The sequence below is a fragment of the Cottoperca gobio genome, chromosome 15, assembly GCF_900634415.1.
Source record: "Cottoperca gobio chromosome 15, fCotGob3.1, whole genome shotgun sequence".
Classification (NCBI taxonomy): domain Eukaryota; kingdom Metazoa; phylum Chordata; class Actinopteri; order Perciformes; family Bovichtidae; genus Cottoperca; species Cottoperca gobio.
Genome location: NC_041369.1, coordinates 7137760 through 7209848, shown reverse-complemented (window position 1 = coordinate 7209848; position 72089 = coordinate 7137760). Strand labels below are relative to the sequence as shown.

The following is a 72089-nucleotide window of genomic DNA, read 5'->3' as shown; positions in this document are numbered from 1 at the left end:
TTTGAGTTTGTCCCGTTTAAAGTGATGAACTGGCGCCTGATAACACATGAAGGTATTTTATGGTCTGATGCAGTTTTTCTCACAGAGCACAGAGCAGACTATTCTGACACATGTGAAGCACTTGGTCTATAAATAAAGTAGTTGTTCATGTTCACAGATAGAAGTGTTTCTAGGCTTCAATGCAGAAGTGTACAGCACCCTGAACATTAAGTATCTGCAGAGTATATATGGACACTTTATACTGACAACATGATTCAATTGACTTAATTATCTTGCAGTCATTTAAAATAGATGCATAACTTCTGCATGAGCCTATATTCAGACGTAAATGACAGTAATTTGACCTGACCTGTAGGAGCATTTAGTATCAGCTTCATGGTGCACTGCTGTTGCATGCATAGCAAGTCCTGCACTCCATCAGATTTAGGTGTAAGTGAAGTGTGTTTCTCGAGAGGCACCAACCTGTGTAAATGCTGTTCTGCAGCCCCATGCACTGGAGGTAGTTGTGACACCTCTCCTTGTGCTCCTCGAGAGAGCTGCGCTGCTTGTAACTCCGCCCACAGTAAGCACACTTGTGAGGTTTTCCAACTGCAAAAGAAAATAACATTAGATCAGTGATTAGTTTGGTTACACAGTAATGATTCAACCTATAGTTAAGTTAATCTGCTCTTCTAAATGCCCTTTTTGGTATCTGGAAAAATACAGTGAGTGATGGATTTTACATTTCCAGTTTGATTGGAATAAATAGAGGAAGACAAACTGGTATTTCGTGTGAAAGTCAGACAAAATAAAGGGCACTACAAAGATTTAAAACCCGACAGAAAACCCAAGGAGAAGACCTGGCAGTACTGCCCACACAGTTGATTGACATGTGATCTTTGGGAATTCCAGAGAACAATCCTCCCAAGTAGATAATTACATTTCTTGGTAAAGCATGAGCACAACTGTTCCTAATGCTGATGTCACTGACCTCATGTCCATTTACATTTCCAAATAAAAACGTACTCATAGTGGGTATTTTATAAGCTGATTCCTGTGTAGACTTGATTTCATTTTTTACATCAACAAATTAAACAAAAAATGGATTATTTCCCCATTCTAAGTGTATTCCTGGTCTTGTAGAGAAGGCTTTTAAACAAACAAATAATAGACCTACAGTTGATAATGTTAATAAATTAAGTATTGAAAATACATATAGTAAAATAAATCAAATTTTTATTGTGGTCTGAATTTTTGGGAGGGAGTAATGTGGGAACCGTGCTGGGTGACATATTCATTATTACCATGAACTTTGGCAGTGTAGTTTATTTTGTTGTTAAGTCAATCTCAAAGTCCTGCTGCCGTAAAAACTTGCTAGTGGACCAAATGTGTATTAATCCATTACTGAAAGTAGTCCCAAACAAATGCACTATTTACTCTAGTTTGAGTAAAAAGTACCCTGATGTTTTATGAAATAACTTTTTCAAATTTAATAATTCTTTATTTGTGACCTTTTTATAATTAAGTTTAGATGTCCTTCCGTAGGAATGAATCAGCTTGTCACAAAAGTAGGGAAGTGGGATTTGGTGAGAGTAACTCAATGAATTCAGTTCAGGCCTATGCATACCAACTTGTGGAGACTTACAAAGTGCTTCAGATGGAAAACCCATCACAATTCTAGCTTTAGGTTTGGTCACTTATTGTTGTCAGTTGAAGGTGTAATTTGATTTAAGGTAAAACTGGTATGCAAAAATCATTTTGCAGGTTATCCCTTCACTGCAGGCTTTGTAAGGCTACTGTTTACACCCAAAAATGTCATTAACACATACTTCTGCAAAGCATTTGCAAAGAAAAGTGACACCATATCTACACCCTGTCAACTTCCCCTTATAGGAGCTCTCACTGTATGCACTGCAGAACATGTCATGTCTTTTGTAAAGGCACCCGGCGGTCCCAGAATTAACACGACTGCAGAAGTTTTCAGTGTGTGTGAAGTTTGCACACTCACCCGAGTGGGTGCGTAGATGTCCGCTGAGGGCGTCCCTCCTGCGACAGGCGTAGCTGCACAAGTGACACTTGAAGGGTTTCTCCCCTGAATGGAGCTTGATGTGACGCAGCAGGTTGCCCTTCTGGGTGAAAGAGGCACCGCACTGGCTGCACTGGAACGGACGTTCTCCTGAGGACAAGAACACAACAGACGCACATCACTGTAAAGAGGCAGATAAAACACACAGAAAAAGATCAGAAAAAAAGAATAACTTGTATGTTTTACTGGCACCCAATTGTTTTTTTTGATGTACCCTACCAGGCAGTTCATGGTTTGTAATGTTTTTCCTGATTGCACCACTCTCCCTAACATCCCTATGATTGATCCCTCCACTGACAAGAATAAAAGCACAAAGTCTTTGTCTTTTCTATCTGGATGAAAACGTGTGCTGCTGCTGTAGTAATGCGGGGTCACTGCACTACAAGCATCCCGGGCGCCAGAACAAGCCAGATGATGGAGCGTCTCCGCGGCAGAGAGCGATCCAGCAGCCTGTGGGAGGGTTTCACAGCAGAGTGACACTCTATCTCTCCGTGCTCCCCCTGCCCCACCGACTTCTGGCGCTCTGATCGAACAAGAGCCTTTCAGACTCAGCCTGCCAGTTCCGTAATGCACCATTGCCTAGGTCAATTTGATCTGAAAATCTCATTTTTTCCTCTTCTTCGTCTCTAAAATAAGAGCGGCACATCACAATGCAAATTCAGCCTCATTTGAATAAAGCGAAGGAAACACTTTGTGTTGAGAGCCAGTCTTCCTGATCAGCGCTTCTGGAATAAACCAATATCCAGCCTCTCAGAGTGTTGTGGCATTCTGTGAGAACGTTTTAATATGCCTTTTTTTTTTCAAAGGCCCCCCATAAAATAAGAGTCACCAGTGAAGCAGCAAAAATATATAAAAAAGGAAATTCATTAAAAATGCATTTCAGGAGCAAAGACTCACCACAGAATATTTTCTATTTAAATAGGAGGCACTTCATTATATCTTTTATTGTACTTTCTTTTGCATTTACATTAGTCTAGTGTTCCTTTCTTCCATTTTGAGTTTCATTAGTTTCTAAAGCTTGACAGTTAAGTGCCTTTTTCAAAAATGTTCCCCACCACTGGTTTGCCTTCATTACAATAGAATATCAATTTGGAAATTTGAGAAACTTTTAATAGCCAGATAATTGTCACTTCATAGAGATTCCATTTAATTGCTGCAGATATCCTGAGGGCAAGTTTTTTTTCGGACCAAGTTCATCTCTGCTACTTTTATCGCACAATAATTTGATCAGTTGCTGTTGCTTGTTATGTGGTCATTTAGATGAACAATAACGAGCGCTAATGGTGTGCTCAAAGTCTATCTCACGCACGATAGGAAGGTTTACATGCATACAGCCAAACGCAAGGACCACTACTACCACTGAGTATAAGGGGGACTGCAAACATCAGAACAGGCACTAAAGTTTATTTGTCTATCTGGAGTGTTTGTGTGGAGGCAAAGAAGACACAAAGCTGCACAGTGACACTGTTTGCGTTAGTGGGAGATAACTACTCTAAGCTTCATTTTCGCCATTTAAAGTCTAAATATGGGCGGGAGCCACAGCAGACACCTTTCTACCCCTCATCCATCCTCTCTAACAGTGAACATGGGTGCAAAGGAAGGGCAAGAAGGATTGCAGGTGGCTTACCGGTGTGGCTCCGCTTGTGCACCATCAACACATTGGGGCCAATGCAAACTATCCCACAGATATCACACTTGAGCTTTCCGTTGGGCAGCCGGATACCGCCGGCCGAGGAGAAGGCCTTTGCTTCGGGGCTCGGCTGTGAGCCGTTCACCTTGACCCCAGAGGCATCGATCACGCGCAAGTCTTCCGCGCACTCCTCCTCCTCCACGCCATTCATGTCACAGGCCAGCCCATTCTCCTCATCACTGCGAGCCTCAACTTTAATGTTACAGGCTGGAAAAGAGGGCAAGGGGGGGGGGGGGGGTGCCACGGTTTAGAATACGAGCATGGTTCTTTCATGATGTTAAATACTAAAGATGGGCAATTATCAGTGTGATATTGATACTGTGACATGAGAATAGATAGAGCTGCTGATTGTAACATTGTGATGTAGCCTGGAAGTTGCCTTTGCTTACTCTGAAAGGCTTCATAATAGGAAAGTGAAACGATTTTGTGAACCTATTTGACTGTCCCAGCTGAATGAATACATGTTTGGTTATTATATTATTATATCCACTTTACCTCACTGAAGGGTTTTTAAATGCAAGATCATTTATCTTTTTGAATTTGGACTTGGTGTATTGTGTCATTAATATTGTTGTTCTTGATCTCACTATTTAAAATGTTTATAGTTTATACATTTTTCAAAGTTTTGGGCATTGTTATTCTTAAATTATTCCTTTTTATGCTTTTTATTTTGGTGATATGTTTCCATAAAGTTACATTCACTCTGAATGAGACACATCATATTATGTATTAGCGCCTTTGAGTTACTAGAAAAGCGCTATACAAGTCTAATGTTATTATTATTATGTGTTTTAGTGACTTGTTCAGATAAATTACATATGTTGATGAACTCAAACTGTGTTTCTTGTAGCCATGAATCTGAACTTCAACATGGCCGGGCGTTATTGTCGTCAATATGGTTCTGTTCATTCCCTCCGTGCTCTGTCGGGATAGACGCTGTATATCATAGCACTGCAACTGCATTTTAATAGAACTAGGGCAACAGCGGTTTTGCAATGGCAAACCTACATTAGTGCACAATGCAACATTTTCATGTTTATGGATGTTGCAACGAAACTCCCCCTCTTACTTCAAGCCTTTTTGTGAAAGGCCTGAGAAAGAATCAACAAACATCAGATAAGATCAACCTGCAGCCTACTCGTCTAAACTGTAGACTATACTGCTTATTTATTTTAAAATAGCTTTCTTAGTTTCATTCAAGCGTATGCAGGTAAAAACCATGCTGACTGTTTGAGGATGTCAGTGATGAAGAAACACAAAGATCATCTCACACCATCACACTTTGGTGAAACAAATGACAGCAAGATAAACAGGAAACAGAGACACAGGAAGCAGTGTGAAACTAGGGACAACAGCGGTGTCTATTAGAGCAACCGAGTGCGATGAGCACACACAGGCGCACGTAAGACAAACACGTATTTGGCCTTTTCATTATTCAGAGGGGTCTTAATGTTTGTAATGCAAGGTACAGAGACTATTATTTATGTTATACTATAATATTTACTGTAGTTCCCAAAGTGATCAAAATAGAGAACTGAACTACCAGCTCCTTCTTTTCCCACCAGAGCACTTTAGAAACATATAAGAGAACTGACAGATCTTGCAAGTCCCACAGCTAACAGCCTGTGGTTTGCATGTCACGGTGGCAGCCTGATTTCCCCATGCCTCTACCTCTGTTTAAACAACTGAAGAGGAAGAAGTGGAAATCATGAAATATAGGAATCTATGGAAAAGGGGAAGCTTCAGAAAGCCCTGTCTAACTGTAATACCAAGAATTATGGAGAAGTGACAGAAAGGGAAGCACGGGAAGGAATTGTTAAACAGCCTGTAACTGAAACATGGTTGGTTGTTGTTCTTCTGTAGCAGGAGTCTCATTTTCACTCAGAGCCACCAAGGGAACATAAATCCCCTAAAGTACAGTCTCCCATCGAGAGCAGGAGGTGGAGCGAAATTTGAGAACTAACAGCGTTGGATCATGAGATGTTTATGATCGCTTTTCCGATCAAAGTCACATAATCCGATCGGCCATCTCCACTAATTCTTTTTTCAATTTGCTGTTGCATGACAAACAATCTGCTCATCTGTTCAAAGTTTTTGGACAAACTCTCTTGTCTTTTGCTGAGCAGATGAGATAAGCAAGGCACCAGGCGTGCACGCATAGGGAAGGAAAGGCTTCACAGTTAATACAAATACAAACGGTGCTCAAGTTCTACTAAAGTGCAAAAGCTGATGGTGGGTTAAGGTACAGAACTGTGTAGTTACCAGACACAGGCTACTACATGTGCATCCAAAACGTAATTGCTATGCAAAGAGGATAACGACTCTCGTAAGTGCTGCTATGTGTGAACAGTCCGTTGTACTCCTCCAATGCAGTCAGATAAACTCAAAAACCTCTTCTTCTACACTATCCATTATTATTATTATTATGTATTGCTATTTATTCATTACTTTTCAACTATGTATTTCAACTGTGTATCCATTACTTTAAGCTCCCATGTGTACACCTTCTGTGACATGTGTCCCACTGACTTGAGTGTTTGAGTAGGTGAAATAATTACAACCCACTAAGCAGTCGGAGTCATCGTTTTTGGAGACTTTACGTTGCACATGTTGCAAACCATGAATTTCTCACTTGAACCACCAATGTGTTTCAGTCAGGCAGAAACACTTTAATGGTGATTAAAGGAGGTTTTGTTTTATTATAGGGCAAGTGATCGGGTTCGCTTCATTTGCATATCAAAGTGCTTGAAAGCAAAACTTGATAAGAGGCTACACCACTACAGCCTTTGTCATTTAAAATATGGTTTTAGCCACATATCCTCTGCTTTTCTGGGTAACTGAAGTACTTTACTAATGTCAACAGAGTTGTAAAATGATGTACCAATAACAAGGCTTAATCCGACAATTACATGGCTCAGTATTGGCAAGATGTTATTCTGCACATGGAAATGTAGCTACTGGTCCAGGAATAACTCTTTAACATAAGAAATATGTTCATTGTATATTGGCATTTGTTTATTCTCACTGATTTCAGAATTGTTGGAACAATGCTCTAAAAACCCTTTAATGTTTCTCTGTGGCCGTCAGTTCCTGAGACATTTAATCCGCCAGCGAGGCTCTCAGCTAAAGCAGACAGAAGGGAACCATGACCGCTCGGCTCATGGATATGGGGAAGTTGTGACTGAATTGGGAATAGGAAGAAGACTTTTTACTTTTTATCTTGTTTGTCACAGTCACACATCCTGATTTGCTCGTTTTGGGACGAGGCGAGGGTCAGACAAACAAAACAGGTCGCTATAAAATAGTTAGAACCTGGTGTGGGTCCAACCCTCAGATTACAGATACAGGGGTCAACACACACTGCGGTAGAGAATAAGACAATGATTAATACTGAGAGGAGTGACTAACATATATAAAACAAAGCTATAGTACGAGTGTAAAAGAAGAAATAATCAAACTATATTGACAGAGTGGATAGCAGAAGCAACTTAGCAAGTGTGTTAGTTCTGCAGCTTGGAAAGAGCCTGCTGGAGGTTCCTGTTACGGGCGTGTGCTGCTCTCACTGCCTGAAAAAATAACCCCGTGAGCAAAGTAGTAGAACCACATATGTTAAACCACGCCAGCCACCCTCTCAACAAACTGCCTGCTTTTCCCCCTCACTACTTTCTTTTTTCAAAAACTCGCCTCCATGTTTTCGGGAACTAGACCGCTCAGTCCTCCTCTTAGTCTCATGTCTCTGAAATAGCAAACGCTCCGTCTGAATCACCGAAAGTGAAAGATAAATCATTTCAATGGGGTGTCGAGAGGGTGATCTTACCGCCTTGTAACTTTAACCAAATGTGTCTCCAAGCAAAAACTACTGTTCAGGCCACACAAGACAATTCAAATCATTTGCATTATTGTGACAACTTTACTCACCACACTGATATGGACACCAAAAAATGTACAATTCATTTTGACCTACAAATCTCCCTTACGGTTATAGGTGCGTAACTTGCAGCCTTGTGAATGCGCAGCAACACTGACGATCCCAGGCTGTGAAGACTTATTTGCAACAGGAAACAACCTGGCTTTTGAGGTTTTGAGCTTTTGATACTTTGAGGTCCCATGTCCCACATATAGTCACCTTGCTTTTTGCCTTTTTTTCACTACAGAGAACTGAGCAGCACATGATCCTGAGTGATAATTATAACTCATTTGGGCTTTATCACAGAGGCAGTCATGCGAAGATGTAGCAGATACTTGCACTTCCCTTGTTTCTCTCTGTCCCTATATAGACACATGTACACACACACTCATGCGAAGTGATCCAACTGTTATAGGGAATGAACAGAAACCCATAGAACATATAGTCAGACATACGACGGCAGCTGTGCCCTTTACTCTCTTTACCTACAAATCATCGGCTTTCTGACTATTTCCCTTTTTTTCAGTTGACGGAGATGAGACGTACACAGTCGTATAAAACATAAGCTTTACAAACGCTCTCTAACTCAACCTAACACGTCAGGCGATTTCTGCTTTTGCTGAGCTCGGCGCCTCACAGCTCAACAGTTGAGAAGAAAACAGAGAGAGAGCCTTTGTGAGTAAGCGTGTGTGTGTGTGTGTGTGTGTGTGTGTGTGTGTGTGTGTGCATGTGTGTGTGTGTGTGTGTATGTGTGTGTGTGTGTGTGTGTGTGTGTGTGTGTGTGCAGGTGTGTGACCCATGTGGTGTAGTGATGCGCTGATCTCGGCCCTGTTCCTGAACTCTTTATCTCCAGGAGTGTTGAAACTGTCTGATGGCAAGCTCTTCTTAGGAAACTCTTACACATCCTATTTCAGTTGAGCCGAGTTGCACCTCTTTTTTTTTTACACATTTCACTTCTCGAACTCGTCTGACTCTCTCTGTCTCTATCGTCCATATCTCCTATCTTTGTGATTGGTTAATATTTAATAAATTCAATAAATGACTCGTGTGAATTCACCTCATCTGATTGCATCTTGAAGGCTGTGACGGTCGCTACCCTTTTGGACACGTGGATGTATTAATGAGCTTGAAAGCTATGAATTTCATAAACAAACAATAATAAGATGCAAAAATAGAACCTGTTTTATTAATGCTATTTAAACTTTATCTTATGTCTGATTCATTCTGCTCTGATCTAAAAGCGATTAGCTTTTAATGTCCAATAATGATTCCACCTTGAACATTTCCTCTTTTTTTTCTTAAACCACCCATGTTAGGAGACTTGAGATAAATATACGCCGCCGATGTGAATCCCCCTAGCATTCTTCATCCTTATTTCCACCATGATATTCCCTGGCTTGATGTTCGCAAACTCAAATCAAGGCCACATTAGCTATTCCTTAAGATTCGGCTTATTAATGACATGCCATGGATCAAAGGGATTTTTTTTCTTTACCTTTTTCTGCCAATGACCTAAATGTGTCTCTTTGCAGCTTTAAATTAATTTTTCCAAGGGATTTGAAACGGCAAATATCTCCCTCTGGATTTGTACGGGATTAAGTTATAACAACATTTTTATGTTTATATATATATATATATATATATATATATATATATATATATATATATATGATACTGGCATTACTTTCATTTAACTGTTGGGTGCTTTGGAATTGAATCCATTAGTGTCGGGAAAGGCACTGCAGTGTGTTTGACTCCTTGTGATTGCTGCTTCATGGATACACTCAACTTAACGTAGAAATCACACACTTAGATGTATCCTTCATTTACACAAGCATCAGTGATGTTCTGAGTGGCCTTGGGTGCCTTTGGTGAGATGTTGTCTCGTACCTTTGTCCCCTCTGTTGTTCTGCTGGTGGGTGGAGCTGGCTGACAGGTCCTCAGGGACGGCCATGGGCTCCTCTGCCTCCTCGGACGCTTCGTTGGCAGGGGGGCTGTCCCTGCCTGGGGAGACACACAGTAGCAAACACCCATCACTCACCACGCAGCCCCTCGACGTGTCTCATTCAGGAGATGCAAAATTACCTCCAGTTGGTGTAAGAGCCTGTTTGTTGGGCCTATTGTATCTATTTTCTGCACTCTACGGCCTTAATCATGCAGTAGGTAGTCTTTTACCTGGCAGCTGGGCCATTTCCTGGGCCTCCTCCGTCTCCATGCGGTGCAAGTACTCTAATGGGAGAGAGATGGAGATGTAGATGTGTGTTAGTTTAATCAAGTGCAAGCTGAGGAAACAACATTATAAAAAGCTAGAGTGGAGTAAAGGGTGTTCTTCTCGGCGTGACTTCTTCACCTCAGTGAGATCACTTTTGTCACCGCCGCAGACACAGCACTGTCCCCCACATTACATTACAAAGAATTACAGACATTTTCATTACAAGTCTGACAGAGAGACTGAGCTTGGAGAGTGGCTTTGCTCTGGCTGATGGGGTCCGCTGGTAGCGCGGAGTTGCTGGGAATGGGCTTTCAGACCACATTTGTTATTTATTGTTAATTTCCTGCCACAAAATCATCCAAAAATGCAAACTGACTGCCGCAAAATTAAGCAGAAAATTAACTGGCCCCAGGTCACGAGGATGCGGGTGTTTGCCGTTCCCAGCTGATCGGCGCTCGTGTTCTCTCTAATTTACTGAGCATGCATCGCTGATTTTGCGGCCTGGGCACAGACACAATCAGAAACAATGAGAGGGGAGGACAGGGAGGGAGAGTACAAGAGAGAAGAAGAGGACAGAAGAGCAGCGAGATAGATATAGAAGCAGAGACGTACATAGCAATGGGAGGGCAAGAGGTCAGAAGAGCGATAGCAGCAGGAAGGCGCAGAGAAAAGAAAAGAGACAGAAAAGCAGGCCGAAGGACAGACAAGTTCTCTTTATTTATGATTTTTTTTTTTTTTTAGAAGCGTTCCTCCGGCCAGGGCTGAATATCTGAGGAGTCACCAGTGCTTGTGGCCCCATTAATAATGGATGGCCCTCAAGCCTGCAGCAGATGGGCCCGACAGCCTCAGCCCCAGCTCCGCCACTTCAAGAAGCCCTTGGTGGGGCCGCTGCCCAGTCCAAGCAGCCACTCAGGGAGAAGTGAAGCTCCCGAAAATAGCGAAACAAGCCCAAGGGAGAAGGGGAACCTAGGCCTTCCTGTTTTACTGACAGATGGCTCCACACATTTGGAACAAATAGTGGGAAGCCGCTCTGTCGCAACGCACAATATTCTGCGGAGTCAAGTCAGGAGCTCGGCGGCCTGCAGACGCCCAGGATGCAAGTGTGAGGGGAGGAGGGCAAAGGTCAGTGGTGCAGAAGATTTGTTCAGCACAACACGGGTGTTGCGTGTTACTCTGTCGAGCTACAACTCCGCAGAGCCCTTCTTCAGCATCTGGAGTTTGGAAATCGGGGGCGGAGGGGGGTATATTCTCATGTGCTCTTTTTTCTGGGCAGATGGTGCGAGGGGAAACACGGATGTGTTGACGGGGGGGGGGGGGGCTTCAGCAGAAATAAAAAAGAGAGTTCCTTCATTCAGCCAAAACCCACTTGCGTAGGCGTATGGAAAGTAAGGTGCTGAAGAATATTCAGGAAGTAGCTATTTTGTGACGCTATTTTCATGCTGGTTTTTTTAGACATTTTTGTAACTGTTTCAAAACTTTTCCCGTTGTGATTTAAATACTGTGTGATGTGGTGAGGTGGTGAGCGACAAAAATGTTTTCCTCCGACTAACCTGCCATAACTAATGTTCTCATTTATTTAATCAAATTAAACAAAATTATGAAAATAGCAGGATTTGAGGATCAGTGTGTGTGTGTGTGTGTGTGTGTGTGTGTGTGTGTGTGTGTGTGTGTGTGTGTGTGTGTGTGTGTGTGCGTGTGTGTGTGTGTGAACTGGGGGCAGGTGGAATCTTTCAACCAGTGAAATGGAAGTCAAAGAAAAGACTTCTAAAACTTAGCGCGGGGGGGACTGGAAAAGTTTTGGTCTGAGTATGTCAAGTGAGGAGAGGCAGGAAGAGGCTTGTGGGTTGACAAGTCTCGGTCTTCCTCCTGTGTGTGTGTGTGTGTGTGTGTGTGTGTGTGTGTGTGTGTGTGTGTGTGTGTGTGTGTGTGTGTGTGTATGTGTGTGTGTGTGTGTTTGGTGAGGGTTAGCGTTAGAGGCGTCTGCTCTAAGTGGGGTGCAAAAGCTACACCAGGGAGCAGGGTGGAGATGAGAAACAACGAAACCGTTAACAGATACTGAGGACCACACCAGCTAAGTCTGGATACCCTTGAGGAAGCTTAGACGCTGGTGTGTGTTTAAATGAGCATACATAACACACAATTAAAATGACGGCTAAATACAGGAATACATTAATAGTTCAATTCAAATTAAATTAAGTTTCATGTGATTACAATTTATGAAATTTATATTTTAAAATAATAATCCAACATTATGGCATAATTTGATAGAAATCCTAAATCTTTAATGGAATTATTAAAGATTCAAACTCTAAATAAAAAGAGGGATTTAGGGCTAAGGAGGTTTATGTTAAATATTTTTTATATGTTTCTGCTTATGACAACTACATTTTTGGAATTTAAATACATCACTACGTAATATATCATTACTATATAAACCCAGCATCATTAATGCTAATCTCGCTCTGATCAAACAATATGAATCATAATTCTTTTTTCTCACACACTTTACTAAAAGTTTCCACTTTTCAGAGTTCCTAAACAGACCTTCTGACAATTAATGAAAATATCTGAATTAAGTAGTTTTTATGAGAAGTGATGAAGCTGTGGGCGCTTTCTTATCAGCCATTAGGATTAGAGATGATCCTACACTGCCAAGCAATGTGGTGCACGGTCACCTTTGTTCATATGCACATGGAGATTCTCATCAGTAATTCATGAAATGTATGGATGTAAGTGGGTAGATAGTGTTAGCGGATGTGTTCTGGGAGCCTATCGAGGGGGTGAGGGGGGAGAGCAAAGGTGCTCTGAAGAGAAGTTTCCTTCATTTGCATCTGACACACTTCACTACTCTGCTATTCAGACAGTACAATCATTTTAATAACTGTCTGCCTGCCTCTGCCCCCTCCCCTCCCCCCCCTCCTCTTACTTCTGTTTCTACTCACAAGAAAGATGATGTATCTGCAGACAGATTTTTCAGCACTTTCAGCTCTCCTCTTTCCAACTGAGACATGAAAAAGTCCTATTTGTGCAGGTATTGGGGTTCCTTCACGAGTTTTAAATAGATCTAACATCTGAAATCAAACAGATTGTTCTACTACTTCAGCCAAGTAATATTTATTGTTGAATAATTGCATCTGAGTAAGATTTAAGTGAATTTACAGAATTTATTAACTTCCCTTAATTGTTTCAAACTAACTAAAATACCATTTTACGTCAAATCAAACTTCAAATCCATTCATATTTGCTAACAAATGTTTTTAGAATATATGTTACATAAAATGAAAATTGGAACAAACTAATGTAAACTCATTGACACGAGCTCCACTTACAAGATACATTTATGAATAGTTTCATTATTTCTTCATTTAATCTAAAGTTATTTAAAAAATTGACAGAGGCTCAACTTAATCAAGAACTTCAGGTTTTGCAACGTGTAGAAAAAAAAAAGATGTAAACACTTTATTTCCTCAACGGTCTGAGATTCTTTCAGTTGTTCTGTCTGGGCGTTGATGAACTACTTTCAGTGTAAGCAGTGTACAAAGTTTCGTCAGTCCTGCCTTCATATGTGTTTTTCTTCCCTTCACACAGACGTTTAACAACTAACTGAGACTGTGGTCCGAACAGGTGAAAACAAAGCTTAACGGTATGAGAAAATATCAGATTTATCGATTATTAATTTATAAAAAACATTAACTTTATTATGTGCGTATTGATTTCCTGTTTAAGCAGCGCTACAGTATTTTAACATACGGTTTGGTTCAGGGCCACCGACAAAACTTGTGTCTTATTCAAAAGTAGTTATTTTGGCTAAAGATATTTATTATAATATTATTTTCAAAGATACAAAGCGACCATCTGAAGTTTACTGAGCGCGCACATCTGTTGCAACAGGTGCTATAACTGGAGGTGTCAAAAACTATTAAACCGGTTTAAATAACAAAAAGCACTTAATCTTAGTATGAAATGTTAGAAATTAGATTATTATTTTAGATAATTCTAAGTGATTAAGAAGTAATTTATCCATATGTTCCCAAAAGAAAAGGACACAGGAAAAATGGGGAACATTCCACTACTTCCGTTAAATAACTGTCTATTTAGTAACAAATGACGCGGAAAAGCAAGTACATTTTCCCGTATTTAATTATGAAAACGTATTATAATTAGTTAATCCCTGTACCATCAAAGAATTACGCGCACCAAACGGGATTTGATGCTGCGGCGCACCTGCACCGAAACTAAAGGAGTCTTTTCCAGTCAGGTGAAAAATGTCTCCTAAAACTCTTGAGAAGAAACGAGCTCAATTTAGAAGTGTTGAACTATCGTTTGAGATTATTGTGGAGCTGAAAAGCGCGGTGGAAGTCACTTTACCTGCTATTCCTTGAGTTTGCAGTATGAAGTTCTTCCAACTCTCCCCGGCTCCATGTGCAGAAGGTCGCAGCGCCGCGGCGGCCCCATGGAGCTGCGCCCTGAGTCCCTCCCCTCTCCACTGCACTTCCTCGTTCCAGCCCAACATGACTATGTCTCTGAGCTCGACTGGGGCATTTTGCTCGCTTTTATCCACAGGCCGAGTCTGCAGCGGGGAGTCGATCCACCGAGCCCTTGGCACTTGCTTTGTGCCGTGCCAATAAAAGCTGACACCCAGTAGACCATTACTGGCAGCCATGCATGAGATGGGATGAGGCGCGCGAGGAGAGTGGACCATTCATTGTTTATTTATTTCATTCTCACCGAGGAAGCTGACAGGGGGGGGGGGCGATGACTCCTTACTTGCATATTGGACAGCTCCCCTTCTGTCACCTGTACTGGCACGCTGAAGCAGTCCATGAAATTAACACAAGTGTTTTCTTTCCCATATAATGAGTTTTCTTTCTTTCTTTAATGTTTCATCCATTTCACTTTGCTCTTTCACTCCATTTATGGCCCCCTCAGTCTCAAAGCTTATGTCCTGCCTCATCACATCAGCGAGTGTCCAGAATCTGGATTATATCAGAACCAGAGCACTTTGGTTCTTTTTTTCTTCATTGTTTCTTTCTCACACTGAGCGCATCCTCGCTGAGTTACTGCCTGGGTCCTGCAGAAGATCATCATGCAGCATTATATTCACTGAAATGTGGGTGCAGAAGTCTACAAACCAACACTATGCCACTGGCTCTTTGAGTCCAAACCCATACGAGATATTTCAGTTTCAGATGCTTCCATCGACTCTCTTACTTTAACATTGGGCTATAAGTTTGGCTGCAAAGTCAATCATATGAATTCAAAACTGCTCTGAAGCAGGTGTGGATAGTCACTAAGTACATTTACTCAAGTCCAAATTTGAAGGTACTTGATTATTTCAATTTCCAGCTACTTAATACTTCCACTCCACTACAATTCAGAGGCAAATATTGAACTTTATACTCCACTACATTTATTGGATAATTCATTACTCTGAAAATACAGATTCAGAATAATAATACAAAATATAATCAATTTATCAAATTATTTATCACGTATTAGTCACCAGGCTGTATATATAGTAGCTGCAACATTAAAGGGATGCATCAATACTTATAATACAATAATATAAAATATATTATTCTGAAATGGATTGTTATGTAGAATGAGTATTTTAATTTTGGTACTTTAAGTATATTTGTATGCTAATTATTTATCTTAAATAACATTTGAATGCAGGACTTTTACTTGTAACAGAGTATTTGTACACTGTGGTATTAGGTATTAGTACTTTGTCCACCACTGTGACTTGAAACTGAGAGACACAACATTAAATGTAAATGAGTAAACCGCCTCCATCACTCTGTCGGCAGCACATATAACTGGATATGGTGCAACACTTCATCTCCCTCCACTCTGCCATCATCCATGCGGATAGCCTGAACATAACATATAAGGGCGGGCCTTTTAAGACGCTTAATAACTACTTTCCAATTTTCTTATAATGCCAATCTCAGTGTCAATCTCTCGTGAAGTTAAAGCCACCGAGTGATGAAAATATAAATTGTGAATTAATATTGATGGAAATTCTAAATAAATAATGAGTTACTCCGCTGGATTGGTTAAAATAACTCACCTCTCAATTTCAGATATGTCCTGTCATTATTATCTCATATGAATAGCTGGTTGTGTGGACCTCTACTGTACTTACTGATGAACTCAAAAACTTATTTAAGGCAGAGCTTTTCCCCTCCAGAACTGACATTCACTGCTGATTAAGTTACAAGAGTTTATACTCTCCCAGAATAAGTAGTGTGATTCTACTTTGTGAATTTACCTTTGACAGTTCTCTGCTTGTGACTGTTTCCCAGTATCCCACCGACTTCAGGCCCCACAGAGCTCCCTTATCTCAGGAGAGGCCGTGTGTGCTGGATTGCTGAGTCACCTTTCGTGGGAGGCTGCCCTTATCTCCTAAGAAACACAACATTCAGTCAGTTGGTTGCAAAAGGAGGAACTTTGGGCAGGAGCACTGTGGGCCTGCTGTGTCTTCACGGCCAAATTACGGATTGCAGCAACGCTCACTGACTTCCTCAGAGCCTCGCGGCCGCCGCCTCTCTCTCTCTCTCTCTCTGGGGTCAGAAGTTGCAGGTTTTTGGATGCAGATAGGTGCAGGATGAGTGTCTCCTGAGGCCACACAGAGGGAAAGCTGGGACTGAAATGTGACTCAACGCTATCAGTGAACGCAGAGGTGTCCAACTGTGACTGTGGCCTTCCATGCCCCAGAGATACTGTCCCGTCCCAGTGACACAGCAGCTTCACTCACTGTAGGTCTGAGAGGCAAAACACTGTCAGGACAATGATTCAGTGAAGGTTTTAGAGAAGTTACTACAGATACGGGACCAATACTCGCCGCTGGCTGAGTTTTCGATCATCATCCTAACGTCTGACTTCTTCAAAACGCATTACATGTACATTTTGAACAAATTGAAGCATATTTTTGCAGAGGGCTTCAAGGTTTTATAAGAGTACTTAATTCTGCAGCCTTTAAGGTTTTACTACATGTATGGGCTGTATAATCCACGGCTGAAAATAAATTTAACATAACCCTCAGCTCCTTCAGGTTAATCCACAACCTGAAGCAAACCATGTTGCTGTAATTAATATCATTACCTGGCAAGACTCAAAACATCATCAGGCAATGTAGCCGGTTGACTACCGAACAATAGGCTCTGGCTGGTTCTTATTTCATGGATCTTTAAGCAGTATTCACAGTTTCGCATTTGGAAGCACGAGCAGCATGTAACCCTTAATTGGTTTCAACACCTTAATAAGTCAAAGGCGTTCAAGACTGATAATCACATTAAATAGTCCAATTTATCTAAAAAGTCAATTGCAAACTGAAAAACTCTCTTTCTTTAGGAATGCATTATGCTGTGAGGATGTCAGAGTAAATTAAATTCCCCCTCTGCACACTAAAGCATCTATTTCCTTATGGTAATTATCTGCTGGAATAGACGTGTCACTAGAAGGAGTCAGGCATGCTTGACATTTAGCCTTTTTATGGAGCGGCGATGAGTAAAAATTAAGATGAGGAAAAGGAAATTAATCTCCAGCCCAGGCAGGCATTGAGAGATCCTGGAGGATAGTGGCTGAATCAATCATGATGTTTGTGAGCCCGTTTTGAAAAGGAGGCAGTGATGAGATTCAGACCACAAGCTGGAAAATCTGAGGAGGAGGAGGAGGAGGAGGGGGGCGCTTTTAGCAAATAGAGTTATGATTGCTATGTGGAGATTTACGCAGTTTTATTGGTTTAAAACACAACAGCAAACATACAAACTTGGGTACAATACCATTTTCGACATTTAGAGAAATACAATTTTTTTCCTGCGGTTCTGGAGAAACAGCTCGCCAGGCACAGGATGTCAAGTGCTAATTCTTTATCTTTTTATCTGCTGTGAGGGAGATTGTTACCTTTAGTTTCCCTGTTTCCAGTCTTTAAACGAACCGTTTCCTGGCTGTAGCTTCACTTCTAGCTCACTGATATGAGAGCGATATTCATCTTCTCATCTAAAAAGCAAATAAGTGTATTTTCCAAAATGTCAAACTAAACTGTCAAACTGTCTAAAGCATCTCCAAATGTCCTAAACCGGTGAACTAATGATGGCTCATTCCTCCATCATTTAATAATGTGCTTCGTATTGAATGCTGGCTTCCTAAATTTAGGCTAAAAATCAAGATTGTCCGGCACATTAATTGGTGGTTACTAGACGTCAATCACCAACAGAGCTGTTAGCTGCTATCAGGCTGGGAGGAAGAGAGCACTCTTTAGATTTACTACGATGCAAAGGAAAAGATAAATCTTAACAAATCTGCTGTGGATGTTGGTATGATTTATAACTCTGAATTTTTTTCTTTCAGATAAATTGTGACCATTGAGGGCAGTAAGAGTATAATGTGATGACTTCTCACAGTAAAGGGAAGTATAAGGGTTTGCATATGTAATTCAGTCTTTACGATAGTTACTAAACCCAGTAATGCTGTTACTTTGACTTCAGGACTTGTGTGCTGTCTTACCAGGAGTTTGAATGAGGTTGCGTCAGTTTGGTGAGTGTACTCAGTGGAGTGACTGCCCCGCACCAGGACATGTGAGCTTGACGCAGGACCTCGAGGTGACTTCTAGTTCTACCACTACTGATGGTCAGGTAACACCTCTAAAACGTAAGCAGACTGCTGGTTACAATTATGTTTTATATTTCTACACATGTGAAGTCTAGAGGATTTTGAGTTAATCACATTAACCCACAGTCATGTAACACATTCATTTTGCTGTTGAGTAAATAGAAAAGTAATGTAATTACTTTTTTAAATGTTAAATATGTAAAGAGTAATTACATACATTGTTTAAGTAACATGTCCAACACTACTCCTCACAAGGAGTATAAAGCCCGTGACACCAGGAGTACAATGTGTCCTGAAGCTCTGAACGGTGTTTCCACAGTTTAAAAAATAACCCTGATGATGTCTAATGAAAGATGCAATCAAGCTGCATTATGGGAAATGAAGGATCTAACACTTTTTGGAGGTTGGCCCATACGAGAGACAAACATGGCCTCTCAAATATTGATATTTCCTGCTTTTTGCCATTTTACATATTAAACTAAATATATTTGGGTTAAGGACTGACAAAACAAGACATCACCTTCGACTTTGAGAAACTGAGATTGACATCTTTCTCTATTTTCTGACATTTCATAGACCAAAGGATTCAACAATTAATCGACAAAATAATCGGCAAATGAATGTGTAATGAAAAGAATCGTTAGTTGCAGCACTAATTCTGAATATTCTTTTTTAAACCCGTCTCTTGTGAGTCCCCCGACTTCATGGAGGTGCAATACTTAATCATTCAAGTGCCTCTCTGATGACAATAAGATAATGTAGTTGAGATGTGGATGAGAATTGTGATGCATCAGTGATCACACAACCTTAACACCTCACAAAATCAACAGCGTGTTCAAGTAGAAATCCTTGTGAAATGTAAATCTAAAGAAAATATAGATGAAGAGAGACAGGAAAACCATCTCATCCTTATTTCCTGTCTAAGCGTGAAGCTACACAAACCACAGACATAAAGCTATAGATGGCAGATACTTCATAATAATGTCATTTTGCATCACATGCACATCTAGAGAAAACTAACACGTCTCAATGATATGTGCAGAGTAAACTGCAGAATGTTTTTAATATGTACTTCCTGAGCAAATGAGCTTGTTTTAAAACCAAAAGGTGACTCATAATGGATCGTCTATACCTGCCATTGTTTTTTTTATTGTTAAATTTGTAACATTAGTGCAGAAAATCCTTCCTTCCCCAAATATTATCTCTGTTTGGTCTCTTTTTACCCCTCATGACGGAAACAGTGTTTGTGGGCTGATATAAACACACACACACACACACACACACACACACACACACACACACACACACACACACTCACACTCACGCACAGTGAGCGAGTGAGTTAGTGAGAGAGCGAATGTTTAAGAGGACAATGCAAGAGCTCACTACCCAGAGTTAGAAAACCACTCATCTAAATCAGGGAAATTATGATAATGGGGCATCTCATTATTCTCCCACTCACTCTGAATCAGTCACTGACATCACATCATTATAGACGTATTCATATAAACAGATTGGATGGTATAAAAAGGAAGCTGACACCTTCAAAACTTTCTCATCGCCTTTGTCTAATGCCTCCTCGCGTGCTTGTGTGTGACAGGAAGCGCAGGTCTCAGGAAGGGGTTGCAGGGGGTCGTGGCGGTCACCATTCGAGACAGGGGCGCCGCGTGGCCAAAAGTAGGGTGCCCCGATTCTCTGATTGTCCTGTGAAAATATCACAATTTTGAGTCAGTAAATCTTTATTTATTTTGGATCAAGTAAAAAGGAAACACTGAAAAACTAAGACTGCTCCAGACTGATAGTTAAAACCCCAAAATACCCGTAGGCACTTGTGTAAGGAGCGAGCTTTGGCAACAAAACTCCTGAGGACGTCTGACCGTTGCAGCAGACAGTTAATCAATCCAAGTGCTTGTCTTTTTTTCTGTTTTGGGGAAAAAATATGGGAGGCCAGCCTAATCAGCAGAGGAAACAGATCTCAGCACCAGGAAAATGGATCTAGGTTGTGAAAAACCACGATTACCACGAGCTGCTCTGGATACAGCCATCTGGATGCCTGCTCCAAAAGCCGGTAAAGTTCGCTCAACTGGGGCCCAACTAGGAAACAGGTTTACGCCTCCTTAACAGACAGCCAACACTCCCAGAGCGAAGGGGTGTTTGCGCTACACAGTGAGGTGTGTTAGAAGAGCTTCCATTTTCATTCATGTACACTGACGTTATCACTGCTAAACTGACTGTTCAGACTTTACATCTTCTGAAATTAAATATTCTCCTTTGCTCTTGATGCCATTTAAGAAAATCAGAAATCCGCTTTGAAATCTCTTCTATGCAAGAATGTTATTTTGCCCTCAAATTAACCTTCTTGTCATTTTCTCCCCAGTTTTCCAAGACTTCCAATTTCCTTCCTGTCCGTCTTCAGGAACGACATCCATTGTTTTTTGTAATTTATGTCTGAACATTTCCAATTACTGTAGTCTTTACCAACTGACCATTAACTTGTATCTCACCGGCCCAGTCATCCAAAAGATATTTAAATATATAAAATAAGATACACATTTAGCTGAGGCAAAAGTGATGCCAGTCCAACACAGGCACAAAATAATTTAGATAGAAGAGCAAAAGAAATACAATTCTGAATAAAATGCAAAAAAAAAAGAACATAAGACATTTATTTTATTTATGATATTAATTGTTTTTGACACTGTATTCATCGTGCATGCCTATTTTCAAATAACCCTTTGGGTGTTATGAATATTTCTCATTTTATGCTCTTTTATTTCTCTTAAAAACAAACAGACACTATGAATTGTGTTGATATGACAGAATTTGTTTTGTTATGTGTGCCTTTGGTTAATTAATCGATTAGTTGTCAACTGTTCAATTAATCACCAAACATTTTTAATAATTGATTCGGTTCGATCGGTTTGAGTAATTTATTTATGAAAAGAAAAGTCTGAAGTCTCTGATTCCAGCTTCTTTACTCCTCTAAGACAGGAAACTGATCGTGTTGAGGACAAAACAAGACGATCACGGACGTCATCTTGAGCTCTGGGAAACACTGATCAACATTTTTCACCATTTTCTGACATTTTATAGACCAAACAAGTAATTGATTAATCTACAATGAGAATAATCGTTAGCTGCAGCCCTACTTCTGATGTGTTTCTTGGCAATGATTTCAGTTGTCAAGAAGGTTAAACGCTTTGTAAAATGACTGCATGGCTTCTTTCTTCTATAAAAATAGCATTATATAGTATTTTAAATAAGCTTAATATACCTGTAAATACTGTGTGAAATGTTTAAAATATAACCCATTGTAGTTTTAATGATGATTACTTTGAGCTCTATTTCATTTCCTAATGAATAGCAGTAAAATATGTGTGGTGCAGTCAGAATATAACCAGAGGTCTGGTGTCGGTGTAGTGCATTAGAGCGCCCTCCAGTGGACATTTGTGATCCTACACCCATGTAAAAATTATCTGTATTGAAGATATGAGTGGTGGTGGGAGAAGACATTCCCAGTGTGCAACAGTGTATACAACAGAATAGAAAAACAAGATGATGACAGATTTGTTCAATAATTGCTAGCAATTAATAAAATAGTGTTAGCTTTGACTCCTTGTCAGGTAATGGTTTATTTTGCTCCCTAAGTGGCTTCATAAAAGTTACTGTGAAGACTCACCCAGAGGAGCGTGCAGGACTGGAGACAGGTGGGACAGAGACTGCAGCATCAGCACCAGAGTTTGCATAAGCAGCCTTGCCTGTATATCCAGGGATGGTGGTTCGGCTGGCACAAATCACAGGTTTACACATTATTTATCAGGATCTGTTACAGGAGGCTGAACATCAACATGAGAGAGGAATTTCAAAGGCAGACGCAATTTCAGAATCTGCTTTAGTCACACACGGTGCAATAAAACAATATTTCAAGTGCAAAATATATTTCATGCTGATTTGATAGAGCTCTTGAGATCCACGTGAATGTGTGTGTGTGTGTGTCATAAAAGTGTGTCTTACCGTGCTGTGGGCGCATACGGGGGCACGACGCTCCTCTTCAGGGTTAGTGGGTGAAAGGATTCGTTCATGTTGTCGATGTTGTGCATGTTCTCAGAGCCGATCATACCACTGCATGTACATGAAAACATAAAGGTCAGCTGTTAGGACACTGTGGATTGGATTCATGAACTCATGCTAACATACAGCATGTGGAAGACGATTGAGTTGACCTCTCAAATTTGAGGTACTCACGTGTACAGAGGGATTTGACCTGACCTCGGACATCCACTGCAGCTGGAAAGAGGAGAGAGAGATATTGCTTTAAAGCCTGTGATCATCATTCAATTGATAGTTCAGATTGGTTGTATGAGGTACTTATGCATACTCAGTGTATATTACTTACAGCAGATGGCAGTCGGCACGACTCCAGTTTGGAGAAACAGGCTGATTCGAGCCACCCAACAAAAATTACTGTTTTTGTCTGGTGGCTGTGAAGAGAGCATAGATAATGGCTTCAGTCCCCCGTCAGAAAGGCCTGTCTGATGGCGAGGTAAAGTGATGGAAATATTCTAAATATAGCTACATACACTTAAACTGATATTGTGTTTTTAGGAGGGCCTTTCTTTTAGTTGACTAAAATACGTTTTGCTGCTGCCCCCCGGCCACAGCGGTACATTGCTTTGCCAAATTGGGGGCGTGATGATCGTAATACACTGACTGTGGATAAGTACCTCATGCAACATCACTTTAAACAATCCAAACTAACCCTTTAATGTAACTGCTCTTTAGACAGGAGTCATTGATTGTGCTGGAAACTTACAATGATATGGGTTTCTTGGCATCATTCCTCGATCGAAGCTGCCGCCTGTTCCACTCAGCTCCAATAGACTTGTAAAGGACAATAATGACAGATCTTTCAGCAGGAGTTATGAAGCACTCAGCTTTTATAACCCAGATACCCTCACTTCACTATATTAACACACATAGAAGTGACAATGACATGCTGGTAAATGCCACATGCAGTGTTTTATCATCAGTACATTATTACCACATTGATTTTAAGACATTAGAGGATAATGTCTGGTTATTTTATAGACTTTTCTTAATTTTCACAAATGGGATGACCAAAGCCAACAATGTGTCTGTCTCTCAATCCTCTCACACTTCCCCAGCCCATTGTTCCTACTGAAGATCCTAAATATATTCAACATATTGTCACAAAAATGTTGTTTCATTTTTGATGTTCTAAAACAGCTGGGTACTGTAGCTGTAGGGGACTTTTTTCAGCTACGGATATTAATGCACATTTTCACATATTTTAGTGAGTAATGCAGAAGGATGGCTTGTGTGGATTGACACAAAGTGGATTACAGTGCCCATGGAGTCACAGAGTGCATTTAGGTCAACAGGGGAAAAAGGAGGATCAAGTTATTGTATGATTTGTTCTATTCTTGGGATTTGATGGCAATAAGACATCATACCTGTACTTTATCTGCCTCCTTCAGTCTCTATGATGCATTTTACATAGTGTGGCATGCATAATGTGCTGCATTGTTTTAAGGCAGAAGGAGCACAATGCTGTACAGCACAAATAGTACAAGTTTCTGAACATGGTGAGAGAAACCAATCAAGAGAAATGACCTCCGAAAGATATTCCTTTCACTCAAACCAAATATAACACAAATATACTTCTTAGTCGTGCTTTTTATTTGATGGTTTTTAATCTTACAATAATTACATTCAGGTTGATAGGAAATGACTTCCTTGAAAACCATCATTACTTCATCCCTGCAGTTCTTCTCTGTGAAATATTTTGTTTCATCCATATTATATTTGCACCTCTCTACAGAATAATCAACTATTACAAATCCAAATTTCCTGAAGTCAGTTGTGTGTGAGTGTAAACCTCTATGAGCCCACAGCTGGAGAGAAAGAAAACAACTGGGCTCCAGTGTTGGTCACAGCTTGTTCACTGTGGCTCACCTGCCACAGCTGAGGTCGACTATTGTAGCGCCTCGATGAGGGACCCTCACTCACTGGGTCCGCCATGTTCTCCAGAGTTGTTTCTGGTGCCTTCAGGCGCCGCGGTAACTTTGTATCCCAACCAACTTCCTCATAACTCCTTAAAAAAAACAGGAAATCCCGGCCATTAAACTCCGAACAGAGTGCCTTGAGTGTAATTGATTAACTTGATTCCCAAAAGTTATTAGCTTTAATTTGAATTCCTAAACAGCCCCCTTCGTTGCACAAAGTATATTAGACAGCTTATTAACTGGGGAGCCAATTCTTCCCGGAGGCTTTAAACAGGGCTACAGTCCATCTACATGATTTCATTGAGCAGCAATTAACACAACAAGAGGACACACTGCTCCCTGATGGCATCACTGCAGCACAAAATCAAACCTACTCACTCTCAATAACCCTCAAGGCGAAATGACACTGTACATAATGAATTGTGTGGAAGGTGAGCTTTGTTTAGCCTTACCATTGTTGAAAGGAGACAATTAAAAGTCACTGTGTTCTGACCTCTGTGTTGCAGAAGTGTATCTGAAGCGCTGAACTGCCGGGGAATCGTCTGTCCACAGTCTCATGTCAGAAGAGAAGCCATCCTTTAAAGAAATAACATTCATAGTTTTATTATATTGTCAGTGGTTTCATTTTCTGTCCATTTAAAAATAAGGCAGCAAGCGAGATTAGGATGCAAGATGCTAAATCTTTCTGTATTTTACTTCCTTTCTTTATGTCTTAAATAAACACTGTTATTTGACATTAAGATTTTTTTAAACCATGTGCAAATGAAATTTTACTTCTCACTTAAAATCTCATACAAGTAGCCCATCAGTTTGTAAGATAAACAGTATCCTGCCTCTTACACCAGCCTCATGATCCTGCAATAGAACTCTGACTTGTCGGTCTGTAGTGGCTGCAAATCCTACACCAGTCTGCACACATTCCCCCTAACTAAAGTCCCTGCAGTAACTGTAAACACATAACAAGATCAAGATAGAAAATTACAAATATCTAATAGATGTCAGAATATAAAATAAAACAAGACTAAGAGTCTACAGCGACGCAAAGCGGCTCTGGGAGGATGTACCTTAGCACAGAGGTGCTTTGAGCTAAATGCTAACATGCTCACAGTGACGATGCTAACATGCTGATGTTTAGCAGGTATATGTTTACCATGTTCACCATCTAAGATTTGCATGTTTGCTTACATTAGTACTAAACATAAAGTACAGCTGAGGCTGATGGGAATGTCATTTGTTTTGTACAAACCAAAGTATGTGACAAAGTTGTAATTTTGGCCTGATGATTGTACAAGATGAAAAGTGAAAAGTTAGCACAATTCGTCCTGTGGGTCAAATTTCATGGCAATCCATCCAATATAATTTGAGATGTTTTAGTCTGGACCAAAGTGGCGGACAGACTGACGGACAGACCAACATTACCATCCATAGAGCCATGCGGCTCGCTTGTCGAAAAACATCAAATGCTGCAACATCACTTACAGCAGGGATGTCAAACATGCGGCCCGGGGGCCAAAACCGGCCCGCCAGAGGGTCCAATCCGGCCCGCGGGATGACTTTGCAAAGTGTAAATATTAGTTGTTTTGATCATAAAGTAAAATACTGTTCCAGATACCTGTGATGAAATGTTTTGTGCCTTTGTAGATACACTGTGATCTGTAAGTTGTAATGCACATGTGTAAATGATCAACTAATACTATTGTTGAAATTGCACCTTTGTTTCTTAAGAAATGTCAGATTGTTCATAATGTTTATAACGAAGGGAATAATTTGGAGTTGTTGTTATTAATAGCTTAATTAATTATGCTATGATTTTACTGTTCTGGCCCACTTGAGATCAAATTGTGTTGCATGTGGCCCCTGAACTACAATGAGTTTGACACCCCTGCCTTACAAGATGGAGAATAAACAAGGGACGCCCTCATGTATGTCCCTTGGAATAATTAGACATAGTCTATTGTTTACACTTCTATAGTCTTAGTTCGGTGAAAAAACAACACAAAAGAAATGTATTAGAAATATATCAGACATGTATTCAGCATATGTGCAGATTCTAATAGTTACAGATCATTTAAATGAATGAATGTGAGAACCCCCTGGACCTCACACTTTGAGAATCACTGGTCTAAATGACATAATGCAAAACAAAAGTAAAGACACAAATCCAGATATACTCTATTAAGTGAATCTGAACGAGTCAATCACACAATTTTATGTTTTACACATCGACAAGCAGCGCCGTGTTCACCACTCTCCTCCCACGTCTCAAACTGCTTAAATGCAGGCATCAATCAAGCCTCCACTCACTAGACATCACTTAAAACTCATCACTACAGCAGAGTACCGCAAGCTTCCCCTAAACTGCAATATTGTATGTAAGGTAATTATGATTACTTCAATAAGCAGACTCAGAAACAAAATGATAATGCATGATTATGTTCTCAAAGCGAACATCTGCCTACTTAACGGTGTCTAATGTGATGCTTTATGAGACCCAAAGGGTGTGATTATAGATTACTTTCATACTTAAAATATGTTTGTGTTGTGATGGTGAAGTGATTAATTGAACATTGATTTGATGAAATATAATAATAACTATTGTTTCTATAAAATAAGCCAGCATTAGTTAATGCATTAGTTTGAAGCGTCTGCACCGCAGTCTATTGAATATATACTGGAAAGATTAAGTAAAATGAAAACAAACATCTGTTGGGGTCCGTGTAGTAAATACATATTGTTTTGCAAAGCTCTTTAGTAAGAAAGCCAATTCAGTCATCACCCGCCTGAGGTCCAGTGTGTTTATCAGGGGATCTGCTGAGCGAAGCTCCTTCAGTTGTCCTCCTCAGTGAGCGTGGTTGAACTTTAACAGGATTAGTTGAACCTTAGGATGACATAACAACGATTAAGTATCTGGGTCACAGGCAAATTGTGAATATAACTATAACTATGCACAGTAGTGACTGCTCTTAAGGCTAGATTACCCTGCCAGGGTGTCCTGGGACAGAAATCCTCCAGCTCTCTGTGACTTGTGTATGAATGAGTTGCCTTTAAGTAACCATCGGTACAGAGCACACAGCAGACTACCAATGACAGTTTAATAATACAGTGTTGTGCCTAGAGACACATAAACCAGCTTTAAATCATATTACTACCTGCCAAAGGTTTGTTGTGTGTCAATTTGTTAGTGACACTTTGATTAAACAGAAATGTATGCAAGCACAGTATCAACTGAAATAATAAATATACTGCCCTCATCAAGGCCAGACAGTTAGGCTAGCTAACAGTGTGAAGTCCAAATCGTGGGTATTTAATATGAATACACATCTGCAAAACAGCAATAAAAGCACAAATGGTGAAAATAAATCAGAATAAAACTAATATACATTATACTGACACCATGTAAGGCTCCACTTTTTAGAATTGTAGTCAAATGGCAGTAAGTTACAAACATTAGCTAATAACTAGCTAACAGCTATGCTAGCTATCAATTAGCTTAATTTGAGACTGCAGCACAACAAAAAACAGCTTGCAACTATATTCAGCTCTCACTATCTAATATTTGATAAAAACTGAACACTTACATACTCTCTCTGTGTTCTCTATGATGCTTTATAAATAATGTGCCTGGAGGATAATGACCAGGAAGAGGCACTGCAGTACCCCCAATCGTATTTAACTGTTTTAAATGCACCCAAAATAGACAGCAGAACAATGAAGGACCTAAAACTAGATTATGACACAAAGCCCCTCTATAAACAACACATAGGTAGCCTACATGTGCAGGAACCACCTTAAGTCCCTTGTTATAATGTTTCTTTTTAAATGTATTATTGTTATTAATGTTGTTTTTAATGACCGCCACGTCTCACCACGCTGAGATGGTGTTGATGAGATGTACAAGCTTGACATCACTTATGTGTGTAGTTACAAGTGTAACCCATCAGTGATGTGGGGAGAGGTCAGAGGTGAAACAGAGTGAGCAGGGAAATATTGCTCTTCGACTTGGTGTTCCGCTACTGGTGTTAATTGTTTGTATAAAATCATTTAGTGTATTTAGTATATAATATGTTCATGAGCTTTGTGTTTTTATCTTGTCTTCTGTGTCTCATAGCTGCACAACAAATTTCCCTTTGGGATCAAAGTGATTGACAGCATTGATTAATCTGCAACTTACTTGAGTAATCGTTTGGTCCATAAACAAAATAGTGTAAAACGTCTTCCGAGAGCCAAAGATAATCTATTATTAAACTGCTTGTTTTGTCAAAACAACATTGCAAATCTCAAAGATAAGATATAAGGTCACATAAGACTAACAAATGCAAGACATATTCCCATTCCAGAAGCTGGAGCCAGAAATGGTTGACATTTTTGTTTAAAAAATGATTAGGGCGAAACACTCCAGCCGAAGAAATAGTTTTTTTTTGCACTCGTCAATTTTGAGAGTTTGAGCTATTTTGCTTCCATAACTTCTTCTTTCACTAGTGGAGAGCACACATCCAAGAATACACATTCAGGTGTTTAGTTTTCAAAGGGTTTTTTTGATAATTCATCAATTGCATAATCAAACATAAGATTTCAGAAAACTTGTAATACAAAAAATTATTGTTGCAATTAAAGTAATCAACTTGGGAAGTTTCTAAGTGTTTCTAAGTTTTTAAATACTGTACCTTATTCACCTGTATGTCTTACAAAATGTATGGAATTTTACATTACATGTTTTGAAAGGCCGTTTTCTCAACTCTGAGCCTGAAATCTTCACTTCAGTAGCAGTTACAGACACCAAACGTTCCCTCTGTATAAACCTTTGACTCTAATATGTCACACTTTTGAACCTGGTTTCATCCAATGTTCAGATTTCTGTTCCAGAAATGTATGCACATTAGCACATATTTAATAAGAGCATACCTCATTTGCATATTTAAACATTTCAGAAGTAATGTTATTAAAAAAATAATGTTCTTAAATAATCACCTGGAGAAGTTTCATGGTGAAATCTATTAATGACATTATTAATTTATCTTGTAGATCAGTTGAAATATCATCTAGTTTCAGTTTATTTTGCGCCCTGAGTGTTTGGGGCCCTGGGTCATTCTGTAGCTAGACCAACTTTGACTGCTGTAGATACTGCTGACCTGCACAGCATCTGATATAAATTGTGATTAAATATTGTTATCAATGGTGTAATTTGAAGCAAACATAAATATAATCTCCTATTATTTTACCACTGAGTCTTGCTCTCAAGGCTGCATCAGGGATCCTCCTGGAGTTCCAGGCCTTGTCTTCGCTCTGGTCTGCACAAACACCAGAGGTGTGTGGAGCTGTTTGTGTTCTCTCTCTGAAACCTGGAGGCACCCACAGAGCAGAGGCCACATGCTGGAAATCTATGAATTTCAGTCGACCTTTGACCCCCAGGTCCACCTCCGCTCCGGCGCTCATCTGACCGCAGCAAGGATCCAGCAGGGGGACGTTATCTCGTAAAGGAGCCAGGTTGACTCTCTCAGCAGGGGGGTGACTTCTAGCAAAAGAAGAGTTTGCACGTGCAGGTTCCAGCCCATCCACACCACCAGCGCCGTACAGACTGGAGTTCAGCCGTCTGATGATGCGCCGCCCTGCACAGAACGGCTCGAAGGGATCCAAAACGGCTGTCATTACTGCCAGGGGAGAAACTCTCAGAGTGTACGTGTCTATTTGTGTGTGTGGTAGATTTGCTGGTTGCCCAGAGACCTTCTTTGTTTCCTGCTTGGATCAAATTACTGATTTGCAGAGGGGCAACATGACCTGCTGTCTGAGGAGGTGTGTCGCTCCACATTTCTTAGCACACCATTTATGTGTGAGCATTTTATTCTGTATTTGTTGTAATATGATGGATAACAGAGATCTAATAAACATCCCCTGGTATCTATTTTGGATGTCACACACCAATAATTCCCCTCAGGGGAGTATTCACAACAATCATGTTTATAATAATGTTTACTAATTTATCACACTGACCAAATACAAATGTTTTGTCAGGGGCGGCTATTGTCCCTGGAAAATTACTTTACTCAAATGTGTTTTGGTGGCAAATAATAATGAGAAGAATGGGCCCCGCCTCAGGGTTTACTGAGCTGACCCTAGAGAATGCTACATTGTTTCTTGTGATGGGTTTGGAATTGTTTATTTCTTTGGAAGATAGCAGTTGTCTGCTTTTCCTCCAAAACACCACTAGATGGAGTAACAGAGCCTGCATTGTCAGATGCTCACAGCAGAAAAACAAGATTGTCCCTCATGAATTTAACGACAGTCCACAAATATCACAGCAAAAATACACGTCCCTGCTGCAATATTATGATGATACATTATGGGATTAAAAACACCATTATAGCACAACAAGGTGACCATAAAGCTGAATACCTCAGACACACTTTGAGTCCCTGAAGAAATATTAAAATTATTTTTCTTCTGTGCATGCAGGATAAACAACAACCAAAAGTGGTGTTAGTTCACTTAAAATGTAAGCTGTGTTTTTTAACGTTGACAGTAAACTAAATGAAAATTATGTAAATCTCATGGATGTAAAAATTGTTTTTACAAAGGGTGTAATCTGGTGAATGCACTGGCTTGAAAGAGCTGTCTTATATTCACTGGAGCAAAAAAGCCTCGGTGCCTAGTAATTAGTTTGCTTGGGTTGTCTGAAATGTAGTGAGCAAATGTAAATATTTCACATAAATACACAGTATAGACATACACACTGCATGCTTTATATAAATAGTGAAAGCACCCTGGCTTTTTTCCCATTTTTTTCCTGGGAGAGGATCACTGTTAATGTGTCAGTGGCGATGATGGTGATGCTTGCTGATAGATGATTTTTACTCAGGCTGCCATTAGCAAATGTAAACACCCAAGAGCTGTTTAAAAGGATGTGTTAAAAATAGCCTAATTAGAGTTATTCTGATAACTGAGTGGTGAATGTGCACGACTCCCACACAGTGTTTCTCCACAAAAGGAGAGCACAAATGACACTTGTGAGATCTGATGTGAACTCCTTTTTGAAATTGGTCTCCAGATGAAAAAACATACCATTTGTTGCATCAGTCTAATGTCCCTTGAGAGCTGTGCTGATTGTACTTTCATACATTTCTAATGAATTAGGTTATATTGGTCCTGACGTCCACATGATTTATTACATTTGGAGTCCATTAATTATTCCCATATCAGAAATTCCTCCATACACCGTATTATATTCCCCCAATGCTTTGTTGTATCCCAATTATTTCAGGGGTTTTACTGTTGTTGCAGGGATTTAAATATCAACCTCAGCCTGTGATGACTGTGTTTTTCACAGAGAATCAGATATTGCCAGAGCGAGGAGTCATTACCATCAGAGCAGCCCTTGTTACTGAATCCTGTTTTATTAGTCAGCTTGTCTGCCATTCTCCAGACTCCTCCACAGTCTCAGAAATTATTTAAATCACACATTTTGCCCATGGTGCTATAGGCCCAATGCTAGAGTGCAGCAGCCATTAATTTGCACAGGCTGCATTCATCAGAGGGAAACTTTCGGCTGCTGCCGCTGCTGCAGAGGGTCATCAAGGCAAAGTCACAATGGTAGTGTTGTGGCTGAAGACAATATGGGCTGATGCTGCTCTGGGCAGGGCATTATTTTTGTTAATAAGACAACAGGGTTGAGGGTGACCCAGGATGACAACTCGGGATCAGACAGGCAGGGCCGGAGGAGATATGGCTCGCGGGCGCGAGGAGGGGATCATCCAAGAGTGGAGAGGACGCTCCAAAAAGTAGACAGACAGCATCCTTCATCACAAACTGTGCAAGGGAATCAACACTTCAAGAAATTAAACACATACATATGAACAGATGACAGACAGGTATGTTTGCAATTATGTATGTCATTATAACATAGGGTGCCTGCAGATACCTGTAGGGCCATATCTCATGAAAGCACCCATGTAAAGCCATCTCGTTCTATGCATGATATCAAATTCAGAGCAGAACAAAGAACCTCATCCATGTCTGATGCTGAAGGGGAGACACTGCAGGTGAATATAGTAATAGTTTTAATCAATATATTACCAAAACACTTCTCCACTTAATTACTTAGATTAAGAAAAAAATGTTTTGTACAACAAGTTTTTTTAAATTGTATGTTTTAAATATTAATCATTATCTCATTATTTATGTGCATTAACTTTCCAGAAATATGAACATTGGATAAAGCCAGGTTCAAAATCCTATCTCTCCATTTTTGCCACATTTATAGCAATACAATGTTATATAAATCTGGCTATGAATGATATATGAACAAAACCCACACAACCTTCAAAATATAGATAAAAATGAAACTGGAAAGTTGGTGTTGTGCTGCTGAAGTGGAGATTTCTGGCTCATTCAGAGAAAAACCGTCTTTAAAGATATGTAATGTAAAATTCCATACATTTTGAAAGATACTACAGGGGAAATACATTTAAATAATAGATGTCACAATGAAACCTCTCCAGTTGATTCCTTACATTAAGAACGAAAAAATGTATTTCAAGTTTTCTGAAATTGCATGTTTAAATGTGCAAATGAGGCATTATGTAATGCTAACTTTGTTGACTTTAGGAGAAATCTACAGACGCAAATAGACAAAGGTAGTAAAATAAACATCTAAATGTATATTTTGGATGTTTTCTTTCCAGTAGTCTGAAAGAAGACAAAGTAGCCCAAACTCTCAGAATTGACAATGCATGAAGAAACTATGTTTTTGCCAGTAGTATATCGCCTTAATGCATCCACTTCTGGGACTACGTCCATATGTCTTGTAAACTGATGAAAGTGCATGATCACATTCATAGCATAAGGGCCTTAAATCATGGGTCACATTCATCACACTGTAAAGGCAATGCATTGATCAGCGCCCGATGACCAAGCATGCATTAGATTAGGCCAAATTGACTGAAGTGAACTCCGTCTCAAACTGTGCGCCACCCTCAAACATTTTGGAAAAATTCTAACAGAATGTAGAGATGAAGTTCCCACGAGCAGAGGGAGTAGCCATGTCCTCAGAGAGTGGCCAAAGGCTTTATTACAGTGCTGCCTCCCTGCCCCCGGTTGCTGCAGCTCTCCGCTTGTCACACTCAGTTAGCTCAATGAAGTAATGAATAGGCCGCTGTACATTTTTCATGAGGATAGTGGGAGTGAAAAATCTGCTCTTTATAATGCTTTTAATATGGAAGTTTTCACACACACTCATCCCCCGCAGAGCAGCCTCTGGGCTATCATGATGCTGCATGATGTTTAATGCTAACGTTCCCCTGGGAGAATCACCATAATGCAATGTCACTTCCTGTGATGAATATATTGACTACAGCAGATATAGTAGCTGCTGTAAATCACCAGTAAGTTGGGAGAACAGTCTTCCTCACAAAGAAGGCAGGAGCTGCGAAGGAAATAAGTGGGGGGCAAACAGTGAGTCACATATTCAGGTCTCACATCATTATAGTAATTGATTAGATTACAGGGAAGGAAGCACACCCATGAGCTTCCAGAATTGGAGGACTACTAAGTATGAAAGGGAGAAATAATGATCCAAAGATAAAGCAAGTAATTAAGCAAATGACAGGGTTGTGTAATTTGTAACTATTTCAAATGTACTATTTTCAACCATTTAACGTGCATGAAAACACACGATGACTCGACTGCCCATTTGCTGCTTTAGATCAGCGATTCCCAACCAGTGGTGGACTGCTGCAGTTTTCAGGGGGTAGGCTGTGTGGAAAGATTATGGAGAAGCTCAACTAATCATAAAATACAGATATTCATTTAAATAATTTGCTAAAGGTCATGGACAAACAGTTGAGATAGTTAGCTACATTTAATGGATAAACAGTTACAATTGTTAGCAAAAAATTATCTTAAACAGTTGAAATTTTTCTCAAATGAATGCATCAACAGATGAAACAGTTAGCAGGTCAACACGTAGCCTGATTGATAAATGGTTAAAATAATTAGCTTAAAGTATCCTAATGGATAAACAGAAACAATTAGTTAAAACTAATGGATACAGTAGAAATAGTTAACTAAAAGTAATGGATAAACAATTAAAATATTTAATTAAGTAATTAAGGGATTAAGGGCCCAGCTTCTGTCATTCTAATTTGCTAGTAGTAAAGAAAACTTCACCAAACCAACCTAAAAAAAGGGTTAGGGTAACCATATTTTTGTCTTACCTAAATCCAATGAAGGGTGGTGTTGATGAAGGTTCATCATAGGGATGTGGGGGTGCCTCAGACAAAAGGTTGGGAACCACTGTTTTTCTACTTTCTCCCTCTCGTGGTGAATAAAGGAGGCATGAAGCAATCCACATTTGTGCTTTAGATCTGTGCGCGACAACACACCTCTGATTTTCAATTACAAATAAGACGTTGCATTAGGCAAAGAAACACTGAAGGTAATGGACTTTTTCTGTTGCTCAGAAAGATGGACTTGCCCCTCGAGACCTTGGTTTCCATTATTAAACCTCCACCACATTGCCCACCTAGGCTGTTTCCATTCCCTCTGACCAAAGTAAAATTACCTTGAGAGGCTTAAACACAGTAAAGAAACCACAGAGTGGTCGCCCACAGTCTGAACCTCCATTTTCTCTTTGCACAGGTAAAGCTTTTATGTTCTTTGGGAGGGCAAAAAAAGGAAAAAACTAATTCTGCCAACTTATTTACATTGAGGTCTGACGTCTTATAGTTTTCATGTACAAAATATCCCAAGGGAGTCTACGGGATGTGAGGCTATGGCTAATATATTCACCGGGCATTCTCACAATATGTATCAAGACCTGGATGATGAATTACTATACAAGGGCCACAGAAAATGAAAGAAGAATACTCCAGGATGAACGTTGTTTTGCAAATACAAAACACTTTGTATTCCACAGGGCTGGCCCAAAAGCTGCTCCCTTTATGATAACCTAACAATCCACATTGCTATCTCTGGTCTGACAGCAACTTATGCAGATGTGCGTGGCTCAGCAGCGCTCTGCTGAGTTGAACCCCCCTCGGAAAGTGTTCAGCAAGCAGGTCACATTGGTGTTGGTTGTTGGCTGTCTATTGTAGATGAGATGCTGAAATGCTGTCGTCCAAGATGCTCTAAGTCGTATTACTCACCTACCTGGCCTATAACAGCCTGTGATGGATGGGGCAAGACTGAACCTGCAGACAAATCTAACCCATGTCATTCAGAGAAAATAGGGGATTTGCTTTTTTCACAGGCTTAGATTACTTCTTAACGCTAATACAAAATTGGGTTTTTGCTTCCCATAGTGTGTCCTTCTAATACCAGGTAAAGGACACATGTCACTGTGTGAGATCATGTGCTCCCCAGATGTATGAATGGGGAGACAATTCAGCACTGCAACAGTGTCACCCTCATCTGGCAGGCAAGACCAGGCAGGGAGGTGAAATTGAAAATGTGAATGTCTGGCTAATGGCAGAGGAGGAGTGCTCGAGATATAATACCAAATCTATAAAGGACAATTTCAGGCCCAAGACTCCAGAGACTCAGGCGCTCAATCATGAAGTGATTCACTCAGATTGATCAAGGCGTGTCGTAATCAAATGGGAATGTTACATGTGGCTCCAAGGATGACTTGCAGAACTGTAAAGAGATTCAAAGCTGGATTTCATGGATTTTAGGTGATGTGCTTTCAGAAGGTGCAAATAGAATCCTCAAAGCGTTTTACCAGCAGTTAGCAGCTGTCCAGTGAAAATAATGTGCAGGAAAGTGGGATTTTGAGGAATTAAGTCGCCAACAGAAAAACAAGAGGGCTGGAATTCACTCTGTAGTCTCACAGCAGAGATTCAGAGAGCTGGGCCCTTTGAAATTCGACTGTGAGAATCACAAATCTACTAATGAACTGCGCCGTTGATAACATTCCCATATTAAGCAGAAAGCCTAAATGCACTTACAGATAACAAGGCTTCTTTTATTTAAAGCGATTCCGGTTAAAAGCTCAGCGCTCCCTCAGAAATTGAAATAAATGCCGCAAACATGACATTAAATATTCATAACCTTCAACTGTGATCTAGTGCTGCCTGTTTGAAGAAACATGTGCAACAAAAAACAAAATCCTACATAATTATTCAGTTCTAATCCAAGTGAGAAGCCCAGGAAGGTAGGTCATTACAGCATTATGGGAAAGTTAATTCTTCACATAGAAATAGCTATTTTTCCCAAACTTTTAAACATGTTTCCCAATAGATATATTTATCCTAACTCTAAACACAAAACTAAGTGTTAACCATTTTATCAAAACTCTACACATTTCTGGCAAAATAAAAACTGCACACAAAACTGTCTTCTCAAAACTGATAATTTCCACCAAAACGAGAGATACAGCTATCATATGATTATCTGGTGTTACTATACTGGTGTGATACATTTAAAACACTAACATCAAAATACTGTTATGTATGTTTTGGCTTCATGGGGCCATGTTACATATTTAAATGTATAAAATATTGTAAAAATTGTTTCCTTTTGCTCCTTTTTTAATGTGCAAACAAACCCGCTCTGGTTTCAAGCGAAGTCATTTTGGAGACTTCCAAACGACGCATCTAAAATTCAAAGAAATTTACGCACCTGAAGAGAAATTAGTAAAAAAAAAAAAAATAGAGCACCTTTCTTCTTCTGTTTCTGGACAACAAAGGCTCGTACACAGGACAACTAATACAGCTGAACGATTAACTGAGGCATCTTTTCAGATTGCATGGATTTTGGCTCGGGCAAAAAAAACCTTCTCAGACTCAAAAATTGTGAAACTGCTTTTTGGCTTCGGCAGAAATATTGTTTGCAGAGTTTGACAACATCATCCCAGTATTAAGATAATCCTGCTTTTATTGAATGTATTGGTTGGCTGCATTGCATATTGTATGTTCTGGGTGGGATGACAGATTAATAAGCAGACAGGCTTTTTATGACTGGATTTAGCTTTTCATACTTTGCCACAAAAGTGGCTCTCCTATTGACTTTGTCCTATCAATGTGGCTCTCGCGTAAAGAATTGTGAAGACCACTGGTCTACACTATGCATCACAATCTAAAAGATCATCACATGTTCGTATCTAAAAAGTCATCTTTTCATGCGTTTCTCAGAAGTGATGATTCACTTTCCAGCAGGAAAGCCAAGAGGCTTTTTAAATGATTTATTTAGATTAAGAAGTAGGATAATTTTCTCAACACATAAAGGAACACTTCACCCTTCTGTTTATCACAAACATTCAAAATCAACACAGCTAGAGATACATGGCTTTCACTGGACAAAGACAATATGAAACACTGTAAGCTGAAAATTAAGAAAAGCTGTCTGATAAATGTAATGGTATTTTGTTCCATATAATGGAAGTACAAGTACCTCAAATTTGTACTTAAGTACGGTTTGTAAACAGAGTAAATGTACCGAGTTACTGTCCACCACAGTTTTTCACAGACTGAAACAGATGATTTATTTGCTAAAAGGCTAATACAATAATCAGTAAACAAAGGTCTTAATCAAATCACAGCACTTACTGTTGAACAAAGAAACAGCACACACACACACACACACACATACTCGCAGGGTGAAAACAATACCAGCGTCGCTGTTGCTAAATATCCATCACTTACTCAGACAATGCACCCGGTGCAAACATGCAGTCCCCTGGGGAAGATGGGGAATATCACACGCAAACCAGCAAACAATGGGACAGACTGAGCAGGGCCTGATCCAGGTCTCCCATCTTCTTCTCCTTCTTTGAGGTTTTTCGCCTCTTGGCATCCACGATGTTTCATTGCTGCCACCTTGAGGTTTTGTTCTTACGCAGTGTCCATTCATGTTAAAGGTGTCTTTGCTGTCCAACACTGACTCCACAATCTGATACTTTTAACATTTCCCTCTATCGGCCCTATTTTCCATGACTGTATCATCATTTCTTGTCTTTCCTGTGTACATTTCCTGCATGATATAAGGATATGTTCAACTGCCTCATGGCAAAGATTGCAAAGACCCGTTTGATGTTTTCCAATGATGAAAAGAAAACCAATTCTCAGTCTACTTAATGTTACGTGCTCTTTCTGTTTTGTTCCCTTACTTCCAAACATATCTACTCTGGATTGAGTGTAAATGTCTCTCTTTTAGTGCGTTATCCCACTGCTGATGTACCTTGCACACCATGCCTTTCCCTTTTGATTTAAAAATGACATAATGATTTCAACAATTCATTTTTTGACTGCTTCTTTTGCCAACTTGTTTCCCCAGGATCCCTGAATGTCTCGTCAGCCACATGAACGTGATATTTTCCCTTCAGGCCTCTTATCAGTTCAGGTAGGTTGAGGCTAAGTCCCGCCCCCCCCAGGAAGGAGGATTTTCTACATGTGTCTTTATTATGAACTTTAAAGTCAATCCAAGCTGCAAAAACATTCATGACATGTTCATGAAATATCTCCTTTCTCCATATTTTGCACTGCAATATGACATAATTTAATAGAACGATAATGTATAATTCTACAAACAGCTTTTGGAGAAAATGGAAATATTCATCTAGGTATCTCCCTCAAGCGTGTGTAGTTAACTTATTCAATAAATGACGGGCTGAGAAACATATTAAAGATGTCAAAAAGGGAGGAATGTGCCAGAAATCCCAAATGCTCTGAATTGATAGAAATACATTGGACATGGATGAAAAACAAAGTCAGTTATTATTATTAAGATTTAAATGTATTTTCTGAATACTTTGTCATTTAAATGTAAGACAATCACGCAGCCTGAAGCTTCACAGGAAAATATGGTGAGTCTCAGAATTTATACGTTAGCACTTGAGCGTTTCTATTAAATTCAACTCTTAAATTTATAGCTCAGACGAAGCTGCAAAATAAAATAACATTGCTTGTAAACTTTTATGTATTAATATAACAAAATATGATGCTCACACGCAGCATGTTTATTGTTGAATAAATGTCAGATTTTCAATCATGACTGCCATTGAATCAATACTGATTCATCCAATATCTAAAAGGATGCCTGGGGTTGAATATTAGTTGAGTTTGATATATTGAAACAATGTTAAACTAATTAACTGCAAGAACCCTTTCCAGAAACTGACAATAGGGAAACTCTGAATCGCTGAAGCCAGCTGATAGCTTTTTGTTTTGCAGGGTACAAATTAAAGACAGAAGTTGAGATAAGATGGGTGCAGAAGATATTTAAAAACAAAACTACTGAAAAGAGGATATAAGTAAACCCAGCAAGGGGAAAACATAACATTGATAGATGTGAAAATGTTCCCATTCTGATTGTATAAGAACGAAGGTCATATTTTATATGCTTTCTTCATTTGTTTTTTCCCATTAAAAAAATAAAATAAATAAAAAATAAAAAGGCCAGAACACTTTAGTCAGCGTTTAAATATTTATATTTAAATATGCAATGCACTCAGATTGTAGTTGAATTTTAATGTACATTATGTCCTTGTGCACAAAATAACAATTTATAGTTTAATACAATCCTATTCAAGAATGCTAACTACCATGGAGTTAATTTGAAGCCAGTAACCCTGACAGTCTGCTGAGACCAGAAGGTGTAGAACTGGCCTGAGGTGGATTCTGGCATCCCTGTGAAAACACATGGCTGCAAACAAGGAAATAACAACAGCTCTGCACAGTACAATGTTGTGAAACATTTATTTTTACTTAAAATTCACTTCACTTATACCATTATTACGCTTCCAGAAGTCTCAAAGAAGTTTGCACACAGCTTGAATTGTAAATTCATCCTGAAAAGGAAGTTATAAAAAAGCTTCCCTTTAACTGACTTTAAAAATGTTTTGGAATAATTCAGCTTGAAGTCAAACTACCCTGAAAAGTTTGATGTTGTTTTGATAGCCAATCATCCATTTGTATTTCTTAGGTTAGCATAAGTATAAAAACGGACGTACTGTATATTGTTTTACTAGTTGATCCAACCTTGTCTTTTCACGTTATATTAATCCCCTGCCCAGGCTTTGTAATTATTATTTGTTTAACTACAATGGCTCTAATACGTCGGAACGTTTGGATGTTTTCGTCATTGTGATTATTTTGTGTTCTGTCATCTCAAATCAGACAAGTGGCATGCATCACAGTGAAGAAGTGCTTTATTTTGAAAAACAAATGTTTTAATGGTTGTTCCCCGTCATCATTTAATTTATTGTATTTTGGCGGGAAAGTTGCCTTTAGGTACATTGAGACAATTGTTAAAATGTTCATATTTAAATGTTGAAAACAACCAATGTTGCTTCAATAGATGTTTTTTCAACATAAAAATGTTAATTTAACGACAAAATTTCAACCTCAACCATAAAGTGCAGGGCTCCAATTTAGCTTCTAAATAATTAAAATCAAATTAATTTATATAGCCCAATATCACAAATTATACATTTGTCTCAGTGTGCTTTACAGACTGTACAGGTTACGACACCCTCTGTCCTTAGACCCTCGCATCACACAAGGAAAAACTTCCTAAAAGAAACTCCATAATTAAAGGGGGAACAATGAAAGAAACCTCAGGGAGAGCAACTGAGGAGGGATCCCTCTCCCAGGACGGACAGACGTGCAATAGATGTCGTGTGTACAGGATAAACAACTTAGTACAAATACAACATTTGACAGAAATTATGTTGTGACTAATTTGACTCATCTCTTGGCACAAACATTTAATCCTCATCAAGGACAGTGCTAATGAGACAGTAGCCTTTGCTAACATAAACCAACGTCTTCATCATTTTGTCTGTGATCATTTGTAACATCAGCAGCACACACTAATATACCATGAAAAACAAAATAGGTATTTTAAGCTTATAGAGAAAGCATTTCAAAATTGCTTTTTAATGTAGTTATTTTTTAAATGTGACACTTTGACACCAGATATTTATGAAACAAGACTAAATCCTCATTTCGACTGGATTCACTTCTCATGGGTTGGCGCTGGTCAGTGATTTTAAAATTGAATTGAATTAAAAAAACAAAGTTAACGCCTACATATAGACTTAGCTGGTAACCAATACGACAACTTCTGCCTAGTCCTGCAGAGTGTCCGTGTCCATTACAGACTACACCCTGTAATTTTGCGATGGTTAAAAAAAGATTTGTGATATTTTTTCGGGTTGTTTTGCTTCTCTTTTAAGACATTTTGCATTGTGCAAGACTGATGGAGGCTGACATTGCCACTAGCATAACTACAAACAAATTGTTTGTGGAATAGAGGGGACTTCAAGGTTTAACTGACAAAAGCAAATAAAGGAATTAGACAAGGTATGCGTTCATGGAATTTTTAAGAGGAACTCTTACTTCTTCACTGAGACTGAAACTATGTTACACAATGGAAATTACAGAGGCATTTTTCTTTGTTACAACATTTCACAATATTTATCAAGAGCCAATAATTCTGGAGGATGTTTTGAGTTAATACCTTTTATATTTGTGAGTTACTGAAGGTCTAGTTGTGAAGCTGCATGCTGATGAAGCTTTCTACTTTCTTGTTGGCCAAAGTTGTGTGCTTCCCAAAACTTATAATGCTTTAATTTCAAATGACAGAGCCGGCCGATTGCTATAGATGAATAATGAATTTCATCACTTACCGTAATATGAACACACATCTCTTCACAGTGCGGTGCTGTGCATTGTCCAGAACAGGGCAGAAGCCTAATTACATAGTTACAGCATTGGGGAGACCGGGCTAATCTCTCATGGGTTTCTCCAACAGATGTGTCCAATTAATGGCCTGTCTTTGAAGGAGTTTAGATGCGTAGCACTCTGGGAATATTATTTCAAAGCAAAAGACCCAGCCTTGTTTCTGAGGAGTAGACTTTATAGGCAGTCTTAATCATGGCTTTTCCCATCCCATCATGCACAGATCTGATGTTGAAAAACTGCTGGAATATGAACCGATCTAAAGCCAATTGTGAGTGTTAATGACCTGGACGGAGCAGATAGGAGTGACGGATAACTTCCTGGTCAGAGTCGTCACTTCACTGGCTCATGCACAGCAGATAAGCTGATTAGACATATGGGAGTATTATCTTGTAAAATGAGAGAATAGACTCGACACTGCAGTAATTCCTCTAAATAGTAGGAAATTGAGGGGGGAGCACGAAAATTAGCACTTTGTGTAACTACAGAGGACTGGTGGATAGGAGAGAAAAATGTCCTCACTCATTTACCACTTGTATGCCTGAACACAGGCCCTGTTTTCCTTGAATGAATGAGTTTAGTTTGAGAGTACCTTTACTGTCGCAGGAACAGGACTTAAGGCTGGCCAAGAAACCTTAATAGATCTGTGCCACTTCTCTGAGAGAAGCCTGTCACGTAGCATGTACATGCATTTAGGCTTATTTACCTCGATCCTGCCGGCTGGCTGACAGGCACGTCTCACTGCTGGAGATGCAACACCGTTGTCTGGCAACGTCTGCCTTGATCAAAGAGTTTTGCGGTGTGGCCAGCACATTGCAAAGGGTGACACACAGAGAGCGCCGCGCTGGCAATGCAAAAGATGACAGGAAAAAACAGAAACATGACACCTGCATCCGTTCATCACAGCCTGCCCTTCGGTGTTCATAACCTGAGCTTGAATTATTAATCATCATTTTGATCTGCTGCTGGTCGATGGGCCCTATGGCTCTACCACATGCATCAAATTGAAGATGAAGACAAGGTTTATGACCTTTCAATTTCTACATTTTGGAAGCAAATTGGGATCTATGACATCGGAGTGTCCAGTGTGGCTTTTATTAATGGATTTGAAGATCCAGAGGCAACTATTGAGATTCTGTATTCCAACCTCTCTTGTTTATATTAAAATGCTTATTGCCATTGAAAATTAAACCGCTAAATAACTTAATATCCTCATGACAACACATTAAATATTTACCTGTAGTGTTCCCACTACAGTCCTCATCCTGGAGCTTAAAAGTTGTAAAATGATTGCACCTAAAGAGTGGATTTGTTCACGTTTGTCATATACACATTGACTGTGCAATCTGAAATACAAAATCGGTGGAGGAAATTGGGATGCTTGTTCCATCTCAGTGTCATTTGAAGTCTGTAAATGTAAAACACCATCCAGAAGACCTGCAGCTGAAAAACACCATTTGAGCATTTACAGAGCGCAGAATGGCATTTATTTGAAACATAAACACAAGGTACCAAGAGAAATACAAAAAAGCACTTTCAAATCAAAACACACATTTGAACATCAGAAAAGGATAAGACATCAAGAAACAGTCAAAGTCCTCTTGAATTCCCTTCTTTTTTTTTTCTCTGTTGTTGTTTTTGATTCCTCACTTCATCCTACACAGCAAATATTGAACCATTATTCTGAAATGGATTGCACATAGTCTAGTCTGCACTTTGGTGGTAGAGGGACGGGTGTCAGGATTTGTCCCCACATGTCGAGACATTGAGGTTTTTACCTCCAAAGACATCTGTGTGTGTTCTATACATTCTGTTTTATTGACCTCTGGTCCAATACATTGCTTAATAAAATACACAGCTATAAAAAATATTTGTTCACTAGTTCAGCATTAATTACTTCTTTATTTGTATATATTCATAAATAATTTAATACATAGATAAATAGATATTCTGTGTGTGGATTATAAACTTTCATAAAAGCATTTTTTTTTTCTTCAGTAATACAGGAGTGACTATAAATGCAGAAATGCTTGAGGGCTGCTGTCCGACCCTGATGTCCGGTAGAGTGGGTGAAAGGCCGAGAGTTTATACGTGGATTGGCGCTGGTGTTGCGAGCCAATGTCCCCTTTGACCGTGCCCGTCTCTAGGTCCGCTGGCACTCGTTCTTACTGCAGGTGGCCTGACGCTCAATCTGCCATGTGCCCTCCTCGTATGTGCAGTAGCAGATTGTACACTCATTGATTTTCACTTCTCGGCCGGCCGGTATCACTGATGTGTCCGCGTAGCAATTTGGCCCTGTAGGTGGTACAAGAAAAACAGGCTTAATAGAACAAACCAGAAAATATGCCTTGTAATGTGTTTCAAATTTGAATCTCAAATTGACCTTATATATGTTTAATGTGTTTATTTAGTGTTGTGAACAAAATGTCACATAATTTAAGTCAGACTCTGAACGATTAAAAAATGCATGATTTGCTTTGCTCCTGTGATTTAATATGCTGTGGGAACTGTGCTCCGGTCAAACTAAATGAACTGATACTTGATGATAAGTCAGTTAATGTTTTTGTTGTTCAAAATTCTGACCCAAAGAATTCTCCTTGTGTTGGTGTTGGAGTCAGTTAAAAGAAGAAGCACCTGGGTCATTGAGGTTGCACTTGCCTGTGTTATTTTCCTGCTACTACACTTACCAAGGACACAATGTTCAATGTGTGAAAAATGCGGTTTAGGGACTGATGACACAGTTCAAAGTCACATTCCTTTGTGCTGCTCGAAGGATCTCAATCAGTTTGAAATTCAATGAATTCAGACACACTTTTTTTAGTTTGGCTGCAGGTGAAATATGAAATACAACAAAATAAATAAACATGTCAGTGCATCGATTGGAGGCAGCTAGTTAGTTGAGATAAAGTGAGACTAAGTAACATTTAAAAGAAGAAGGAGCACTTTCTTGCTCTTACAAATTAAAAGTTTAGTTCATAAACAACAAAAGACACCCTATAGCCCAATTATTCTCTCAGCCTGGTTCTTTTGCTGCTGCTACTTCTAGTGAGCAGCAGCTTATGGTGGCAGCGTATCTATGTCCCCAGGGTCCTATGTTCTCCAGCGCAATATAATATCCCTTAACATGACACATTAAGGAGACCTTTCAAACTGTTTTATGTTCTCAGCAATGTTTTTTTCCCTGGGTCAATATGTTAAAATCACCCACTGTTGGCTTATAACCTACTGATGTTATAATACCCCCTCAAATTGGCAGGTAAGACATTGATATCTACACCGTGACTGAATGGATTTTTACCATTAAAGCTGCATTTGAAGCATCCATCTCCCTTCGTTTGAACTGTGAATATAGCCCTTATCAATCTCTTGCAACGAGGACCCTGGGAACATAGGAATGACCTCTTATAAGAGCTTATATTAGCTTGTGTCAGCACGGAGGATTGCTGTGTAAGAGTGACATTACTGATAAAGAGTCTTTTACGTTTAAAGGATAAGTGCCCTTGCTGCTGACTTGTGCAGACTGACCGTATCTCAGTTAGGCTAATAAGCGAACGACCAAGCGCCAACCTTAACTCAATGCGAAAGAGCCTTAAACCTGCATTCTCTCTAATATCCAACAGGGGGCAACTCCAGTAGTTGCAAAGAAAAGTTAGATTGTATAGAAGTCTATGAGAAAATGATCTGACTTCTAACTTGATTTATTACTTCAGTAAACATTTTCCTGACGAGTTTATGGTCTCACTCGCTATTTTCAAATCTTCTTCAATATGCATGATGTTTATTTAGTCAATTATGGTCAGAGACAATGAAGCAGGGAATGTTTTAGGGCATAGCTAGCTGGTGATTCAAGGGTTGCTACTTCGGCATTGTCTGGTTTGGGTGTTTACTTTAACACCTCACAGTGTGTTTTGACTTCATGAAAGTTGACTACAACATTTTGGTGGCTTGGCGGTTGTACTTACCTCCTCTCCTCATGTCAGTGCTGGTTCCAAATTACCAAGATGGCGACGGCCAAAATGGCGAACTAGAGGCTTCATAACCATAGTTGGTAACTTCACGGTGACTATGTCCAATTCTTATGTACAGTCAATGCTAACAACCTACCAAATAGCCATATCTAGTTAGCGGCAACCACCACCGTGAATGCCTGTGGTTATTTGGCTCTAGTTATTACCATAACACAAAGGATAGAGCGACATAGCTCTTGTAGCCTTCGTTTCACTGTATCTTTTTTGTAGTTTCTTTTATTGGTACTTCCCAAAAGCTCAAATCAATATGCTAAGATAAATTATACTACAGCTCTTGCTAATAAAATCTGAGTGCTACATATTTTCAACAAAAAATGTTGGTAATGTCTGGTAATGATTATGCTTGGACAAAATTGATAAGATTTTAATGGGTCACACAAATATTAATTTAGATATATGAGCATATGCATATAAGATATAAGAGTATATGAGCCAAATAGGCTATTTAAGATTTCCACAAAGACCGATGAAAGAAAACCCTCAATGTGAAAATACATTGTGGAACAAAGGCCAATAATACACAAGCTAGTTGGAAAGTAGGACAGGACTATTTGTTTACTGTTACTTTTAGATGCCATATCTGTTGCAATGACCACATTTCCATACGGAGTTTAGTGCTGTTAGTCATCTTATTTTTCTTCCTGGGTTTTTTTTAAGTTTCATGACATCCCCAGGAAACTTGAGTGTAAGCAGTCGAAGAAGAGAATGAACACAAGAGACCAAATGCGCTGCCCTTCATTTCATTTCTCTCAGTGAAAAATGGGCTCTCACGTCTGAGCTTTCATTGATTGTTTCCCGAAATAGTGTTATAAGAGGCACAGAAAATATGCAAGCATCAATATTTGTGAACAGGCTTCTCCTGGTGGCCATTCCTGACAGGATTTAATTCAGGTTGAAACCAATACTGATCACATTTAACATAAAGAAGATGACTTTTTGACTGGAGGCTCTTTAAAGGTGGAATTATCAGTTTCTGACATAATCATGACTTGGCTTCATATGTGCTTTTCCATTCCATCATTACCATGAATTTTCATTCTGAAAAATCAAGCTCCCATCAGGAAACAGATGCATCCTGGGATTATTCTTTAGGACCCGACATTTAACTATCTTGTTCTGGGATTGAGACATTTAAGGTGCCAATCCTTAAGGTTTACAGTCCTTGTTTATTTAGCGACACCCTTTTTTCTGGTTTCAACGGCAAATGCGGTTTAAATCAACAGGTCCCAGAATACTGGTGGCTGCAAAACATACGATTGTCATTTTAATAAAGAAGTCAGGCAATAATTGGCCTTTTTCCATCATTCTGTGAGTCACTGTTTTCTGATTTTATGCTGCACCCGGCATGAGTCTGCGAAAAGTAGTTAGTTACCTGGCTGAGAAGTTGGAGGTGTGCAGCCAGTCGCCTGCAGATCTTCATCTAACAACTCACTGTGGCTGCTCTTCCATTACTCCCTGTAATATTTCAAACTGATTTGAACTTCTGAACTTCCCACACTACACCGCTCCTCCGCTCCCTTCACTGGCTACCAGTGGCGGCTCGAATCTGCTTCAAGACTCTGGTGCTGGCCTACCAGTGCTGTGAATGGATCAGCCCCTTCCTACATCCAGGCCATGGTCAAACCATACACCCCAGCGCGTTCACTTCGCTCTGCGTTGACCAATCGGCTCGCTACTCCCTCACTGCGAGTGGGACCCAGATACCCCTCAAATACAACCCGCCTGTTTGCTATCCTGGCTCCAAAATGATGGAACGACCTCCCCATTGATGTCAGGTCAGCAGACAGTCTTCACACCTTCCGTAGCAGACTGAAAACTTACCTGTTTCAACTGCCCCTTGGCCAATAATATAAATATATATATATATATCATATTTCTGTCTGTAGTAGTATTGTACTGCACTTAAAATTATTTAATCTATTTGAAGCTAATGTACTTGCAAGATTATTATTGTTCGTAGTTGTATCCTTATGATAGTTTGCACTTATTGTAAGTCGCTTTGGACAAAAGCATCAGCTAAATGTAATGTGATCTGCAGCTGCTGTCAAAAAATGGCTAAAATTAGTCTTGTTTTTTAAACTCATTTTTGATTAACAATAGCAGTTAGTGTTGAGCTCACTGACGAACACATTGCATCTCCTGTGACTACTTCATAATAAAAGCAAACCTCATTTTGCCAGCTAAATGCTTTTAATGTGAAGCTGCAGCATTAGGAAACGTTTGTCTTAGTACAGACACCCAGTTCGTAATACTGCAAATATAGAAAAATTGCTCAATCTCCATTCTGTAATCTTTGAGATTATAACTTTAACAAGAGGTTGTTTTTTTAATTCAGACTGAGGCTGGGCAACACATTGATATTTCTTTCTCCATTTTGCCGAGCCCTAATTCAGACTCACAAATTTGATTCCATTTTAGATGCGCACATGAAAGGTACTCAAAGGTGTTTTGTTCCACACTCCCTGTATCGGCCACACCACAAAAAAAAAGATGAAATCTTGCTGAAGGCAGCCTTCCTATATGTAAGGTTGGAATGCACAGAGTGAGAATTGCGCATAAAAACCAAATTAAGCACTGTTACAGAGTGCTTTAATATAGTTCTGAAGTGCACCCCAAGGGACTGTTCTTTTTTATTATTTTGCAGGAAATTGGATCTCACTAATGGAAATGTTGATGTTGAAGCAAGTAGTTTTTAAGAATGGAGCCCTGTAAGTTTCTCAGAGACGGGCGAAAAAACTACCACCTTATTTTTACCGCTCCGATCCATCTGTCAACATAGAGCTGTACAAGAAAATCCACTTTCCAGGCTGACGATACTAATCATAAATGTCCTCCTTGTACAGTATCACCTACAGCATTACCTACTTTGATACTAGGTGTGATGGGAAGACTTTTGTCTCGTGAAAGTGCTTCTGTCCTGAACCAGTGGCTGGAAAAAAGAGCTCATAAATCATCCATTATCTCTGAAGCCACACTGCAAAATATAAGCACTGCGAGAATTACTTCCACAACATCGGGTATAGCATAACAATGGCTATTTCCCTTAGACTAACAAGTTCTTGAGCAACTCTGTTGTTTAATTAAGATACTGATAAATGTGGAATCTTTCAGCTGCAGCCACCGCGTTTCATTGGACGGCAGCACCTAGAATGGAGCTTGCTGGCACATCAATCAATGGGAACAGTTTGCAGAGACCTGTCAAAATGTCAAGCCTAACACATTTATAAGTCTTCAGATGAACACGCACACACCCTATCTGAATAACAACTCATCCTGTGGCCCATGCTGCTGTCGCTACTGATTCATCATCATTAGCGCCATTTAGAACACAGTGTCTCGAATAAGGACGCATATGTCAAGGATATGCTAGGAGAAGAAAATGCGAAAAACAGTCATGCACTTATAAAATAAATCAAAAGTACTTCCTCCTGGAGCTGGGATTAATCCACAGCTTGTCAGCCGCTCATTCACAGCAGCATGACACTCATTTGTGTTAATTAATGCATGGATTCTGCGCCACTGTGCTTACTCATTGCAGTCACCCTATTATTCTGCCATTCATATCAACACCCACCTTTTTGTCACGCTTCATTAATCTAATATATCCTCGTCTCTCCATCACTCTCTGCCTCTCACTCTCTGTGGCAGAAAGAGATTTTTATAGGCACGTCAGGCTTCACAAGAGCTTTTCAGCACCAAGAGGCAGAGACAAATGGACTGTGCATCCACATGAACAGTTGGAACCAAACTGTCACTACAGCGTGTTAGAAGTTGGCATGGGCAGCGTGTGAAAAACATGGCCATTAGCACCTGTGGCTTTTGGCTCTGTAGCAGGGCCAGATAATGGACAGGGAAATGAGGACATCCCGATCATCACAACCCTCTCACTCTGAAATGTTAAAAGCTCCATTATAAGGTAATGGAAAGAGAAGAATAGCAGAAATCACTCATCTTAATGCGTTTCTTGAGTACATTTGCATTATAAATGCAGAATAAAAAATGACCTTGCTCTGTAAAGACAGGAAGTGGGAGAACTTTGTGTGGAGAAACGATAATTTAACAACAATACAAATAACTTCTTTCAGAGATGCTGCGTGAAATGGGCTCAGACTTTTAAATTTGAAGCGCCTTGCATCAAAGCTGCAGACAGGGAGTTTTTAATGAAGTGCCACCTCATGTGAATGTTTGTTTGCATCTGTTGTCTCCAGCTACAGCGCCCACTGGTCATCTTTGTGGCTGAACACAGCTGCACACAAATAGCAAGACTGTCGCGACCGATGTCCTTCACAGAGACAGACACACAAACCCTCGCCAGCCATCACAGCTGTGTGATATTTAAAGCTTTGACGTCAATCTCGAAGATTCTTCTTTTTTTTGTTTCTTTCCATTTCTGTATTGTGAGAAATACTTCTTTCATTCAGAAGAAAATGACCCAACTAACAGACCAAGGCTGCAAACCTCTCATAATAACATAATAACTAACTATTACCTTCATTATAGTGACCTTTCGCTGTTCCAATCATAATTCTGAAGTCCAGTCATGGATAATTACCTTGAGATAATACAAAATATCTGTGTGATGAAAGAATTAAACCAAAAGATGAAAAATGAAAGAAAGACTCTAAAATTAATTAAATTATGTAAAATGTCCACTTTCCCATTTCTGTTTATCTACTAAATAAATCCGAGTACGCTTCAGTATTCTGATGACATCATGGTCAACATTCATACGATCATCATTATGTTTGCTTTATACTGAATGAAACTCAATATTTCAGAAAGAAGCAATATTCTTATTTTTTACTAATTGTTTGCTAAACCCTCTTAATTGGTTCAAGGAAAGTTACACTCCAGGAACTGCAGGAATTTGTGTTATCTAGGGTTACGTTTGCCAAACTCACCAAGTATGTCTCATCCTTTGAATTATTTCTCTTGTAAAAAAAAAAAAGCATACTATAAAAGATAAAACAGTACTTAGGGGTAAAATTGGGATTTGGTCTCGGACCATTTTAAAAGAGGGGCCGTGGCAATTTAAGGGGTACGAAATATATAACTGTTGGATACCACCACCCCATTGTTTGTTTTTTTCTTCAAAAAGCTAACAATACACATATAACAATAAACACAATGTGTTAAAGTAATTTTATTTCTCATTGCCCATGAATCCTTTAAGTGTCCCATCTCTGGGGATTAATGTGGGGTGAAAAAAGTTAATTAAGGGGGGTCTACTGCCTCCCCCACCTTGCCCCGCTTAGAACCGCCATCACTCTCATAGGGACCCTCTGCGTTTTTGTACACTTCCAGTCTATGCTTGTTGCGTTTAGTGAAGCGAATGTGTTTTGAAGTTATTGATAAAGGCTCACAGTCTGTGAGTTTCACTACAGATTCTTCTCACTCGCTACGGTGAGTACGCTACAGGGAAAAAATCAATCAATCAATACAATACATGTTACTGTTGATTACTTGATTTCTTCATATACTAAAGACAGAGGCCGTGTGGGCTGGATGACAGACATGACCACTGACCCCTGACTGTACTACTGACATGAGGGATAATTAACCCCTATAGTGCACGAACAAAGCTGCACTTTTGTCTTCCTGTCTTCTATGGATCATCAGCTTAAGAGGATGCCACATTTTATGCCTGGGAAATATAGCTTTAGCCTATTTTTTTTAGCATCACATCAGCCATTATGTGCATATTTAAGACCCATTTACAGTTTTCTTTAAAAAATGATTAGTCAGCTGGAGACAAACAGGGTTTTAGCATTAACATTAGCTTATGCTAGCTAGATAATGGGCGGCTGTGGGTCAGTCGTTCGATCCCCTGCAGTCAGCATGTCGAAGTGTCCTTGGCCAAGATACTGAACCCCAAATTGCTCACGATGGCCGACGGTGTGTGTGTGTGTGTGTGAATGGTTATCCCTACTGATGAGCTGATGTGCACCTTGTATGAAGCCTCTGACTCTGTATGAATGTGTGTGACTAGGTGAATGCTGACATGTGTTGTAAAGTGCAAAGTTTGGAAAAAGTGCTATATAAAAGCAGTCCATTTAGAAACATCGCAGAACATTTGCTCACAACAGTCGTCATTTCAGCCGACAAAATCCACGGCTGTGTGAAGTTAATAACTCCACCCATCGAGTAGACCTATGTTGCATGCAAACTAATATCTGCAATATCTGTTATATATTTGAAATGAAATAATTTGGGCTATTTATACACACGTACACACACACACGCACGCACACGCACACACACACACACACACACACACACACACACACACACACACACACACGACGTGCCGCTCTCTCTGCGGAAACAGAAACATGATGCCTGGTAACTGATAAATGGTAACTGGGCATATATGGGAAGAAATACACAAAAGAATGGGGAAGTGAAAATGGAATTAAAGTCTAGTTCAGTAAACGCCTCCGAGCTGAAACAGTACATGTTGTTCAGGCAGGGAGGAAGAGGAAAAGGAGAAGTGTTTGTGCGTCAGTGATTTGGTCTACACGTTCACAGAGCTATATTTTATGTATGATAATATACTGTATCTAATTTCACTAGGCCAGTTAAGGACCGAGGGGACAGAACAGTTTAATGCTGGCACAATAAACATTTATAGTGTTAATTGTAGATATTAAAATACATTTGGAAACAATAGCAATTCTGCTAGACTGGTATTGTGATGTTTTTGTCGCACAGACCTGGCAACCCTGATCGTAAACTACATGTACCATGTATGAACAGAAAGCTTTCCAGCCGTAGCAGCAGTAACTAAGGGAAGCAGAGCATTCATTTTTGTATTTATTGACGAGCTTTGTTTGCTACAGTTTTCCTTTTCTGTGTTGTGAGACTGCTTCAAATCGACAAACCACACCAGTTCACATCCATAGTCCTATAAGCAACTTCCCTTTCACTCATGTGTTGTTTTCTTCATGTATTCCTTTAAAGAAATAACCTGCCACATCTTTAAAGGCGCTCTATGAATCATGCCTCTCTTGATATAAATGAGTCTATCCCTCTTGGCAACCAGGCTACCATGTCTCGTGTTGCTCTATTTGAAGTGATTTTGGCTCAGGTTCAGGCTGTTTATCACATCCCCCCCAGATTAGCGTTGACCCTAATGTCTGAGTCTTGAAGAGCACCGCTTGTTTCCTCACGCGTTGCCAAGGCGATCCCCAGCAAGAGCAAAGGACAAGAGGGAGGGAGCGCACGGCCGAGCTGCCGAGGAGAGAGACTTCTCCTGCATTCTCCTGAAGCATTCTTCAAAAGCACATGCTACAAGAAAGACACTTGGCTTAGAATTTACTACTAACACTTTAACACCTACATATATTCTAGGAATAAAAAACAGCACTTCCAGCAACATGTTGTCCCCCGTTGACTTGTATTGACTGAGTGTTCTTGCATGAATCGATATTGTTTAATTAAACTGTGTAGCGGCGAGTGATAATCACAAACTTTAGGCGTTATGAAACCATTTAATTGCAATGTGTTCGAGTGCTTTGAGATAATGAGTAAGAAATGATGAGAACCTGCCTCCATTCACAGCTGTTCTTTGATATTCATGAACAACTGTCTGGGGTGGATGTTAGCGATACCTCTTACTTTCATCTTCCTCCCCTGGCTCTTCCCCAAGTGTCTCCTCGCATACAGGCAGAATGACACATCTGAGACAAGGTGCTCTGCCATAAGCACTGATTTTGCATGCCTGAAAAGGTCAAGATAATGCCCGTGCATATATGATGAACTTATCAAACATTGAAATACTTCATTGTGATTTATATCTAGAGTAAAGAAAATGGTAAACAGGGGAAGAGACAGCATGTCTTGTTGAATGAGCAAGCAGGAGTTATTTTCTCTTTATTGATCTTTCACCTCAAATTCAAGTTCAATTCTTTCAACTTTTCTGCACTTGTGACACTTTTTTATGCTCGCTCTTAAACTCCAAGACACCGCTTTCTTTTTGTGGCATTACTCATCTGGATGAGTTCATTATTTCCCATTAATGAGCTGAGCTTTGATGTGACACTTCAGATGCATCAGGGTTCCTGGGAGGTCTGAACATCTGTCCACTCTTCACACAACATCTGCACACAAGACAAACAACACCACCTGAGCGGGAACTCTCTGATGACTTCCAATAACCTTATTTTACATCGTCAGTATTTCATCACGGAGCTGCGGCTGCGGCGCTGTCTCGTATTGAGCGCTGCATGATCAATGGTGGTATGATGGGAGTTGACAATCAATGATCCACATCATTTAAATCAAGGCGTCTGTAATACCTGGCAAAGAAGCGCGATGAATAAAAGACAAAGTGAGATCCGATGTGTAATCATTTTGATATTGATACGAGCTGAAGGAAGATCAGTGGATTAGAGGGATGTCTCATTTACTTCTGTATAATCTGTCTTCCAATTATTTAATAAGGTATCTCCTGCGTCCTGCATTTTTATATGTTTTTTTTTATATTTACTTTAAGGTGTCAAGACTAGCATGAAATGAACTGCAAATGTAAATGAAAGCATGTGACAATTAAGTCCTCGGAGCGACGTGTTTTTGATGGATTATTCCCGCACAGAGGCCTCCATTAGCTCCAGTGGAAGGTGACTAGCAGTGTGTAGACTCTCACATTTACAAAGATGTTTGGCAATTGCGGAGAGTGTTTACACTTCCTGTTTACACATTGAAGAACCCATCAGCCATGTTAATCAAATCAGAGCCAGAAATATCCCTGCCCAGAAATATCCCTGCTCAATAAGAGGTTGTTTAACACATACTGCTACAACAACTGCTCAACTCTGCTTAATTAACTGCTCTGATAATCACAGCTAGCCTGAATATATGAAAACAACAGCAGGAGGATTAGAAACTAAGTCTAAATGATTGGCACCAACCTAAAGATATGTTTATTTTTAATTTACAAATCTCACCTACTGCTGCTTTAAAAACACTGCAGCCTCACTGCTGCGCAAATGAGCCGTTAATGCTGCCAAAGGCTATTTGTGCATTTTCATAAATACCACTGTGTTTTTGCAGATTACTCTAAAGGAGTGTGAGAGTGAGCTGTCAGAGGTTGCATGTCCATGCAGAAACACACTTCTAATTTTAGCAAAGTGCCATACAGGTGAATGTGGGATGGAAAATAGTACTACTAGTGGTGTTTTACTTTGAATTGTAAAGTGGGAGGAGCTATTTCGGGAGCTCCTGGTTCGTTTTCCACTGCACATAGTACTCCCTCAGTGCAGACGGAATTCTCCACTGATCGCATCTTCAATGCGACACAAGCTGGATCCCTTCATCAGCAATCAACAATAAGAATGTCTGCACTTTGTCAATTGTACACTGTAGTTTCGCAGGCTGCTATTTTTTCAATTCAAGGAAGAATGTAACTACAACTCCCAAGGTGCATTTCTGCTCGGCCAATTTGTTAACAAATTCAGTAACGAAGTCTCTGGCTGGCCCCTCTCCACAGCAACGGCGACCAAGGCTCATGGGTATTGTAGTATTTAGAGCTGTCCGCCACAACAAACTGGCCATAACATAAACAGATAGCATTGTTAAATCCAGTAGGCGGGATGGACCGGTTTTGTTTTGTTCGCCCGCAACTAGCGGACCGCCCCATGAACGGCTCTTTGGGTTCTGTATTTTTTTATATAGTTTAGAGAATTTTATAGATCCAAGACGAAACTGACGGAAAGGTGGGGTTCAGATGAATAATTACAAATCCGTCTGCTTCTTCCGCACCAACGACTGTGCTATGGATTTCTCAATGCACAGCACAGTTAGGCTACGGATATTTCAAAGCCCTGGTCGGAGCCGTAGACTCTAACTTCAGTCAGATAAAAGATCAATGAGTAGACTAACATATACACATTCGAAATGAGAATTTACAGTGGGGAAACCATTCTTCCAGAACCCCTTCACAGCTGTATAAAACCCTCTGTGCCTGGTTGATGCCCACATATTTCAAACTACACCCCCCCCAGTTTATAGTGCAGCTTTAGTAAACTCCTCCAGAACCACAAAACACATGATACAACAGTTTCACCGGCTGAGTAATACCTCTCATGATGAGTAAACTGGTCTCAAAGTATAATATTGGTGTAGTGCCACTTTTACCACAGAAAGTATTTCTTATTCAGACTGCGACGGTATTAGTTATGCTCAGGTAACTCGGCATATTGAACACAGGGAGCTATGTTTATTGAATGGTAATGTGTGGTAATCCTATGGTAATAGGGGCTGATGGCATCCTTAAACTGAAAATCCTTATCGACTGAATGAACCCGTGGATTTGGTTGGACTTTTGAATACAGATCTCTTCAGTCCGCCACATCTATGCACATACTGTACTGCATTTACATCTGTCTCCTAGACTGATGTAGCCTGCGAATGAAACCCAGCGAATCCTCAGGGAAAATATGGAGCGCTGCCCAAACTCTGCACAAAGCACTCTCAGCATGATCAATATGTGCATATCTAAAAAGTGGGTGAACAGCAAAATAAAATGGGAACAAAGGAGCATCATTTATTCCCCAAGATTACAACAGGCAAATATTAATAGTGTGAGTAACGCTCCATGACTACCAATGTTTTCACCTCCTTGTCTCCAGAGGTTGCGAGATAGACTTTGATTTGAGAGGGGACAACCTATGATTGATAACGAAAATTAATTACGTGCATGTCTTAAATGATACATGAATGATATGTGATATTCTGGGTGTAATTATAAAGAACTAAGTAGATGGTAGGCTGAATAAGGCGTTTTGTGAACATTTTGTTTAATATTTGTTTTCATGTATTATTTTGTCCCTTTTGAGGATAAACCTTGTTTTTGTAAATTCCCTTACACAATCTATCATTTGATGTGTAATGCTCAGTAAAAACCAACGGCAGGAAAATCAAAACATCTTGCTTGAAGTTTTACTCAAAAATAATATTAGCAGTAGTGTTGTTTAATAAGCTTTATTTATGTGGAACGTATTGTATATAGCTTGTCTTTATCACAGGGGTTTTGTCTTCATGCAGATTGCTTGCTCTTGTTTGTATCAGACAGCCCGTGCCACTTTAAGATTCCAAGTCAGAGATACGTATCGCAAGTCATCATTCTTTTTGCTGAAGGAAGCAATGTTGCTGACATTGCCATGTTGCATTAGAGTCACACCAAGAAAACAAGGGGACATAATCTAGGACATGCTGTCTGGAATCATCCGAAACCACTTCAGATAATCGAGTCTGAGTCGCAAACCAAGCTTTCAAACCAACAGGATCATAAACCTACAACCCCGAGCAGCGAATAATGCAAGCGGACGTCAAATCTCAGAACCAGACACTAGCGACGGATTTGGAACATACAGCCGCCATCAGATGAACTGAGTAATTATACGAAGTTAAGGCTGAATGTCACAAGAGCAAATGTTGTACACAACACCATAACTGATTAACCATGTATTTTGGGTGTGACTTCATTGAAATAAATGTCATTACTATTATGCAATCTGATATGGCAAGACACTGCAAACACTACAGTGCAGCATGCTGCGTGCTTTGCGTCAGCAAAATGAGCCTTGTGGCTACCTTGCCCTCATCACTCCTGTTGAGGTGCACTTGAGCAAAAAAACATTTGACCTAGCCTGCTCAGCAGCCACCACTAGAAGACTGGAATAAGTGTTCACCGCTGTGTTGTTGAAAGAAATGCTCTCTCTGCTCACCAGTCTTGCAGATGGGACAGCACTGATCCGGCTCGTACTCCGGGTCCACACACTCAGTCTGAGGGCAGGCTGCCACCGAGCACAACACCTCCCCACTTGGCTCACATCGGCACTTCTCACATGGAGACACCTGGTTAGCAGAGAAGAAATATAATTAAAACCCTGCTATTAAAACAGTTCACACACAAATACACAAACACACAGACAACAAGGTGTCTTCTCCTCTTAATTAAGTTCTCGCTATCTTTGTCTCTGGCTCTTTTGTTTGTGTCGGTGTCTCTCTGCTTCGACTGCTCGGTCTTTGTGTCTCTGACACACGCACGCACGCACGCACGCACGCACGCACGCACGCACGCACGCACACACTCCTGTCTGATTTGTTTAATACGCTGTGCATTCAATGTCACAAAACTACATCTTTCTCATCCTTCTAAACGTCATTGCCAATGAATGCCTCATTTTAAGTAGAGCCGAGTCGAACTTCACTATCCAATCAGGGGATATGGAGAAATCAATAGTAATAAGAAACAAAAGAAAGATGCTTCCAATTTTCTTGGTGCGTGAACAGAAACCTTAAATCCGATAGGTTATCCAAGCGCTTACCCATAAGTCTGGAAATAGAATAAATGTGGGTCAATGGTAATACACCATTTGTTTTAGTACATTCCCTGTGGAAGGCTTCATTTAGCAGCCGCTTGTATAAAGCATACACCTTTATCTTAACAAGGGCGCAAAGGTTAATTCCGCTAGTGTTGCAGTAGATTGCTGAGGCCTGCGCCTCCGCATGGCACTCCACTGTGAAAAATGGAGCGAGGCAGCACTTAGTACAATGCGCAAGAACTTACAATCAAGCATAAAAAAGCTGCCTGTTGCTTAGTTTCAAAGCCCTACACCTCCCCACCCCACAGCACAAAGGCTGACATATGCCTCTTGTGAAAGTAGAGCTTTCTGTGACTTTCAGTCGGTAACACTGCAAGTTAGTGAAGGAAAATCCCACATTAGCCTTAACCCCCTGCTGAGACACTCGACAACATAAAGAGAAGCATTAGGCTCCGCTAAACGCAGCCGAAACACTAAGATTGTGGTGCAATCCTGAGTCAGGCCTTTCAAAGAGGTGTCAGAAGATAAAACATTAAAGATCTTGCTGGTGCATCTCTGTGTCTCACCCACATGCGGCAGCGTGCTCTGCAGAGTTGTAACATTACTGTAACTTTATCAGGTGTATCATAAAGCGAATGTACATCTATATGGAAACAGGCAATGCTAAATTCAGCCTCCGGTAATATTCATGCGTTGTGTTAGGAAAAAAAGACAAGTGCTGACCTTTGCCATTCTAAAGCTGCCTGCCTGCTCGCTTGCATGCTGTGAGGCAAGGTAACTAGTTTATGTGTAGTGCCTGTGATAAACTCCATTGAACAGAGTGTTCTGTCAGTACTTCTTTCAAGTTGGAACATGTCAAAAATGAGTGAATGCAGTTAATTGGCTCACCTTAAACTCTTCCAGCGAGGCGTAGATCTTTCCCCGAAACTCGCAGTAGTTCTTTTTCTCCTTGCATAACGGGCAGCACTGGCTAGTGTCCACTTTAATGCAGCGAGGGTGAACCCTGGGACATTCTGGCTTGGTGCACATAGGGCCCTCGTCTGTGCAGAGGCAAGGACACGTGGAAGGGCCCGGAGTGAACTGCTCCCCAATGGCGAACACAAAGCCGCTCTCGTCCATGCAACCTTTCCCCCTGTAGTCTGGGTAGGCGTACTCGTCGATGGCGTCTAGGGAGAGGGGGACGTCACTGGTGGGGCCCTCGTCTATTTGATTCAGGCTGTTCTGTTCAGTCCACAGCTCCTGGGGCTTCCCGCCCTTTGATCCTCGTGACTGGGAGCTGAGGTTCGTCCTGGCGCGGCTCACGGCAGTCCTGTTGGGGCCCAAAGCATTGATTTGCTGCTGAGCGCTGTATCCCAGCGGCTCCTCTGGGACCTGCTTGTCCTCATGTTTGTCCTCCCTGGCCTGGGTCAACACTCTTTCCAGACGTTCTTGGCTCTCCGCTATAGGATTACACTGAGCGCCGCTCATCAGGATCCCCAGAACAAAGAGAACTTCTGCTGTCATGGCAACATGCAACATCTCTCCCCACCACCAGCGAGGTGGGAAAACACCTTGGCTCACATAACACACTTCACATCTCAGGTGTGAGCCAGTCCATCTGGAAAGAGAAAATTAAACCGGGGTTATGGGCTCAGTATTCTGTCACTTTCCATCCCAGGTGTGTGCTGCGTTTCATTTGGCTTCTACAACAGTGCAAGAAATTCAGACTACTTCATGTCAAGCAAGCATCCCGCTGAGCGTGACGCAAGCCTGTAGGTTCAGTGAATTGGATCATCGGGACAGGCAGCATTCATAGGGCTGTGTTAGGAAATCAATACTGCTTCATACTGTAACACTTGCCTGCATCAATCACACACAGCAGTGACAGAGTAAGAGGAAAGTGTCCCAGAGAAAGTCCTGCATATAACACAACTATGAGCTCCTGCTCTTCTCATGGAAGAAAGAAGGAAGAATTGGGATCAATGTCTGCTTTTTTTTCTTCATTGATCACAGTCAAGTGTACAAAAGCAGAAGTTGATTTGACAATACAACATAATTCCGGTGCAAAAAGATTAATCTAGCTGACAAAAGTAGAAATATCCATTTCAAAACAAAACCAGATCTTTTGCAAAGTGCTGTACGTGCATCTTTAAAAGAAGCCCATTAAATATCTCATTGGCTTGTTTTAATCAAAAGTAAAAGCACATCACTTTCTTTACAGCTTTCAGCACTGTGTGGAGTCAATATACAACGGCTCAAGTTGAGTGGAATCCCAGGATCAACCACAGACTTTGCAGAGACTGCACATTTCTGAAAAGCTGCAGTCAATGTGTTTGTTTGTGTCTCTTGCTTAACTTGATTTACTGCGGTGTCTTGAAATTCTAGTGCCTGCTATGATGCCGTTCGGTGGCCTACTTGCATTCATTTCCTTCTCATCAAATGTTCGGTGTCATCTCTGAGCTCCATTTAGAGGGCCGCAGTCGTCTTGACATTTATAGCTTATTTTGAAAGAAGGTGAGATTGCCCAGTATCGACTAACTCAACAATTAACTGTAAAGGCCTGCCTGAGCTTGTTTAAGAATAGTTCACCGTATTGATTCATTTGTCAAACTCAATTTCCATTGAAGCAATTGGGAGCCCTAAACAGGAGGAGAAGAGCAACTAAGCATTAAGCATTAAGCCATAAGCAAATGTGGTTATACAGAGCAGAGATAATGCTGGGACAATGTCGATCCAGTTCCAACGTGCCAAACTCTCGCTATATGTTTTAAAGAATGCAATTTGATTATCATGAATTCTGATCCATTTTGAGGGAAAGGGCTGAAATTGACTGCTGGCACGCCACGCCGGTGGTATTTGTGTGGTGTTTTAGCTGAATTGCTATGTTTGAGGCAGAATCCTTGGAGCTGCTATGAATCGGAGAGGAAGCAGAACGAGGTGCATACCGATAACGCTGCTGCAGCTGAGAGAGAGAGAGAGAGAGAGAGAGAGAGAGAGAGAGAGAGAGAGAGAGAGAGAGAGAGAGAGAGAGAGAGAGAGAGAACGTGAGCGAGAGAGGGAGAGATGAGCCCAGGCCTCATTAGTAAAAGGACCTCATTTAGCTTTTCTCAGCCTCACCTCTCCACCTTAACAGCTGTTACTGTCTGTCGCACCGATGCTGCTGCTGCCGCTGCTGCTGTGCTCTCCATCAGGACTCAGCACTGGGTGGACCTCCGACTGGATGTTAACTGGGCGCAAACTAGCCACAACACTAGAGTTTGCTAGGCTGCCAGTGGATATATATTTCTCTCACTGTTCACAAATCCCATGAAAATACCAAAACCAGCAACAAATTGATCATACACACAAGTAAGTATCAGTGTGTCCAAAACTTAATAAACTTACTCTGTGCCAGAGAGGATCCACTGATAACACATCGATGAGCCACACTATTTCTGCATGTAGCCAATGTAGCTAAAACGATTAGTTATTGCACTCAGCCAGGTGTACGATAATGATCGTATTTGTATGATAGTTTTACCCTCTGTGCGTTACATGGCTAGGTAGCTTGTTTAGCTCAGCGCTGAGCACAACTGGAACAAGTTCATATCAAAATGTCTCCTCTGGGAACATGTTCTCTGTGACTAATTAAAATGCTGCTACCAGGGATGTAATGCATTTTACAGAGCTAATTTGGACAAATGACATGAAATAGTGCACTCAGCAAACAAGATAACTAGCCGTTAGCTAGCCACAATAACTTTGATCTTTTTGCTGGGTCTTATTAAGCCGACCGTGGAGAGCTGACTGCAGTACTGACCAGTGTCCACAATCTGTTCCTATCAAGACAATAATATGCTTTAACTTCAGCTGAGCTCAGTTAAACTGAGTTGCTCACATATACCGTTCTGCTGCTGTAAATACTCACTTCAGCGTCAAAAGTTTATTAATCCATGGCTGAAAATAGTCCCCAACAAATGCACTCTTTAATTCTGTTTGAGTAACTTTAGCCTTAAACTACTGTGCCCTGCTGTTCTATGAAAACACAGAGCTTTCTTGAGACTTGAACTACTGTATTTGTGACCATTTTTAAGGATTCACGTCTTCAGCAGGTATTAATGGGCTCTACGCCTAACCCTTGTTTGTTTGGGTATTTTAATTGCATTTGTTAGCAGTAAGACAAATATAGAAAATCTGCAGCTGTATCCTTAAATATTTACTTTTTTTTATCCCATAAAACTCAATCTTTGCAACCTTGTGTAGATTATCTGGATCTGCAAATGAAATGATGTGTTACATACTACATATGTTACATCCTATTGCCAGCTATAGTAAAGATCTCCTTTCTAAATATCTATTTAATTCTAAGCCTCATGTGTCGAATTTTACAGGCTGGATTGTAACACAAATATGTCTTTGTTTAGTAGAGCAGGCTACCGACTGTAAAACGTGTTCAAGGTGCCACAGGGATACTTTTTCTGACCACTTCAAGGTAGGTTCAAGTGATTGCAAACGTTCTTACATTCATAGTTTTGCATATAAGCCATTTGGTAAAAGGTCATGAATCTATCTTTGCCCTATAGCCCTGCAGAGAATTCACTTTTTTGCTTCACTGCTCTATCTTGAATACTTGCAAAGCCATTCTGGCTTGAAAGAAAAAACACAACTATGAACTGACACAAAGATACAACACAGTCTCTACACATCTTTGCAGCATATGGTAGAAGCTTCAGCTATGGGCTATTAAACCAATTATGAGTATTAATTAGAGTGTAATGAGCACATAATATGTGATAAACTGGAACCATGGTTCTGTAAAGTCTCTTTTAGGATTAAAACCTGATGTAGAAACTCTGTTTACTGACAACAGATTTAAAACTCTGCACAGGTGTGACCTGAAACGGCTCTGTAAAGCCGTAAACTAACAACTAGTCACAGCTATCAATCAGAGCATATCAGAGTTTATATAATCCAACATCACTGAGTTCATTCACACTTCTGACACATTTGAACACCCACTTGAAAGCATCGAAAAAACGCTCTGCAAGTGGAAAAACAACTCTCCAATTAACACTTGTCAGCTCCAAACAATTATCTGTGGAAAACAAACACTTATTAACGCTGGAAAATTAGCTGTATATTTTTGTCTTGAAGAACAGACTCCTTTAATTTTTTAAGCGCACAGAGCTGTGGTCATGTGGTTTCCCTGTTTCTACATCTGTTCAGCAACTGAAAGGACTCAGCGTGGTCCAAGCTATTACCAAGTGGCATATAAGTCCAGACAAAAAGCCAATTAAAAAATGAATATGCATAAGAACAATTAAAAGATTCTGTCAAATTCTTGTACATTTTGCAAATGCAACAACATGCAGTTTGTCCTGAGCTGTAATGTGTTGTGCCAGCAGTCTTTGGAACCAGGCAGAACGCCACCCGTGGTAAACAAGCATTATAATAACTCCAGTAAAACCTAGACCTCCTTTTAGCTACGCTGTAATGCTACATTGTAATCTAATGCTGTTTATTTTATAGATTTTTGATTAATAAATAATGATGCAAGCAGATGCTCTGTGTGTGTGAGAACTGAAAAACAAACTCTACACCCCGGAGTGAAATATAGAACTTAAATATTTGTAGTACTGAAACATCTGTGCTCATATCATCAAAGTTTAATGGTCGAGCGATACCAAACTGATTCAGTTAACTGAGTTTCTAAGCCTCCGTTGAGCCGGCCAGCTGCGGTCAGTCAGCACTAGGTCCAGAGATGTGAAAGTTGTCAGTTCAAACCTCAGGCCTGAAAGGTCATACAGCAGGAAAACCTCCGCTGGAAACTCAACTCAAGAATATGACACATTGTTTCTGTTTGGGGTTTCAGAGGTTCCTGCTGTAAAATAAGGTTAAATACAATAGATGTTCATCTGCTCTATACTTGTGACTGGAGCTGACAGTCCATTTTAAAACACAAATAGGTGTGTTTGTATTTATTTTATTGGAGTTGTATAAGCTCGTTCAGATGAGGACTAGCTGACAGGATAACAGTACTGTTTGTTTCTTTGTCTATGAATGATTACTTTGACAAACAAAGGGAATATTTGTTCATGCACAGCCCATTCAACATAAGAAAATATGAAATACTTTGGTGTAATAACAATGCTTTCTGCTCATTTCCTTATATTGTCACTTTCATCAAGAGTGCGAGAAAGGTTTGTGGCAAAAAAGGAAGAGTTACCACTACTACATTGTATTGCAAAAAAAAGAAATGGGGGGGGGGGGGGGAAAGCAATTAATAATATTTTACACCCCAAAGAACAAGGAAGTAAAGCCAATGCCAACGAAATACATGCGTTAATACTTGAAAAATTCTCTCCAGGCAAGGTTGTCATTTCAGATAAAATATAGGGCACAATCCCTGTCTGTGGCTATAAGCAGGATGTTAAACCTGCATGAACGCTGGCACAAAATCCAGTTCCAGTTTATAAGCAGAGGTAATCACATCAGCTGTCAGTGACCAGACAATCATCAAAATAGGACCAGACTCAAAAAAATGTCTTTATATGTTTTTCCCCTTTTCCTCAAATGTTTCTGTGCTGGCTTTAGAAAGCTCTACAGCTGGATGTTCTGCACACAGTAAACAGTAATTATCACATATACAGTAGATGTTACCTTGGAATTTTAACTATGCATCAGCAGAAAAATTATAATCATCTTGCCATAAATTGCTAATTTCAGCAATAATAATGATGCATTTTGTTGTTCTGCTCCCCTATTAACATTGCAAATTTAAATGCTGACGGGTCCTGTGCTATTATTTTTTTAAGCATTGACGATATTTTCACTTTCAACTGACATTTAAATGTTGCCCGGGCTTCCTGCACTAGTCAGAATGAACTCAGTATTAGCCTCAGTGTTCAGTTCAGTCAGTATCACCACTATAGATATAAATCCCTCCATCAAAGGCCAAAGTTCTGTTTACATCTCGGGCTATTGAACATGGCCGATTTGACCACTGAGATGCAGCAACAGTGATTAATCAAGCCTGAGACTCCACCTGGCTGTTAGTTCATGGTTCAATGATGCTCACCATCCCATTGATTTATGACTCATAAATTATTGTCGTATTCATTACCCAGCAGAGTGAAAAGGCCCATAAGTCTTGACACATTAATCTGAGCTGGGAGTGAGATTTTAGCTCTGCCTTGACTGATACGATATTGTTATTCATATATATTGAATTGGCAAGGCTTCAATAACACAAAGCGCGGGCGGTTAAGATGTATTAAGGTTGACCTGCCTCTCGCATTCTTCTTTGATGTCACTCAGAAAGGTTTCTTCCAGGGGGGTTGATGGCTGTTTCCCTCACACGTTAATGCTATAAATAGGCAGTGCTCTCATCTCCAGGAATATTCCACTCACAAGCTGAAATGTTTTTGTCTGTTTGTTTATTTCTAATTACTGTTTGGTCTTAATAAATGTGAGCTGTCAATAAAATAATATTTGCAAATGTGCAAATGTAATCTGCCTGTAAAGCCGCACGGTGACAGAAAATGATAACAGAGAAAATGATACAGCAGTGGTGAGGCTCACAGCATTCTTCTTGTTGTGAGTTTTCTTTAAGTGTACACACTTTACATCTCAGCCTCCAAAAACAAGCACGCTTCCCATCTACATTGTCTTGGAGAACTAAACTCCTGCGATGTCCCTTTATAAAAATCAAACTGGATGTCATTGAGGGGAAAACCATCTCCTCGGGGTTGGAATTAACTCAGACAGACAATATGCCCTCGCCGCAGTGTGCACTTCATTTATTGCACATTACAGATTCTCCTACTTACGTTGTTCCAACATCCCAACATGCCATCGATTGCACATGGGGAATGCAACAATTTATTTTGAGGTCTACTTCAAATTTATGACAAAGCAGATCACAGGGGACGAGATATGAAATGTTCCGACAGCGGTGGCTAGTGGGCTTGGATCTGACAGGGACTGAGAAAGTATTGAATTAATGATGCCACATTTGAAAACTCATTTTTATACAAATAAACAGTGTGAAATTATGAAATCCAATTAGAGCAATAAGGGACACTGAGGCAGGATCCAAGAGTATTAAGCCATCTGCCAGTGAGTAAAGATTGCTGCAGGGCTGTCTAATTGAATTTTATCCTCTGACTGTAAATCTTACGAGTGACCCAAATCAAAAGAAAGTTTGCCTAAGAACGTGCAATGCAAAAACCAACAGCCCTTGCAAAACTGTCATATGATCTTAAGATTATGTGAGGTGGAACAAGGTGAGAATTTGCTCCTACACAAAGCCCTGCCAGGGAAAGTATGATGCAGGAAATGTATTAAGGAGAATGGAAATCAGCTTGATTGCTTTGAAGTATTAAAAGATGATAATAATAATAATAATAATAATAATAATAATAATAATAATAATAATAATAATAATAATAATAATAAAGATGATGATGATGATGATGATAATTGCACATAGCCTTTTAGATTTTTATTCTGTGTCAGAGATTGACATTGAAAAGAAAAATGTGAATACATCTCAATTCAGTGATCATGCAACAACTGTAAAAAGCAACAATCGCTGTAAAACAATCAGCTATATCTTCAGAACAGCATCATTATTCAAGCAGCTACTTTACTGGACGCTAAGAATGAATAAAATGATGAAAACGTTGCATTGTGTGTTGGGGCTCTCGAGGCTGTGTAGACTGGATGTGTAAGCAGGCAGAGTCTTTGTGCAGCCAGTCACTGAAATCCCTGTGATGCTTCTTAGAGCAGCCTCGGTCCTATTTACATGAAAATACCAACACAGTTCACTTACACTGATATATGTAGCCTCCACAGGTGCAACAGCCTTTTCTGCAGGTTTGAATATTCTGCATCAGTCCCCCCCCCCCCCCCATCAAACTAATTTGCATATAAAAGGTTTTGTGATAGATGCAATTTAATTTCCACGCAGGCACGGTGGCTTTACTGTGAGTGAGTGTGTGAATTTTTCATGAATCACAGTATTTTCAGAGAGAAACAGTAAAATAAGTTGATGTGAAACCTGAGCATTTAAGCAAATTAGACTATCATGCACAAATAAAAAGCCGCATCGCCCACACACAGCATTGTTAATAATTCACCTGTGATCCTCGGAGTCTGTCAGTATCCGTCAGTGCGCGCTGGGGTTTAAAACGCAGTCTTCGGACTGTTGGACAGCGGAGCCACGACAGCAACAAATGATCAGTGTGTGAAGAGATGGAAACTGACGCTCGTTAAGACAGTCAAATGCACAGTTTCCCCGGAGGATGCTCGCAGGTCATCGGCGTGTCGCGCTCAACTTTAATCGCCACAGTGAGTGAAAGCGCTCCGTGTCCGGCGATCCGCCACTGCAAGTGCGGTGCAGGCAGCTACTGATGTCCCTGCTCTACACTGGCACTTTGTTTCTCACGGTGACAAAAAATAAATAATGTAATAATACGGCGCGTGCGATCGGCGAGCGGCCGCTAGATGGAGCAGTTTGAAATGAGTGAGGAACAGTCAATTAGTGAGCCGAGGAGACTTCTCACAGGTTCACACACACTGCTGTGATTAACGACTTTACTTCATTATCTGGAATTAGGAAGTCGTTTCCGTGACGCAGTGTGCTCCCTGTGAATGAGACAACACAGAGCACGTTACACCAGTAAGAAGTTACAATTTAGTGTAACTGTAGCAAGAATCATGCAGGGCCATATCAAGGAGTTTTGGAAACACTGAGTCCCCCAAATCCAACACCCTCTTATCATTATTTTCCCATTTCGTTTCTGATCATTTACACTTTCTGTTAATTTAAAATGAATGTCTAAATATTTTAAAGCCACCTCTATACTGCCAAGAATAAAACTCTGGCGGAGAAATTCTAAAGACTTACTTTACTGTAATATGGTAGTTAAAGTTAAATATATCTAAAGAAATACGAGAATCCTACTCGCCTATTATGTGCATTTACTACACATGTTCTAGCCTTTAGGCCAGGGGTGTCAAACTCATTTTAGTTCAGGGGCCACATACAGCACAATTTGATCTCAAGTGGGCCGGACCAGTAAGATCAGAGCATAATAACCTATGAATAACGACAACTCCAAATGTTCCCCTTTGTTTTAGTGCAAAAAAATAGAAGTACATTCTGAAAATGTTCAAATTTAATGAACTATCTTTTTACAAAACATTATGAACCTGAAATTTCTTAAGAAGAAAAGGTGCAATTTCAACAATATTGTGCCTCAGTTTATCATTTACACATGTGTACATGTTACAACTTACAGATCACAGTGTATCTACAAAGGCACAAAACATTTTGTCACAGGTATCTGGAACAGTATTTTACTTTATGATCAAAACAACTAATATTTACACTTTGCAAAGTCATCCCGTGGTTTTGGCCCCCAGGCCGCATGTTTGACACCACTGCTTTAGGCCAATAGGTCTATTTAAAGTACAATTGGGAGGTATTTGTAGGCTACTTTACTTTATTAGGCCTATACTTATATACTGCTCCAACATGTTTAAAAGGGAAATAGTGTGCGTCTTACTTCACTACTTGTATCTGACAGAAGCTTCCACCTACTTCTCAGATAAAGATAGAGAAAGTGTATACAGCCATGCTAACTGCTCTCTGAATCTGTATGCTACTTGTACATTGCCACGCTAACATGCTCATAGTGACAATGTTTAGCAGCTAATATTTACCATGATCACTATCTTGCTGGAGGAAAAGTCAGGGGAGCTCCACAATATTTAGAACTCATCCTCTGGGGACCATGAATGGTAATGAGTCAGCATTTTTGCCCTTCTGGTTCCCTCATCTCAAAGTCAACAGGTTTTTGATTAGATTTTTGGTTAGCTGCCTGAAATAAGGTCTGTGGTTAACTTAGTTTAGTGGTGGTGACGTGAGGTCATGCGACCATGGTGTAGTTCGTTAATAGCCCAACGTTAGCTTTTTACTTCTGCCGATTGCATTTACTCTTCAAAAATCATAAAAGTGTTGCTCCTTTGTGAGGATTATCTTGCCGAACAAAACATGTAAATATCATAAACCTTTGTTTCTCACAGAGTTTATTTTCTGCAATAATCTTAAAGCCAATGGAAACATCCCATTGGCTTTTTGTTGAGGGATCCAGGGCGATGCTAACTACCATGTTGGCCTACACAAATAGGTCATCCCTGCAGAACTCCATACTAATAAGATGGTGGCCGGCTGCAACATTATACACTAATGCATCAGTAAGAATAATCCTACATATAAATGATAACTCTGACATAGACCAGTGTACCTGCAAACCTGTAGTGGCTACTTTCACTTTGATACTTTATTAGGTACATTTTGAATCCAGGACCTTTTACTTTGTGAAATTGCTACTTTCTCTTCTCCCAGCACAGGCACCACATGCTAGTCTGTACAGAGGAACATTTTTACAGTACTGCAGTGATTTTCCACCAGGGATTATGTGACAGGCCAGCCTCCCAATTTGCCACAAACTTCCAAGTGGTTATTTACCTTTAAAAAAACATACAGTATTTATTTACCACTAAATTGCTTTTTTCAAAACTGCATGATGGCAGCAAGCTCCAAAAATGGGCCCCTCACTCCTGCCTTTGGCAGGTTGAAAAGGGAAATCATTAATATAGCATTAGAAGCTGGCTGTGAACTCATAACTGCCCTGGGCACCCATCAGCATACATGCAGCACTGTTCTCTGGTGCTACACCTTCCCCGAGGTTCAAATGTCATCCTTCACTGTCATTACATTTCTGCTCCCATTAACTATTGATTATCTCTATTTCAGCATTTCGAGCCCTCCTGTGGAAGAGGCCTGCACGGCTCGCTACCCAAAGTTCCCGGATCAGGCAGAACAGAAGTGCCCACCTCCTGGTTTTTACAGTAAAAGAAGGAGAAGTCAAAATCACACAGACTTCTCTACCCTACCTGCCCATTAGCAGTATGCTTGAGTGGACAACTGGAGGTTAAGTTGTTCTTTTCCAGGACCCGTGAGAATTTGCCACAACATGTGTTGAATATTTTGTCTGAGGTTAGTCCAAGTTTGCTTCTGTTTTTTTGAGGAGAGTGCAGGTTGAAAAGTTTGTTTGGGCAGGAGCTTTGTGCCCTCTGATATCAACAAACTGCCTTCATAATATCATGGACTAGTTGGTGCAGGGTTGTCTTTGTATAAGTGCCAAAAGCTCTAAATGTCTGTGTGTTGCAGACTGTTAATGGCTGCTGGCACGGCTCTCTATTGTTTTCTATATTTCAGTATCACTGCTGTTTAATGCTTTATATGTCCCGGCTGTAGATGCACATCTCCTCTTTAGAGAAATATATCAGAAGATGGAGAAAATATTTCTGTTTGCTATGAGTCATATTATTCTGGATGTCTGGGCTTTGGCTTTATACCGTTCAGAAAGAAACACAGAGGAAACAGAACCTTATGCATGACAGTCATGACCTTATCTATTGCATGTATACAAAGTCAAACAAACTCTTATATACATATATATATATATATATATATATACATATATATATATATATATATATATATATATATATATATATATATATACATACATATATGTTTTGTTTATACAAAAAGAAAAACATGCAGAATGCTCTCTGGGTTATTAAATGTAATTTTGAGTGCTGGTTTATATACAATTAAAGCTCAAAGCCACTTAAGAGTAAACAATGCATAAATCATCAGAGTAGATGTTTGTATTTCTGAGTCAGTGTAATCAACAAACATGTAAAATATTTTCTTCACTAACAAAATGATTTAAAAAAAACAACAATCTGTATTCATAAAAAGTCCCATTTATTTCAGTCATTTCATCAACAAATATTACAAATCTGCATTGTTTGGGGGTAGACCCACACCAAAAACACATGAATAAAACATTTATTACAATAATTGCTCAGCGTCCATTTCAGATGCTGAGAGTTGAAGCATTCCAGTCATTTGGGTTTGAAAAAAAAACACAAAAAACAAACTAGTGTTCAAAAACAATAAATGAGTTATGCCAGTCCCGCTCTACAGGATTACTGTGTAGAGTGAAATCCACTAGAATCCAATGTGGCTTTAGGATAATCCCATCAGAACTGCAACAGCTCAAGGCTACTACAGAACACCCAAGCCTGTTAGCACTGACGAGAGCCTATAGTGAAGGAGAGGTTAAGTTGACAATCCTTGTTAAAAAATACTTAACACACTGACTTCTATTGTACAAGACAAACATTTTAACAGCCTGCTGCCAACAAAGCACCACGTCTCATGAATCTAGTTTGCATTATCTAACTAAAAAAGTATTGTAAACTAGTTACACAGATAAAAAACTAAGTCAATATTTGCATCATGGAAAATACCTCTCCTGGAGTCTTCATATAAAGCTCTGTAACACCAATCCATTGGAAAAATAGTTTTTTTTCTAGGATACTAATAAAAGCCTGAGTTACCCACATTAATTAATTGATATGCATGTCCGCAAGATAATACTGAGTTAATATGCACCTCTGCTGCCTGTTTTAATTAATGAGGACATGTTTTAATACTACCACCCTTT

At 40.0% G+C, this 72089-nt stretch overlaps 4 protein-coding genes across 12 annotated transcripts in view; all 4 read right to left on the bottom strand.

The window, feature by feature from the left end:
• ikzf1 (IKAROS family zinc finger 1 (Ikaros)) overlaps positions 1–16605 on the bottom strand; it is a 20137-nt gene extending 3532 nt beyond the window's left edge. The window contains exons 1-8 of one of the 9 annotated variants that reach the window (XM_029449640.1): positions 16394–16595; positions 16149–16282; positions 14243–14945; positions 9838–9891; positions 9553–9666; positions 3693–3962; positions 1988–2155; positions 463–588 (exon numbers count right to left, since the gene is read on the bottom strand). In XM_029449640.1, coding sequence (XP_029305500.1) covers positions 463–588; positions 1988–2155; positions 3693–3962; positions 9553–9666; positions 9838–9891; positions 14243–14576 — 1066 coding nt within the window. In that variant the 5' untranslated portion in view covers positions 14577–14945; positions 16149–16282; positions 16394–16595. Of the gene's footprint in view, positions 1–462; positions 589–1987; positions 2156–3692; positions 3963–9552; positions 9667–9837; positions 9892–12816; positions 12838–14242; positions 14946–16148 lie in introns of those variants that run through there. The other 8 variants (XR_003833518.1, XM_029449642.1, XM_029449641.1 and 5 more) reach the window with 8 other exon arrangements.
• Positions 16606–19684: 3079 nt separating this feature from the next.
• On the bottom strand, positions 19685–23349 carry spmip7 (sperm microtubule inner protein 7). Its single transcript, XM_029449647.1, has 5 exons — positions 23304–23349; positions 22736–22777; positions 22505–22612; positions 22170–22274; positions 19685–20194 (listed from the first exon to the last, which is right to left on the bottom strand). Exons 3-5 carry the CDS (start codon positions 22606–22608, stop codon positions 20059–20061), a joined length of 345 nt encoding a protein of 114 aa, XP_029305507.1. The 5' UTR covers positions 22609–22612; positions 22736–22777; positions 23304–23349; the 3' UTR covers positions 19685–20058.
• A 20298-nt stretch (positions 23350–43647) lies between these two features.
• On the bottom strand, positions 43648–67934 carry vwc2 (von Willebrand factor C domain containing 2). Its single transcript, XM_029450440.1, has 4 exons — positions 67638–67934; positions 59428–60136; positions 57940–58069; positions 43648–44480 (listed from the first exon to the last, which is right to left on the bottom strand). Exons 2-4 carry the CDS (start codon positions 60055–60057, stop codon positions 44329–44331), a joined length of 912 nt encoding a protein of 303 aa, XP_029306300.1. The 5' UTR covers positions 60058–60136; positions 67638–67934; the 3' UTR covers positions 43648–44328.
• A 4088-nt stretch (positions 67935–72022) lies between these two features.
• Positions 72023–72089, bottom strand: part of LOC115020222 (poly(rC)-binding protein 3) — an 18505-nt gene continuing 18438 nt past the window's right edge. Inside the window, exon 14 of the mRNA XM_029450178.1 lies at positions 72023–72089. This exon is cut by the window's right edge and continues 515 nt beyond it. The gene's annotated coding sequence lies outside the window, so the exon portion shown is untranslated.

What these genes read in the sequence shown, in the direction of transcription:
- vwc2 (XM_029450440.1), bottom strand. Translation starts at nt 60,057, where the DNA reads ATGTTGCATGTTGCCATGACAGCAGAAGTTCTCTTTGTTCTGGGGATC. An exon ending in CCTCGCTGGAAGAGTTTAAG is followed by an intron (nt 58,070 to 59,427) that starts GTGAGCCAATTA and finishes TCTGCTAACCAG; the next exon opens with GTGTCTCCATGTGAGAAGTG. An exon ending in CTGTCCCATCTGCAAGACTG is followed by an intron (nt 44,481 to 57,939) that starts GTGAGCAGAGAG and finishes TACCACCTACAG; the next exon opens with GGCCAAATTGCTACGCGGAC.
- spmip7 (XM_029449647.1), bottom strand. Translation starts at nt 22,608, where the DNA reads ATGATCGGCTCTGAGAACATGCACAACATCGACAACATGAACGAATCC. An exon ending in CCGTATGCGCCCACAGCACG is followed by an intron (nt 22,275 to 22,504) that starts GTAAGACACACT and finishes GATTTGTGCCAG; the next exon opens with CCGAACCACCATCCCTGGAT. An exon ending in AGTCCTGCACGCTCCTCTGG is followed by an intron (nt 20,195 to 22,169) that starts GTGAGTCTTCAC and finishes ATATTTTCACAG; the next exon opens with GACAATCAGAGAATCGGGGC.